This window comes from Gallinula chloropus (assembly GCF_964237585.1).
Source record: "Gallinula chloropus genome assembly, chromosome: 14".
In the NCBI taxonomy this organism is placed as follows: domain Eukaryota; kingdom Metazoa; phylum Chordata; class Aves; order Gruiformes; family Rallidae; genus Gallinula; species Gallinula chloropus.
In genome coordinates, this window is record NC_140099.1 from 4600970 (window position 1) to 4661917 (window position 60948).

The window sequence follows — 60948 nt, forward strand, 5'->3', positions numbered from 1 at the left end:
CATGTTAAAATCCTGAGAAAATACACTGCCTTGTGCCAACACTCATTCGTACATTGAAGCATGTAAGGGGTTGTGTACGGCTTGGGTGAGACACCCTTACTTCAGCAAGAGCCCTCTCCACCACTTGTACATGTTTGTGAGCAGACTAAAGGGCTGGAGCAGCTGGGAGAAGTTTGAAAAGCTCTGTTAAATGCAGATGATTCCTACAGTGGAGACAGCAGAAGGTGACAGAGCATCCATATTCCAGGGGCAAAGTCTGGTGCTGAGGATGTGTAAAATAGAGACCTTAATGAGGCAAGCCACTGACTAGATCTGCGTGATAAGTAGGATGACTTAGAGACCTTGTTCAGACATGAGTGAAAGTGGGGCTTTCCTCTCTGTGCTGCTGGTCCAGTGTTGAGAACAGTCAGAAAGTCTTCAAAATCAGTGTTGCTATGATCGCACTGTGAGCTTTGGCAAGGTCCAGCTATGAGTCCTCAAAAGAGTACCATGGACATGTTTCATGTGGCTTCAAATTAAGAATTAATACTTCATTCTATTAGGTATTATTAGCCTCATGATTATTACTAGCCTTATTACTCACATCCAACCTGATCATACTCTCCTGGTCTGTACATGAGATGCTGCATGGTTTCATTCCAGCTGGCTACAGCTTTCAGCCCAATCAAACCTGTTGCTGAAACCTGCCAGCTGCAGAGAAGAGCTACCCCCGACTCCCCCCATCCCTCCTGAGAGCAACAAGTGCCTATCTGGCATGCAGTGCTTCCACCGGATGCCTCTTGCACTAGACACACTAGAAACTAATCACAAGGGAAATAATTATTGGTAGCAATCAAAGCAGTTCAAAGGCTTTTGAGCACAGAAAAGCAGTGACAGGCTCTCAACGTCTTCCCCAAGAAGCAGATATGCCTTGTGACGACTTTGGAATAAAATTTTCCAAGCGTAAATGAGAGATGAGCTGCAGAAATGATTGAAATCTGTTTCCTTTCTTCTGTTGTGGGCTATTTTCAGAGATGACTGACAATGTCTTTCCTACTTCCTTCCTCTGAAGTCCACTCATTTTCTAGCAGATATGCAGTTCCTTCCTCTTTATCACTATTAGCAAGTGGCCAGACCCCAGAGAGTAGCTGCTTTTTGTGTAGATGAAGATGGCAGTGTGTTTGCCCAACTATTTTTCACTGGAGCAGCCTTCCCAAAGCAGGCTGAGGAAAAGAACATAGCCCCAGAAAGTCTGCTGGGGCAGAGCATGGTCAGCTCTTCCCAGAAGACGCTCCAGCAGTGATTTCTGCATCGGGTCCAACTCCTGGAAGAAGAACTAGGGAAGCTGGCAAAGCTACTTTTATACTGGTTGATATTAGGAAGTCGAATCTATGTCATAACAACCTTGATGTTCACACTTAGGATGCCTCTGATTTAAGCCCTTGTTTGACACGTCTTCTCTTTCACCTTGCAAAGCCCAGCCTGTGAAGGCAGGGCTTGTGAAATGCTGGAGGCCATGGGGCTGCAGGGCTGCTTCAGGAACACACGACTTGTTGAGACAACCTCCCCTTGGGATGAAATGGGAAGCTGCGTCTTCCCAAGCGGGGAGCCTGGTGCCAGGGAGCCCCAGAGCCACCTGCTCTCCTGCTCACGGAGCAGGGCTAATGGCAGGGCAGGCTGTTGGCCCCCCCCGTCCTGAGCTAGTGTATGAGAAGGGGATGAAGGCTGAGTCTGGCTGCATGTTGCAAGAACTGGAGCAGCCAGGGTGAACCTCTCTTGACCATGCCGTGATCTGTCAAAGCACAAAACCTTAGGCTTTCACACACCACAGGTTTTCATTCATTTTTACAGCTACATTCCCACAGTGATTATTCCAGGCTCTTCAGTTTCTATCCCCGGGGGGAACAGCGAGCTAGGTACAGACAAGATACCTTCTGCCAGCAGTTCCGTGCTGCTCTTTGTCACCAAGCTCCAACACTATGCCATGAGGGAGCTGCTCCTCTCAGCCTTGCTGTGCTCTTTTCATCAGCTGTGATTTTTTTCTTCCCTGACAAAAGGAACTGGAGCCCTCTTGTGTTGAGTTTTAAAGCTTGCAACAATCCCTTTAGAAATCCCTTTAGATTAAACCACCTCGGCTTCACCGGGATGCTGTGGCTGAGCTGCTATTAATAGGAATCCGTCTGCTTCTCTTTGCTTTAGTAGCAACAATACATGCAATGATACTCCAAACCAGGTTTCAGCCTCAAAGGTCACAGACTTAGTTATAAAAAGAGAAATAAAAACATCTGATGGTATAAAACTGGCTGGCTCTAATCTCAGCTACTGAAAAGGTGTTTTTTTATGCGCTGGAGTTTAATTAATAGAGTATGATGTATGGCAGCTAAGTGGGAGGTATATGCTAGAAAGGGCAGGGATGACTATAGGGTGTGCAATTTCACTTGAACTGCAAAGCCATCTGCTCACACTTGCTACACAGAGCTGTGCAAAAGGATGGATTTCCACCAAGGGGAAACAGGATGAATTTCCCTAAACCTGAGATCATAGAAGATCTTGAATTGGGAGGGACCTGTAAGCATCACCAAGTCCAGCTCCCTGCTCCTCGCAGGACTGCACAGCACTAAACCAAACATCAGCACACCCAGCTGCCCTCAGGCTCAGGTCCTTTGGGGTACAGAGGCCAGTTTGTACTGGTAGGGGATCAGAGGATCTAGGTTGGATTGGGACTGGTCCCAGTCTGTATACGGAGGGAGCCAGGGGATCCAGTTTATACTGGTGTGGGTCCCAGTCTATACTGGGAAGGGCCAGGATCTTTCAGTATGTGGCTATGGTAGAACAGCACACACACTTTGGAAGAGGTCACGTGCCAGTTGCCAAGAATTCCCAGGGTTATTTCAAACCAGTGTAAATTGGGTTTTATTTTAAATTAATTTTATTTATAATTTATGCCTTTTTTGCCTCTTTCAGTGCTAGCAGCTTGACAGTGAAAGCTGAGGTTGAAACCCCTTTAAATACCAGTGGTTTATTTTAAGTAACTAAAATATTTATTATGCAAACACAATCATTTCACTTTTTCAAAGTTGGGGAAAACCTCGGATTATATTTGCCTGAGGTTTGTATGAGGGGAGAGATTTTTATTTGTTGTAATCTAGTTTTGATAAAAGTTGTTCTAAATGAACCTGTTTAATTTTTTCTATTGCAGAGTCGGTTAAGATACCCTAAAAAAATTTGTTACTTGTGCTCTCAAGTCCTAGACACAGGTTTCCAACTGTCTCTACCCCTGGGTCCCCAATCCTGCATTGTGCCTTTTAAGGCCGTTTTATTAGGGATGGTTATTATTTGTTGCAAATTGCAAATTGGTATTTTACAGTGAGCTGGCAAGGTCTTTGCCCTGTGACATGCTGTAGCTGAGACATGTGATCTATGGAATAACAATCACACGGTACGTGGCCTTGTTAGAGACACCCTCCCTGCAGAAGTCAGCCTTAAAAGGTCCCATGAAGGTGGAAGTTACTTTGAAAGTGGGGAAAAGAGAGGTTGTGTTACCAGCATGGGTTGAGCCCTTTCTGCCACCGGAGCAGAGCTTGGAAAACTGAGACCCAAGACTTGCCTAGACAACGTACCCAGTAGTAGAGACGTTGATGCAAATGTCATGCCATTCGCTGCTTTCACTGCACGTTGCCATCTCCCCGGGCTCTTAAGTCCCATCCAAGATGATGTGTTTCCTGTGTGAAAGTGAGAACCGAGGCTGTGGTCCAAGATGGTCTGCAGTGACTGGAGCTTTCCAGGCTCCCAGCTTGTAAGGCTGTGGACCAAGATGGTCTGCAGTGACTGGAGCTTTCCAGGCTCCCAGCTTGTAAGGCTGTGGACCAAGATGGTCTGCAGTGACTGGAGCTTTCCAGGCTCCCAGCTTGTAAGACAATACAGGGACGTGGCTTTTAATGAACTGCTGAGACACCTTCTTAAAATTCAGGCTTTTACAGTGAGCATAGAGATGCCATCCTGTTCTCTTGAAAAAAGAAAACAGAAAGAAAAAAAAAAGCATTAATATAAATGCCCCAAAGCCTGAATCTCTTTAAAAAAATCTGTCTACATTTGGTGGACAATGTAGATGATACATTCAGGAGAGGTGAAGGTCGTGCTTGATCTTTCTCCATTTTGCTTTCTGGTTCTCAGCAGATGTCAAAGATCACGATAATAATCTGACAGAACCGCGTCTTCGGCAGGTGATGCATTTCCTCTGCCTGTGGTTAAACACAACAGCTACAGGCACAATGATAGTTCATGTCTCAAGCCCGCAGGAAAAACAACTGGAAGAGATAACCTATAGGTATTTCTGCTCTCCCTGGCTGGATTGCAGGGCACGTGGGAGAGCTAACAACAGAGTGCAGTTGCTGACTTCCACCCCAGCACAGCTGAAATGGAAATAATTGATGCCGATAGTACCTTTCACTGAGAGAGCTCCTAATACCTCATGCAAACAGCAGCTGTGTGTCTGAGAGACACGGCGCTCTAACGAAGCACAGGAGGAAGACTCTGACAGAAGACATTACGTTAATGTACTATAATGGGGCTTGCTGATCTGAATAAAGTAGCATGTTAAACACTCCACAGTCTCTTTACTGTGTGCTGTGGCCCTATTTACAACTCTATATTTAAGGTATTTGCACTCAATACAGTTTGAGATGTGCCAACACGCCCAGATTACAGTATTTTTCCATTTATTTTATTTTTAAAAATTTAACAAGGATACATAGAAACTTCGTCCCTGGTGGGAAGCTGACAGCTATGAACAAGCTTTGTGGCAGCATTCCCATCATTTACCTCTTGGATGCATCTTTGGAAATGAAATGTTTGTCCCAAACCCAAGGTCAGCCCAAAGTCACCTGTCACTTGTAGAAACACTACTGGTTTCAAAAAATAGCTAACACTTGTCTTTGTAGTCCTAAGAGCAATAACCATGCTTTATGACCCATTCATAATGAAAAAAAATGCAAACATTAATAAACTTACCTATTAAAAGCTGTAGATCACCACCACCCATGTTGTACACATGGTATTGTGCCTCAGCCCAGGCCCTGGTTGAGCACATGTGTTCCTCCCTACTGAGTCAAGCATACGCCATAATAAAAGCAGATGATGGATGAGGTGATAATATACACTACTAAATGATTACAGTCTTCTATTCCCTTGACCCCTACAGCATTTTGTCCTTCAGCCATCATTTAAATCCAGCTTCTCCCCCTACATCTGAATTAGAGCATCTGTTCTTCCTTCTGCTGCTGCATACCCATCCCCAGAATGTCTCACTCACCACCTTTCCCTTCTAGAAGATGGTTGGCTTCATCATCCATAAGCAGTTGTTCATGGGCCAGGTGCTGCCTGGATGGGGTGGATGCTATAGATGTCTACCCTGAAGAAGCTGATAGGGCTACTCCTGCTCAGCCCCCTGAGACTGCTCTGGGCCAAGGGAAGAATTAGACCATATGGGCCCAATCCTCTTCCCATATGCCCTGTCTATTGAGATCACAGCTTGTGTTTACAAAAGGACTCCCAGATTCTTTAAATTACAAATTCAATTTGTAGTTTTAATTAAATCTTATAACTTGAAATGGAAACCTTTGTTTTCTTCAAAGTTCCTTGACATAATTTTCCCTAAAGTCGAGGAAACTTAAAATGAAAAATTCTGACAGAAATTGGAATGTTTAATTTTGTTAATGACTTTTTATGAACAACTTAATTAAATCTATGCAATCCACAACTTCATGAAAAAGCTGAACCATCATTTATTTATTTGTTTGTCTCATATTTGTCTTGGCTGGGAGGTTTTGCAGCTACATCTTGCTCCCTGTTTTACCTAGGGTCCCTGCTGAGCTCTGGGGTTCACAGCTAAGCCCTCTCTGTTGTTCTTAAAGCATGTCATGTATTGCCTCCCTGCCCCTCAGACACTGGCTTGCCTATGAAGGTGGTATCTATTCCTTAATTATTTGTCTTCTTTTTTGCTTGGTACTCTCTGTTTAACACATCAGGCTCTTGAGTCCTGCTACTGGTGGAGTGTTTCTGCATACATATTTAACATTTTCCCTACAGGTCCAGAGATTTTCTAAATCCTCCAGTGGAGGTGTGGGTTTGGTTGGTCCAAAAGAACTCTTTTGGAATTGGATGAGGATTGTCTCTGGTGCCTGCAAATTGGGAACTCTTGTCTTAAGAATCATAGAATGTGTAAGGTTGGAAGCGGCTTTTAAAGGCCACCTAGTCCAACCCCCCTGCAGTAAGCAGGGACATCTTCACTAGATCAGATCAGAGCCCCATCAAGCCTGACCTTGAATATCTCCAGGGATGGGGCCTGGGCAACCGGTTCCAGTGATCCACCACCCTTATATTGAAAAAGTTTCTCCTAACATCCAACCTAAATCTCCCCTTTTCTAGTTTAAATCCATTACTCCTTGTCCTATTGCTCCATGCCCTCATGAACAGTTCTTCTCCAGCTTTCCTATAGGTACCTTTCAGGTATTGGAAGTCCCTCCTGCAGCCAAGAAGATGGTGTCTGAAGAACATGGTGCTGAAACCAAGGCAAACAGAGGAGCTTTGTGTTCCATTTTGCTGCCCACGTTGAGCATTGAAGATGATCACAAGCTGATGCCATCTATCACACCATGGCATGTGATGCGAAGCTGAAGAGGAGGGCTAACAGCCTGGCATGCCCCATCAGCCAAGGGTTGAGCAGGACCACTCAGGAACCTGCAGAGTGGCAGTTCCCAGCTGCTCAAAGCTTTTCTGCTGTGCAAGAAGCCCTCTGCAACGTGCTTCATGAAATAGGATGGCCAGCAGCATCTGGCATGGGGGCGGGGGGGCAGCCTTGAAGCTGGAACGAGCTGTGACACGGCGCTGCAATGTCATGAGCTGCTACTGCTCGTAGGGCCAGGGAGAATACATGAGAATTGACAGTGAGGTCAGGGAGATAATATGAAGGAGCTAAAGCGGCTGGAAACCTGGAGAGAAAATGACAAGTTCTTTTGCACTTTTTGAAGTTGAACCTTATTTACTTCTGGGGACAGATGATCTGAAGAACATATAGAAACTAGAGGGTAAGTTAGAAATTCCAGGAAGTGAAGAGAAATGTGGGTAATGAGTAGTAGAGGAAAATGAGGCAAGGATAATTTTGGGTCTTAAATTACTCCTACTAGAATTTTTCATTTTATTTAAGGAAATATGCAGAAGATAGCTCATCAGTAAACCCCCCAACAACAATGCAACCAAACGTACTCATGCGTGACTGGATCTGAAGTGTAATTCTCTCAATGACACAATGGTCACCCTGGATTTTTTTTTTAGCTTGAATGGGGGAGGAGGGAGACAGAAGTCAGCCAGTAGCTCCACTGACAAGGCACATCTTTCATCTCACATAAACCTTCTTGCCACGGGAACCGCACGCAGCTTACACTGAATTTCTGGTTCGTAGTACTCCGTGAGCGGGTGTTGTAGGGTGGGAAGTGCTTGGCTCAGGTTAGGTTCAATGAAGAGACAATTTGCTGAGTGTCCCAAGTTTAAGTGCATCGTGTTTTAAGCTCTGCAATCGCAGGAATGCAAACTGGCCGACAAACTTTTGTGAATTGGACCACGAGTCATGATTAATTTATCAAGCTGTTCTAAATACATCAACTAAAATAATGGAAATATAAACAAAAGTTATGTAATTCTTCCTTGCCTGTGCTTGGGCCCTGCCTGTGATGGCAGAAATATAAACTGAACTAGAGCGTATAAAAAGATTTCCAAGAAAAAGCCTTTGTTTAATGTTTCCTGTGCATCAGAGATTCCACTTGCCTCCCAGACGCATATATTCCAAATCATGCTTTTGCTGTCCACAGAAAATTCCTCCATCTATTTATACTTTCAAATCTGTGATCTTATACAATAATACATAGTAATGAAGTCCTGAAGTAAATACCAACGTTAGGGTTTCAGTGGAAATCTCGCTGACATTTATAAATATCCACAGCTTTCATGGTTCAGGACACTGGCAGAGCTCACAGATTCTGTTAAACTTTATCATGTAATTGTACATATGGTCTCTCTTTTGAAAGTATAATGCAGGGGGGTTATGGAATATTCCTGTTAGGCAGCGCTGCACGCGTTTGCTTGCTTTATCAAAGCCATGTTTCTGCAGGGGGGTATCTTAGCTGACCTACTAAACCCACCATTTTTCATCTCAGCTGACACCAAACAGCACACAGAGACTGGACTTTCCCAAGCTATGGAAATATTGCTATCTTGTGATTACTCACTATTCGGAGTGAGTCATCCATTTATATGTCTGTCCATTTACATGCTAGGAGATAATCCAACAAGACTAATAGCCATTTCACTTCTTGTGTATGCCTTTGTCTATCAACAGGATTACAGGACTTGGTTCCCCGTGGTGGAAAGTTTAGCTCAGTGACCCAAGAAATACTTTCCAACTGAACGCTGTCATTGCCCTGCTGCAAAAGGTAAGAGAGAGGAATTTCACAATCCAGCCTGGAACTGAACCTGGCATGGGACAAAGCTGGGACAGGGATTTTGCTGCAGGAAAAGGGCCAAGTTGAAGCGCTGAAGAGCATCAGTAGCAGTAAGTTTGAGTCTGGCTTCTCCCAGGGGTATTTAAATGATGAAGAGCAAAGGACTTGGGATGAAAATTCATCTCAGATATTATTTTCAACCTGAAATTAGGGGTGGTACAGTGATCTATGAGCCAGTTTCTTGCTGAAAGTCCCTGATCATGCAACACTGCCTACCTGTGCAAAAATCAAATGCCATATCACACATTCCTTCAATGGAGTCCTAAGTATCCAGTATCTCACATTTATATGAAAAGATGGGGAAGTCAGAGGAGATTCTCCACTCCAGAGAACTCTGTCAAAGTACATCTTTGCTCCTTGCCCAACAGGGAAAATCCCCACTGCCTTTGGTCTCCCAAATGTCCTCCCATCCCAGCAGGAATCATATAGCTGCAGTTTCTGATCTCTGCTATGACTGGTAAGAAACCTGTAACTTCCAAGTAAAACAATGGTTAAAACTTTCTTTTCAGATGGTTAAAACTTCCCCACTCCAAGGGAGTCCCGTGCTCAGGCATCCCACATCTAACATGAGATTTGATGGAGGCCTCAGGACAGTCAGAATGAGAGGGACTGTTCAGACAAAGCTTCTGTGGCTCGTGTGTAGAAGATGTCATGAAGATACAGATGCTCCCAGTAGCTCTGCACTGCCTACCTTGGAGTATGAGAGGAACTTGCTAAATGGATTCTGCCAGCACTTCTGAAGCCCTCATGCTACTGGCATTTAAAGGTTATGAGTTACCTCTTTGGGATACTTTTTGTGGATGAACCTATGGGAACAGCCAATGTTAATCCTCTGTTCAGGCACTAGAGACAAGAAGAACTGTGATTGCCACTGCTACTGCTGAGGATAAGACCTTGAAGAGAGTGGCCAAGGCAAGTGGGGTGCACTACAATTGAGGTAGACACTAGATCTCAGAAACAAGTGGGATTTTGCTGCCAGGCTACGGGATGGCATCTCCGCGGTCACCGTAAAACCATTTTTTTAAGAGAATGCATGAAGGACCTTTAAACTCTCTCCAGATTCCCAGAGATGTATTTATACTGGCCTAAAATAAATGTAGCACAGAGGAAGGGAGAAAGGCTTGCTGCATATGCCACAATACAGATCAAGTCAAGCGAAAAAGCCAGTGTTGGTGGCACATGAAAAATTAGCTCCCTGAAGCAAAGTAGGCAACGACTTATTTATGCTGGCTGGAAAATCTGCCTGCTCTATACACTTGTTCTTCTCCTACCTCTGTTCCCAAGTAAGGCTAACTAGCCTGGTGATTTTGTGTATCAGATCTTCTTACTGGACACAATACTGTCTGTGGATAGTGGCTAATGTCATGTGTGAGTTACAGCACTTGGCAGTGAATCGCTGGTTAAGACATGTAGCTCCATCCCCAATTATCTTCATTGTGTTAGAGGGAAGAAAAGCAGTGATGAAATAATTGTGTACCTAAAGAAAGGTTGGGAGGTCACGTTCTTATCCACATCTAGCAGCGTTAAGTTGCAAAATAGCACAATGAAGTCTGCTTACATTCAACAGAGAACTGGAGAAAAGTGTTTGCCCTGAAGTCCAACCTCAGGGACTTGAGGAAGGATTGTATAAAAGGTAAAGAACTCAGTCCTTGTATCTATGCCAACACCAGGAGCTGACCCAGCAGTGAGTTGAGACTGAGATTAAACTATCTGAACTGCTTCCAGCAAACACGTTGAGTCAGGTAGGACCCTTGCCACTGCCTCTGCTTTGCCTTTTCCTTAGCTGAGGACTTTGTCCAACGTGCAGGCACGTTGTGTATGATGCTACTGAATGCTTCATGGCACTGTGGTGCACAAAGATCCCATCTGAGACCCAAGAGCTGTGCACAGACAGATGCAGTCCTTGCTGCAAAGACCAACGGGTTGGTTTGGAACCAGCAGAAAAGGAGGGTAGGGTGACAGGAGTGGGAGGGCGAGTGTGGCTGGATGTGTGATCTCTGCACCCCATTAAGGGAAAGATAGTTAAATGTTGCTAAAATCACAGCTGGAAAAATGAATTTTAAACCTCTTTACATGAACTCACCAAATTAGTGCACTCTTGGCTTTTTTTTTTGGTTGGATCATCTTGCTCCCAACCCAAGAATTTCTTGAGCTATTTCACTGCTAACGAGTATAATTACTGCCAGCTCAGATAAGCCCAAAGGTAACAACATAACATCCTTTCCACATTCTAATGTTTTGATTCTCCAAAGACGAGGTCTTTTAAAGGTCATATCTTGACAGAATTCCTTTTTTTACCCCCCTGTTGTGCTAAAACAGATCAGTATTATTGACCTTGACAACAACGCCCGAGATGTTTTCTGACAATCTATTCTGTACCAATGAGCACATGAAACTGCTGCTGTGGGCTGGGGCACTCTCCGTGCATTTGGTAGCAGGCAGATCGGCTTTTCTTTGACAAGGCATCCAGGAAAAAGATTTAATGTCTCCATCTCGATGTGAATTGGATCGTACCCCCCCCTGACATGAGATCCCCCAGCCCCAGGGAGAGCCGCGCTCAGCGCTGTGGTGCTGCATTAGTCACTCGTAATGGCTACACGAAGAAACAGAGCATGACAAGAGCTAAATAATATTGTGAGTGGGGAAGTAGCCAGGTTTGCCCAGTCTCTCTGCTTTCCCAGACTTTTTTTTATTAAGTGTGAAAAGCAATAAAATGCTCTTAAAAGGGGCTTTTTTAAAAAAAAGAAATTATTTTTTTAAGCGTGCTTTTGAAGGTAGAACTTGCACGATGAATAAGACAGCCATGGATGCTGTTAAGGACCAGGCAAGAACTCTACATTTGGCTCTTCCAAGTGGCTTCAGTTTTGGGGTGGTAAAGCAGGTGATTCACTAACCTTTAACTGCTGCTTTTCAGGTTTCAAAGGGGCCAGTCCCCAGCCTGCATATGCTTTTACTCTTGCTCTGGGGCAACAGGTCCCCACTTCATTGAATTTTTTTTTTCTCCAAAATCTCTTCTTCACTGATGCCTATTCCAAAATAACCAACAAAACCAGAGTTTAAACTCTGTATTTGGTGAAACTCTGGCCTAAATGAAGGCAATGCAAACGTGCCCGTGGTGTCAGTGGGGGCAGGATTTCACTTGTTGAGGTAGAAACAGGTTCTGCCAGAATCCTGACTCTTTCCCCTTGACTTGCAGTGATTACTGGGGGAGAGGGGAAGGGGGGAAGGAGAGGGAAGCACTATAATAGATAAACAGATGAATAAAAGACCTCACATAGTAGTAAAATGTACAATAATTCTGGTGGTTTGTATTAAAATTTGAAAAATGAGGCACATGAAGATGAGATGGAAATAAAGAGCTTCGTTTCAGAATTTACATTTCTCTGGTTTAAGGAGTTACAAATGATCCTTGCTAATGGGTTGAGTTACCTCCCATCATTACTCTTATCTCCACAATGCCTGTTCTATCATGCTGTTCACTTCAGAATGAAAAAGCTCATCTGGAAAAGTAGCAGCACACAGTGGATTTCCCTGAACCCAAGCAGAGAGACGTTCGCCAGCCCCTTCATGACTCCACCACTGGGAAGCTTTGTGTCCAGAGAAGGGCTACAAGGCTGGTGAAGGGTTTGGAGGACAAATCATATGAGGAGCAGCTGAGGGAGCTGGGATTGTTTAGTCTGGAGAAAAGGAGACTGAGGGGAGACCTCATCACTCTCTTCAACTACCTAAAAGGTGGTTGTACTGAGGTGGGGTTGGTCTCTTCTCCCTGGTAGCTAGTGACAGGAGAATGGGAAACAGCCTGAACTTGCATCAGGGGAAGTTTAGGTTGGATATTTGGAAAAATTTCTTTACCAAAAGGGTGGTCAGAGATTGGAACAGGCTGCCCAGGGAGGAGGTTGAGTCACCATCCCTGGATGTGTTTAAAAGAGGAGTAGATGTTGTACTTGGTGACATGGTCTAGAGTTGGACCTCGTAGGGCTGGATAGATGGTTGGACTTGGTGATTTAGATGGTCTTTTCCAACCATAACCACTCTGATTCTATGATTCTATTTGGCCTCAGGATATCCTCCCCTGTACTACCTGTGTTTAGAAAGGGCATGGAAGCATCCTGGCAACTCCTCATGTTCTCTTCTGGAGGCACAGGATTGTTGTCCAACAATTTGCAGCTTCTGTATCAGTCCAAAATCAACTGGTATAACTAAAAACAATATTTGGAAAGGTGTAGCTCACTATGGCACAACCCACAGGATGGGAGAAACACTGAGTACAGGTATACCATTCTTCCCACCAGCAGGGGGAAAAGGGATAGAACTGGGATGAAAGTTTTGGATTGATTACACATGTAATCAAAATGTAAGTATCAATTAGTACACAATAATACAGTACACAAATACAAATTATGTAATGTAGACACAGAAGCAAGTGTAGCCCAACCATTTTCTCTGAAGTACTGTATGGGCATTGATACAAATAAGGCTTAAATATAAATTAGAATTCAAATTCTTTGAAAATACCATTGAAACATCCTGGATATGTCTAAACAGGATTGCTCTCACGTCAAGTTCTTTCTTATATCAGTGATAATTGTTTAGCAGGTAAGACATATTGAAATACAGTTCAAGGCATGCTAAACAGGGAAATGTTTTATTTACCAAATTACCCAAAATAAGCAATACAAGCCCATGAAATCCCTTATGTGGGTGAATGCAAATTAAACACACATTTTGGAAAGGTTAACTACCCACTCAGGGCTCTGATGAACAAAACCTACTTTTTTAATGATAATTTTTGTCCCAACAAACATTACTGAGCACCAGGGTGCACACAGAGACCCCTAACAATCCCATTCCTCTCTCCTTCCCCAAAAGAAAGAGCACTACTCTCCCAAGAATGAATGGTTCTGTATTTCTTATTTCACCTGTATGAGCTTGTTTGATTCCTGTAGTGGGAGAAGGCACAAAAACTTCCCAAGAGTTTTGGTCACACTACTCTCGGCTGCATTGCACATCTCAATGCAAGTCGAGGACCACCAGCACCGCTCACCTCAGTCGAGCACAGCATCGCTGCTGCAGGTCTAAGAAGAAATCCAACTCGGATGGCTGGTAAAGCAAATTCCCTGCCAAGTCAGATTCCTGATTCAAACATTTAGAGGGGGGTTTGCAGATCAAAGGAGTCCTGGAAAAAGCGAAGACCCAGGTTATTTGTAATACAATCTTGGTTGGAATAAGCCACCGTGGGGTTCCTTTCCTAAGGCAGCTCCTACCTCCAGGTGTTGCTCTGGGAAATGAGAACAAAAAGGTGAGGGAGTGGAGGATGAACAAAACCCTCCAAAAGTCAAGGGAAGAATGAGGAGGAAAAGAGAAAAGATTAATCATTCCATCACCAGCAGACTCCTGAGCTGGGCATTTGTTCTTCCTGCATGAAAAGTCCTTCCTTTGCCCTCCAAAACAATCACCTGGCATTTAGCTTGCCTGCAGCCCTCTCCCCCACCTCAAGCATGTAATTATTTACACCAGGTGCATTGCTTCAACCCTTCTCTGGTGACGTCCCCTTTCACAAGTCAAGGATTGTAATTTGCCAGCCTTCACTGAAGTTCCTTTGTGCAGGTCTCCTACCCTGGGTGTAACGTTGCATTGACAAGTGGCAACGGCACAATGGAGAGGGAAATAGAATTTACCCAGTGAACAAAGGGTATTAGTGCTCCCTGCCTCTAACCCCAGGTGACTGTACAGAGTTGACTGCGGGGTCCCTGGTGACAGAAGGCTTGGGTCATATAAAAACCCTGAGCGTGGCAGCGGGGCTGGCAGGACAGCTACACCTGCAGCAGCCCAACCAGGCTGTTTCGTGCCGTCCCTTCGGGTAAATGCTGCTGGTGCTATTTAAAGTTTAAATTAATGGAAGATTTGAGCTGGCAGGGTCCTCAGTATTCAATTCTAGCAGCCTTCACCCTGCTGCCTTCCCAGCTGCTAACAGAGATCCCCCCACCGCTGCTTGACTCAGCCTGCGTGGTCTGGCCTTTCGTGCACAGAGTTGCCCTGAACTTTGCTGACGGCTGCACGCAGGATCAGGTGGGGTAATGGACATGCTGTGAGAACTCTGGTCTCGTGGCACCCATGATGCTGCCTTTTTGATTCACTGAAACTCCTGGAATTTGCCTGTTGTACCCAGCCAGGCAGGGCTGTCCCTTTGTGTGTGGCCAGGGTTGATCCATGACACATGCCCCTGAGCTCTGCTGTAAAACAAACAGTGACAACAGTAATGAGGGGAAAGTGAGGAGTGGCATTATTTTGGGTTTCAGCTCTTGTCCTTTGATCTGGTTTGATGTAGCAAGTCCAGGCATGGATGAACTGGAGGATGAAGGGAGTCCGAGAGCTCTCTGCTAGCCCTGGCTATGTACAACACATGCCACTGCATGAGAGGCTACTTGCAAACACAATCCCTTTTCACCCATCTAAATCAAAGGTGTCTCCTGTCTGTCCTGCCCAGAAAAACCCCAAAGTCAGGGATCGCACACAGATGCAAATAACACCACTGAGACAGCGATGCCAGGCAAACACTGCCTCTCCCATGGTTTCTCATTGCTTCTTGGCATGTGCAATAGGCTGAATGAGTCCTGGATGCAAGAGGGGAGAAACTCCTCCTTGGTCAACTCCAATCTACCTCCCCCAGCCTCTCTTGTCTCATCTGGACTGAGAGGTGAGGCAGTGGGAGCCCCAGTCACTTCTTCTCAGAAGCAATCCTGGTTCCCAATGAGTAAATGGTATATTCTGGCCGTGCCTTGTTATGATCCTGCCTCAAAGTTGGTGCTTCTAGTCTAACCTCCAACCAGGAGACCAGAGAAAGGTGCACCAGGGAAGGGTCACAACACCATGACTCACACATCACATGTGCAACAGTGATGTACTCCAGGGCTTGATTTAGGGGTGTCGTGGTTTAACCCCAGCCAGTAACTAAGCACCACACTGCTGCTCACCCACTCCTCCCTGAGAATGGAGAGAAAAATCATGGGTTGAGATAAAGACTAATAAAGGAAATAATAGTAATAGCAATAATAATAATGATTATTATTATTTATAATGTTTCTATTTCTTTCAGTTTCCAATCTGCTGCCATATGTACAGAGAAAATTCAGGGGAGGGCAGCAGCACATCAGTCATTTCCTTTGCACATCCCTAACGCTGCAGCTTGCAGCAGCCTTGGGGAGCTGCTGGGCTGCACCAGCGGGCAGCTTTGCTGGACTCAGCACAAGCTGCTGCTAAAGCCCCTTCTGCAACGTGACCTCCCCCCCTCTCCCAGAGCACTGCTCCTCCTCACACAACTGTGCCCCACTCCTTGCTGTGAAATACACTACGGAGGCACCTTTCTGCTCTTCCTGCAGATGTTTCTGACTCATGCTGATCTACCAAAGATTAGGGAACCCAGCTTTTGAAGTGCTCTGAAACATGTGCTTGGAAAGAAAATAAATTAATTGAAGCAACATTGGTCTGAGCCCTATCAAGGCAGAAATCAGACAGAGGCAGGAGGAATGTCCTTGAGCCTTTTCTTCAGGGCTTCCTCTGACCCGCAGGCTGGAGGAGGAAGTGGGCAGATGTTTCAAATGAAGACATTACATCACTAGGGTTTTATATCCTCCATCTGTACAAACTGCAAGATCTAAGTGGGGCCAAACACAATTATTCCTAAAGAAATCAAGGCATCAGCAACATATGTTTACAGCCCCAAGATGTAGCTTGCAATGCAGGGAAGTTGGGCTTCACTCTGGGGCAAATGAAGACCTGTCCCTCCTTCCTAGCACCTCCACCTTCTCTCTATAAACCTCTGGAGCTCCCAGGACACCTGGCCATGCCCAGGACCATTAGTTCCTTCACTGATACTGGTGTTAGCCAGTTAAAACCAGGAGCACAGGAAAATATTTGCCTCAAGGGACACTTCTCTTCTAGGGCATGTGAAATAACTGTGTTGGCCTTCCTATGTAATGCAGTAGGTATTTCCCTCATGGACAAGGAATAGTAATAAAAGGAACTAAACCTGCCCATCTCCAGATCAGATTTGATGCCAAGCAGCCTAGGACCCAGGCCCACCAGCGGGACGAGGACTCTGTACAATATATAAGCCATCACCAGGTACTGTTTGCCTGTTTCTCTGCATTTTCCCCAGGCCACCCCACCACTACCTTTAGAGGTTTTCCTCAGCGGCTGAAAGGGAGAGCACAGAAACAGGCAAGAAGCTGCACTGCAGCAATCTCAGAGTCTTCAGAGTCTGCATCCCTCCCAGGCACGATGCCAGCACTTCTCTTTGTCCCACCTCACCACCTCTCACCGCCTGACCCTCCCAGAAGCAGCAGCTCTGCTTCACAGCTGAAGAGCAGAACTAGAGACAGCCCTACCCTTGGAAAGGCTCCTGGCAGCCCTAAGGTGAAGGCTCTTGCTTAGTAGGAAGTGTTGCAGACTGGGGGTGTAGGTTTACCTTACTGCCAACATCCTGATTTTTGGAGCACACTGCAAATGCAAATTTCTTATCAGAGAATACACATTTAGCCTGGAGATAAATAGGAGACCACCAGCTTGTGATTTTCTATCCATCCTATTTGATTTTCTAGAAACTTTCTATTAATTTTTATGGTTTGATTCTCTATTCTGTTCCCTCTACTATTTTTTCATCATTCCACATTACCATCCGTGGGGATGAACAGATAGTTCACTCCCCAGTCTCTTCCCATTCGTTACATGGGACTGCTTTGTTTTTCAGAGAATCATAGGGGTTGGAAGGGACCTCCAGAGATCATCAGGTCCAACCCTCTGCCAAAGCAGCTCCCTAGGACAGGTTGCACAGGTTGATGTTCAGATGGGTCTTGAATATCTCCAGAGAAGGAGACTCCACACCCCCTGGGCAGCCTGTCCCAGGGCTCCCTCACCCTCACCAGAAAGAAGTTCTTCCCCATGTTGGTGTGGAACTCCCTGTGCTCCAACTTGAGGCCATTGCCCCTTGTCCTGTCCCCACAGAGCACTAAGAAGAGGCTGCCCATGTCCCTTTGTGTCCCACACTTCAGGTATTTATAAACATTGATCAGATCCCCTCTCAGTTGTCTTCTCTAAAGGCTGAACTTTCCCAGCTCACTCAGCCTTTCCTCACAGAGGAGATGCTCCAGTCCTTTAATTGTCTCCTCTGGACTCTCTCCAGGAGATCCCTGTCTTTTTTGTATCTGGACCCCATCTTTGTACTGGCTGCATTTTCTACCTCTCAGTTCTGCAGCAGCCAGACTTGGTGGCAACAGCCCAGACCCAGCATTCACCACTAACCAGGAGAAAGAGGCTGTCCCATTCTAGGACATCTCCCTGAGAACAGGCAGACAATTATTTGAAGAACAGGAGGAAAGAGGGTGAGAAAACTCGGTGGTGACAGCCTATTTTACAGGCATTTACAAACCTCATGTATAAAAAAGGAGATTACTGCAGGGAAACTCAGCGTTCACAACAGGGTGGAAAAACCCCTCAAATATAGATTCCTTTGACTCTCCCTTCTGCAACAGTTGGGACTCAGTCTGAAATTCAAATTAACTTTCATACCCAGCCTACAATTCCATCCTGTGCCCCAAAGCAAAATTTCCTGCATAATTGTGTGTATTTAGGTCAGTTCTCCATTGTTTGCTTCTGCAAAGAAAATAGCTGATTTGCTGGCGGAGAAAAATTCCTAATACAGTTTTCAAAAGCACTTTTGCAATTAGAGACCGTGCTCCTAAACGAGATGGGAACCCAGGCATGCTTGGGTAAGGTCTTGAGACTCCTGATGTCTCTTCTTGACAGGGGGGTGACTCCACTTAAACACAGACCACACTTGACATTTCTACAGGGAAGAAGTTGGTTTGCTAAGTGGTGTATTTTAAAAGCAGTTATCCTGTTTTCAGGCTGCTACAGAATACTAACCATAAGCATGAAATGTGTGCAAATATTAATCGGATTAACATTTAATCTAGATTAACAAACTCGTACCTTTTCTTGTTCAAAAGGTGCTTTTTTTGGCTACAAATTTTCCCTACCCTTAATCTGTTGGAATGTCTTTTATTGCTAAACTTCTGCTGTAAGAAGTATCTTCTGTCTATGTTTGACTGTAAAGCATCAGCCACGTGTGTGGATGGGTCTGTAGAAACATCTTAACTCCTGCAGGTATCAAATTAAACCAAATATTCTGAGCTGAGCCTAACAAAGAAGAAATGCTCAGTTAATCACCTTAAACCAGGGATCTACACAAAGTGATGCCTTTATGGCTGCATCCTCTATCAAAGAAGCAAGGAGCATGACTTAAAATGTGTATTTTCTCTATGTCTCAGAGACCTGTGGCCTGGGTCTTGTGCCTTCACAAATGTTTTACATGAACGTGTTGCCAGAACAAGCCCAAACAGTTCGAACACATCATGCAAAGACCCCATCAGGGCTGTAAGTTGGGGCAATGACACCAAAGGTTGGGCAGTGGGAAGCTAAAAGCTGAAGATACATGTAGATTTCCAGGCACTAATTAAAAAATGAATCAAATCTCTACCACTTCATCCTCCCTCCCCCCCAGACACTTGCAAGGGACAACAAAGCACATGGCAGATCTATCTCAGGATGCTGGGAGAGGAGGGGGGGGAAAGAATCAGGTCAAAGCACACAATATACAAATCCTTGGGATGCCGTAGGGCACAGTATGCAACGACCTCAGCCTGTTTTGAAAATCGATTACAGAAGGCCTTCAGCTGAATGGAGTCAATGACCCTGTCTATGCATGGCAAAAGGAAAACAGCTACATCTTCTCTGAGCCCTACACAGGAGGGTTCCTGGCCCAGGAGCCTCACGGTGGCTAGCAAGAGAGACCTATGGAAATCGCCCTTCTCAGGGTTCTTCCTCAGACCAGAGGAGGAAAACGTTGACTTTCTTTTTGTAAAGAATTGGTATCCATGAGATCAAAATAGACAAACCCCAGTTTTCCTCCTCCCCTTCGAAAAAAAACCATCACCAGCTGTGCTAGGGGTCACGATGTAATAGACAAAGAACGTGTGTAATTCAGGAACTACAACTGCCTAATGAAATATATGTCAAAAGAGACAGCTGGCCCCAAGGCTTGGGCTGCCCTGTGTCTTTGTCTTAAGGTTTTCTCCAGTGAGGAGTACAGGAAAATTAGGACTGGTGAAAAGGGGTGAGTTTTATCTGGCATATCCAGTTGCCAAGGTCTCCTGTTTTGCACTTAGGCTTGCACCCCTCAGGATTTGTTAAAGCTGCTCTGCTTCCAGAGAATGAAGAGCTTTGCTCTTGGAGAGCAGAGCACTTGAATGCAGGAGAGAATCAGTGAGTGGGAGTTGGGTGGCAAAGAAGTTGGAATATTAAGACTTATGATGCTCCAGCAGACATTGAAAAATGAATCTGATTGTGTTACTACGTGGGAGAGACTCTGCTTGCAATAGCTGTTCCCATCATCCTCATTAGAGCAGAACTAGTAAAGTTCTTGGCTCACTGACGTGCATCGAGTCTGCTCTCTCCATCCCTGCCTGAAGCACAAAAGATACTTATGCTAACCATATAAAAACATTTTTAAAGAGATAAAAATGAAAGAATTGAGAATCAGGTTGGTGACCACTACTTCTAAGAAACCTGGACGTTGGAGCACAGGGATTACATTGAAGCACACACTCTCCAAACATGGAGAACAGGATACACCACCACCAATTTGCCAGACTAAAGATGCTTTCCAAGCAATGGTGCAAAAGCCTTTCGAAGTCAAGCAACACTGAAGTCAAAAACATAAAAAAGGCTTGAAAGTAGCTCCATTAATTGTCTCTGCCTTTGCTAATGTAGACTGTGCAGTTGTGTCTCCATTTCTCTTTCCTCTTTCAGGAAAACCCATAGCAACGGCAGAGGAAATGAGCTGTGGGTTCGGTGCCACAGGAACATATGAATGGGCTTACTTTTACGCACGCAAGGAGCTCGCTGCCTTCAGCTGGGACTCAATGTTCAGCACATGCTGCAGGGCTCTGCCAACGTTGGGCCTACTGAGTGGAAAGGGATAGAATGTCTACACGCAGCCAGGCAAGCTGGGACGAGGTGTTCCCACTGCAGCACAAGGCGCCTGCCTGCAGAGATGAGAGGAATTTAACTTTCCAGCATTATTTTTAAGCCCTATTTTAAGCCCTGGCAGCGTAGAAAGAAATGGTGCCCCCCCTTCCTAACATGAGACAACGTGGACAATGCACGGAGAAGATGCAAGAGGGAATCAAACAACACTTGGAGGATCTGCAGACTTTAGTCTGGCAGCTTCAGGCCACAAAGAGAGGGTTAAGGAAGAAAAAACAAAGGGCCCACGAGCCTGTGCGAGAGGCGGCAAGAGGAACGTTCCTCCCGGCCTGCAGAGCAAGGCCCAACCACCCAACGGGGCTCAACTGATCTGTGTACACAGGGAATATAAAAATTAGGCTAAAGGTTAGAGTCTACCTAGAAACAAGGTGATAAGGCGAGTACAGCCCCTTATCAAATTTTAATATGAAAGCTTTGTATTAGCTGTTGGATAATAAAAGCTGGGCTGTGGCTGGGAGCAGCTTTCTTCTCGCACTGAACTCTGGCCCGTGCTGAGGTTTTCAGGTGCGGGTAAAGCGAGACCCTCGCCCTCAGCTCAGCATCTGAAACTGGGGCAAGATGCAGCCTACTGAGCTGGCCACATAGCTGTGTTTCCTAATGGAAGAACAGAGGTTTTACACTGCAAATCCTGCAGGAGTGTAAAAGCATTAAGCTAATGTATTTCTGTAATTCTGTGAAAAATATTTACATTACATTACTTCAGTTCATGCTTTACATGTAATTGCTGATATTTTCAGTAAAAGCCTTCTAAAATCAGTCTTCTGTTTTGGTTTGGTTTTTTTTCCCCCTGAAACTGATTCCTGATATCTTGTCCATCTCCAGTTTATTACTGGGAGTCAACAAGAACCAACTGGAGGGTGACTTCACTTTCCTATTCCAGTTGTATATAGTCTTGTAGGATAGCTGAAGATGAGCATTAAACAGCCCCCCAAATAAACAAAACATTGTGACAGCAGCAAAAAATATCCAACACCACTCTGAAGTGCTCACATATGGATAATTATAACGTGAAGTAAAACATTAGAATTAAGACTAAGTTGATAGTGTCACTTCATACTCTTCAGGAAACAGACTCCATGACAGAGGTAAGCACTACAAAACCAGTCACTCACTCCTCTAAAGGAATGCTTTGAAAGGCTTCTGGCCTTTTGGAAAAAATTATTTGGATCAGTTGGAAATGCAGGGAAAAACAGCACAGCTACAAAAGCCCTGGAAGACATCCACATCCAAATATCCTCCTATTCCTACTGTCTAGATCTTCATCTATGATTTATTGTAAACTAGAACAGAGATGTTTTAGTTTCCTGAAATGCCTTCCTTTTTTTGCATGCTTCTAACATACCTTGAATTATTTTGTTGATGTAAGTTATAGACAGTTTGTTTTGTCCTGTACCTTCTTACAGTTTATGGGATAGGATTCCAGTTCCAGAGGAAGGGGACTGTTCTCACCGGGTTCTATTTCGGATTTGCAAAACACCAGCGAACTCTGAACTATTTCAGAGCAAAGGGGATGAGTCACAGTACAGCTTCAGCAAGATGATACCTCCTAAAGAGACCTGGCAGGACACTGGACAGTGTCACATACACTTCTAAGGAGTAAAGGTAAGAAAACACATACAGGTAATTGTATTTACTTCACATCCAATCTACTGAACAAATAAACTCACTGGTTTAAATGTCTATTTGACAAACTTTTAACCCAAAGCAACCCTAGGTGGTATGTCACTGCAAAGCTTTCAGTCCTGATTAATAGGATCAGAAACCTGGCTAACAAATATTTTCTTAGAGGATGAAGACCAGAAGTTGTTGCTAATTGGGAAAAGAAACCTCTCTCACAGCTGTGGCTCATAAGCAGGATCTTTGAAAGGTTGCAGATAATTTTAAGCTCTCCCACTTCCAGTAAAAAGATTGGAAAATCTGTGCTAAAACTGGTAAATACAAGTTAACTTAATCAACATATGAATTCTTGCTATGTTGATGAACTTCCAGTCTGGCAAGCTCACAACTCAGAGCCGTACCCCATGCCACTCAGCTCCCAAAGCCCCTCTTGTGTACGTGTGTTTGCAGGGATAATTGTCTTAGTTATTTCTATCAGTAACTGGAAACAATTCTTCTTGCTGCTCTTCACCAAATTCACCTTCATTCCTTCAGAACATCACATTAGAATAAACTCCTATTGCTGAAATCTAAACCTGAATCAATTAAATGATTTACCTGGGCTTCGGGGTTCTACCTCTTTCAAGTCAGCCCATGCAAATGCTGTCTGACTAAGTTTGGCTACAGAGAACAGCTAACATTTCCAGCTAAACAGCTCCACTGACATTAAACTTTATTATTATAAATCAAGATTAAAAAAACTCTGCCATTTAAATCCATTTAAATTAACCAGTGATGCTATTCAGACGTATGTTATTCTTAGGCTTTGAGAAAATATATACTAAAATGTAAATTTCCAATTAGATGGGATAATACTAATATCTTTTTATAACTCTGAGCTATCAAACAAAGGAATACTCTGTCTCCCCTGTTTGCTCTATTAGTGTGAACCAAAGCTAACAGTCATATCATCACAATTTCATTATTTTGAATCCACAGCAAATATTCCCTCGTTTTGCCAGACAAATCAGCAGTTCCAATTTTTAATCCTTATATGGGATGGGGGTTAAAACTTTAAAATTGCCACTCCAGATCGCAGGTGACAGCAGAGGACCGTCCTGCCCCTCCCCTGGTTTGATTTGTAGTGTCCATGTCTGAATCCCACCAGCTCTCCATCTACAAAGGTTTCCAGGGAAGATAAACGTGAACCGACAACATATATTAGGCTCATTTTCCCTCCAAATCATCCAGGCTAAAACCAACATAAAGATTTGATAGAATCATTAACATGGGAAAAGACCTCCAAGATCATCTAATCCAACCATCCCCCTACCACTTATATTACCCTACAGCATCCTTAAATTCTAGAGATATTACAAAATCTATCCTGTATTTTACAGTACTTAATCAGGGCAGAACTTGCAAATATATTTTGCTCCCATGTGACTTGATTTTCTAAAAGTTGGGCATCCTAATTAATCCCAGGGTCTCCTGAAAAACCCAGACCATGTGGCCTCTGGGGGACACCAAGTGCATGCACGGTGTTTTATCTCCAAATTTCAAGGTGTAAAGGGAAAAAAAGAGTGAAAAGGGGGATTTTTATTACTGTAACTGAAAAATGATCCAACTAAGCACTCAATATTCCATTGTAATATAACTAGCCTGAATCAGAACACTGGAGGAGGCCTGAGAAGTTCATATATTAAGTGACAGTAAAACAGATGTGAAAACTGTTGACAGCATACCACTCAAATACACACACACGATGTAATTGCCTGTTTTATTTAGTGGAATCATTTTTGTAGATTAGAAATATTTCCAACTCCCATTTCCTCCAACGCAAGCCTCCACCATCAACAGGCATAATGCAGTTTGTTCAACTGGTTCCAAACCAAAAGGAAAAAGAAGAAAAGGAATGGGAGGGTAAAAAAAAAAAAAAAAAAAGGGAAAAAGAAAAGTACAATCTCAAAAGTTAAGTTAGAAACTAAGTTCACACATTTCTTTGGGACCAGGAATCTGTACATAGTACAAAATATACATTTATTGAACTTTCTGTAAACACACAGTTTGAATTGTGTAAAACGGTAAATAGTGGGTGAACTACGTGGAGAATAATTTATTATATATTGTTATACATTCTACTTACGGAAAATAGTTATGCTCTTGTATATTACTCTGTTAAATTTATAAATTCCATAATGAAGCTGTGTAATCTGCAAACATGCTTTTCAAGCTTAAACCTCTCCATTCGTAACACACATTTATACAGGTCATCAATGAAAAAAAGTTACACTTTCCACAAAATAGATATAAAGAGGTCATGAGTTTTCTAAAAAGACAGGCACAGCATGTCACTACAAACGAGACTCGTTTATGAGAACATGTGGAGTCAAATCTGTGAGAAGACGGGTGAAAAACTCTCTAATTCAGCATGTTTTTATGTGGTCTTAGTAGCAAGACAGATGCTCGAACCCAAAATCTCTGCTTTGAAACGTTTATAAAGTGGCCAAGTTCTGGAAATCCAAGCTCATGCTTTTCAAATATCCAGTATTTCCTGGCTAGGAGAATCTAGGCCTTTGTCTGGTATTAACCCTTTGTCACTGGTAATTTAGCTTCCCCAGTAGCGAACCACCCGGCGAGGATTTGCCAAGAGCATTTGCATAATTCAGCACTTCCTCCAAAAACTAGATTCCTGGCACCAAAGAGTTAGCTCCAGTTAATAAATACAACTTAACTCTTGGTACTCAAGGTCGTTGGGAAATCACACCATCAGCAATAAACCTCCTGCTAGGAAATCCCAACGTGCAGCATCAGAGGGTTGCATGGCATTAACCCACAGAACGCGGGGGAACAGGTACCACAGCATCTCTGGTACTGGGGACTGGTGTATAACGCCCAGTTTCCAGTTTAAGAGTCTGAAAATGTCAAACTGCAGCAGCAGACTTGTCAGTCCAGCATCAAACACTCTCAGCTAGAATAAAAAGTTGCTCAAAAAACACCCACAAAGATCCTTTCAGTAGGTCTGTCGCTGGACATAGAAATGTAAATTCAGTATTTTAATCCTGGATTTTTAGGGTCTCATTGCTTTTCCATGCCAGGTAACTAGTTTTGGGTTTCATCCATTTATTTATTCTTCTTACTAAAGGCACCACATCAAAGACCGAACCTCAACTATGTCCTTCTCATGTTTTAAAAGAAAAAAATAAAAAGCTGACTTACATATTTAAAGAATTATGAAATTATTATCTCCAGTTAATCTAACATTTGGCTTTAGCATTACCACCTTCTTCCCTTTGGCTTTGAAAAGCGTTTTCAAGCCCCAGACTGAATAAGGATTACCTTTCTTTTTCATTCTAGGACAAGTGGGACCATAAAGGCTTCAACATGTGTGAACTTTATATATTGTGAGCGAAGCTGCAGGATGTAAAGCAAAATCATAAGATCACAGAATGGTCTGGGTTGGAAAGGATCCCAAGGATCATAGAGTTCCAGCCCCCTGCCACAGACAATGCCACCAACCCCCAGACCTGAATCTACACAAGGTTGCTCAAAATGCATGCCTGATTTTCTAACGACTATCTTAAGTTCATTTTCCCCTGTATTTCAAACACAAATACCATGCTTCAGCCTGAAATCCCACCAGTGAAAATGAAAAGGGCTGGTCAGGACTTCCGTTGCTGGGTTGAATTCAGTCGCATAAGTGAAATTAAACTCTGGACCTTAGTCTATAGGCACTGACAGAGGTAAAGGTAATGTTTTATGACCCACCAGTTTCAGTTTTCTTTTTCCTTCTCAAAGATATTTCTCCAAAGAAACAAGGACAGCACCTCCTTCCAGTCTGGAGGTTCCTCACAACACATATGGAGCATCCCATCTACTTTTGCTGTAACCACCCCCCCACCCCAGCTCTTCAGGGCCACACAGTTAACAGAGCAAAAGTGAGTTTCAGTTTTAGCTCAGTGTTCTCCAGCGAGCGGAGCAGAGCGGCTGTAGGGCTCTTACAGGAAAACACTCCTCCCTGATGCAGCACTGACCCTTGCAAACAAGTGGCTGGTGACATTAGTAAGGACCATTGGGTTTATTTTTTCTTTTTTCAGAGGAAAAAAAATAAATAGATGTCTAGGGGTATTTAAAAAAGCTTTTGGGTAGGAATCAGGACAAGTTAAGTGTAAAATCCTGGCGAGGCATAAATCAGTATATATACTCTAGACATGTGACCTGCCATCCCAGCTCCACTGAAGCTCTGACACTTAGAGAATGGAACCGTTTCCTTAATTCTATAAAAGGCATGTTTAAAGTCAAGCCCACTTCCCCAAACTTTGTGGTTGCAAGGCTTAGGGGCTTTGGTGTGGCATTTAAAGCAAGCCTCCCCCAAACCCCCTTTCCTCTGATTGTTACCACTTCTGGTCTCTTAGCTGGGGAGCAAAGACTTTAAGAGAGTCTAGATGGGGCAGAGGGGATATGGACAGGGGACACCCAAGATCTGGTTTATTGCTACTCAAAAGGAACATCAAATAAACCCATGGATAAAGCAAGGAATATGCACAGAGCCCAGGACACTATAGGTCAACTTTTTTTTTTATCTATTAAGTAAAAATACTTGTAGATTTTTCTGGAAACAAGTTCTCAGCAGGAGACAATATAAACTCAGCTTTTAGCTTGTTGGGTTTCCTTTACTTGAAATCATTTCATGAGAATAAAGAAAACTAAGCTTTCCAACAGCTGCTTGAACTTGCATGAAGAAATGCCTTGGCACAGGTGACTGCAGGCTCAAAGCAATCCCATAAAGCAAGATAAGGCCACGAGGAGGTTCAGAGAAGATGCAGGCCTGGGTCTGCAGAGACCTGCTGACCACTCCAGAGGCAGCTCAGGAAGAGCTCCACAAAAGATCAGGTTCTCCAATCAACTATTTCATAGACTGATCCGTCAGAAGTACTTAGCCCCAGATTATTACTTCTATTTTGCTCCATTTTCACAGCTTAGAGAGGGAATCACATCCATTTTACGTGCTACAGTGCCCTAGAAATTCACTTGTGGAGCCTCTTTTTACCACATAAAGAGTCAAAAGACCCTGGTTCAGCCAAGCAGAGACTTTACAGCCTGTTTTGGTACAGAAAGGCTTGGGTTAGCATCATCTACAACACACGTAGCTGTAGGAACGAGGTGCTATACCAGTTATCTAGAAGACTATTTCACACCTTTTGGCACAGAGTAAATAATTCAACTTCCTACAGAACTCTCTCAGGTGCAGCCCTAGAGCTCGACAGAGTGTTGCTGTTTCTCAGCCCCCACGGAAGGCACATCGGGGTTGTGCCAAAGGATGAGGAAAAGGGTAACATGCTCCAAAAGGTCACCCCTGCACAGCCACAGCCAAGTATCAAGAGGTTTAAATAGACCAAGTCATCTGTGAATAAAAACAATTCAAGAGGGTGCAGGCAGAGATGAAGATGAACATCTCAGCGTGATGACATCCCGATGTACGCGGAAAGGCAACCACCACCTCATTGACCTAGTCGTGGCAGCCAAGCTGTCCACCCCCCATCTAGAGGAAGCAAATGGGATGTCAGTTTGCCAGCATGGAACTCACACACACTTCAGCCCAGGGTCTCACAATTCATGTTTTAGAATGTTTTACCAAAGCAAACTTGTCTGAAGAAGGTGGAGAAAAGGCTGCAAAGGCTTTGATACTCCCTATGCAGGCCAGCCATGTATCTGTGCTTCAGGTGTGGTTTCCCACCCTGGGGCAGGAGGGGTGGTACCACCAGTCCTTTGCTCTCAGGCCTGTCTCCCCACACTGCCTCTTTCCCTAAATCCAGCTACAGGATGCTGGTACATCAACTTACCCACTGGCAGAGTACAGATCTCTTTTTCTTCTCCTAACTGCATGGCCACAAGTGCTGGCACAAAAAGGGCAGTAGGGGCAAACTTGGAGCAATAGTTTAGTCTTGATGTAAGTTGATCATGACACCATATCCTTAGTTCATCAATTATTGAAGAATGAAACGCAGGAGGAAGCCTACCCTACCCCAGTGCAACAAATTAAAGATGAGATTCTTATCAGGGCATCAACTGAAAACTGTTCCCTATTCTTGTTAAATCACCTTTCCAAGTTTCCAGTTCTGGAACTGAGCACAACAGCTCAGATTTTAACCTACGTACTTGGAACATTATTGGCTTGGCAATGAACAATTTAGTAGCAGCTGAAGTCAGTTGATCATTCATACATGTTAAAATGCTCTGGCACCTGCACCAACGATCAAGTGTTACTATTGCTCATCTGCTGCTTAATACTCATCAGGCATCTTGGTAGTATGACACAGCACAGGGCTAGCACAATGCAGCAGAGTTTAATGACAAGGGGGTGAGACTTCTCTCTGCAGCTCTGACTTCTGCTGGAACATTGACATGACTGACAGCCACACATCCATGTCTTTGTGGTGCCACTTCCTGGCAAGAGCAAACCAGCTAAAAGGCCCTGCAGATTTCTCCCCTGCCACAGGTACCTGGGACTCTGGATTACAATGGGTTTACAAAGCCTTGCAAAACTAGGACCTTCATGTAATCACATCAAGTTAACCCAACACTGGTTTTTCAAACACACTTTAGAAGCCTCTGTCTTGAACATATTTCAATGCTGAATTAGTGAGAATTATTGGTAACAGTTGTCTATAAAGCAGTACAGGTATTGTCCCAGAACGATCAGTGAAACATTTAATCTGACTATAACAAAACTCATAGAAACCGAAGCCAGTGAAGCTGTCAAATGTAGAAGGAAAACAAAGTTGCATGGCACACGAAGCAAAGTAGCTTTACAAATGTAATTTCCTTTTAAAGACAAGCAAATTGGGACCATCCTATTTGAACATGTATTTAAAAATACATCTTTTAACATCACACAATTTTCATTTTTGTCACACAGGAATCTTTTTCCAAGAGGGAAATAAATAGCACACAATACTTAAAAAAAAAAGAAAATAAATTGCTGCCTTGCCCCTGAGGTGCTAATGTTTTTAGCATTTAAAAAAAAGTTTCTGGTGCAAGAAGGAGATGCACAAAGGTGCAAAAGTGCCTTTTTCTTTTCAGAGCAGTGAAAAGTACAGCTTGCCTCTTTCTTAGGATGCTTTATATACTTAATCCCTATATTTCGTAATCAAAACCTGTATCTAAAATGGCAGTGTTTATGCATACATAGAGTAGATTCAGTGCTCTGACATCATCAAAACGCTGAACGTAGGTGGGAGAGAGAAAGGCCTGAAACGGGCTTTCTTCCACTACCCTCAAACCTAGTTACATCGCCTGCAGCAATGGCAGAGTTCTTGTCTTCCTAGCCTTTAGCAGACCTCGTACGAGGAGGCTCCAGGTCTCTCCTGTGTCGCTGAGATTAAGCGATTGCAGGTTGAAGTATGGCTTTTCACACCACAGTTTTGCTTCCGATTTTTTAAAGTTTAAGAGTCAAAAGGTTCCACAGTCCAGTTCAAGGTTTTGCAGTTTCCAAAACTAAACTTTAGTCTCTACGAAAAAGGACAGAACTTTTATCTGCCTCGTCCTAAATTAAGTTTAGCTTTTGCACTAATACACCACGTATTATTAAATATGCTCGTTAATTAGGTGCCTGTGAAGCTATAACTTAACATTATTATAGTTTTGCACTCTACAACAAAATTAGACATTTTAAGCATTTATTCATAGGTAGGTAAGGAACTGGTTCTTTAAGCAAAAATTGCTATAAATTTATAAATACAAATAGTGCTTATGTTTTCTTCATTCATGCTTGAACAGATTACAAACTGAATACAATGAAGTTACGTTTAAGCACCCCACATAGACAAGAGGGATAAAAGAAAAAGTTTGCTGGTATATACTATACTTAGTTCCAAGACACTATAAGTTACTTTTTCACTGTTCAGTGTTCCCTAACTCTGCATTAGTTTTAAGGCTATATATACAAATATGTATATTTCAAAGTTAGGGAAAGACAAATATAGCAAAATGCATTGTACTACATTTTCCTATCAAAAAAGTAATTATACACCAAGTTTTGATTCTGTTTAACTGCAGTAAATGTTACAATCTACTTGTTTTACTGATTTTCCGTTTGGGGAATCTGCCTACTAAATGAGTAAACTACATATTAAATACAATATTCTCAACCAAAAAGACAATACAAGGTGCACAAAACAGCAGTTTTGCAAACACGACTGACTTGAAAACTTAATTTTTGTATGCTCAATGGGAGAAAGCTAAGCTTAAATCAAATTAGTTTATTACCTTATAAAATTTTAAATTAGAATTTTAAACAACGAACAGTTAAATATTGTCAACATGCTGTATCTCAAATCACAAGTACTGTTTAACCACTAGTCTCTCATTCTAAGTAAGTGGGTCAATTAAAAACACACACCATAAAATGTTAAAGATTGTCAGGCTTTGACAAATGTATTTTTATCAAACAGTAGGCAAATTCAAACCAATGCACATCTTCAGTGGGGAGGAAAAAAAACCCAAAACACAACACCAAAAAGCCTGAAAAAAACCCACACTTGTAAAAAACAGGGTAACAGATTTATCCCACATCATCCTCTAGCATATGGCTATGTCTTGGGCAATAATCAAAATCCTTCCCCCATTTTAAAAATGGGCTACCAATTAATAAAAATATTCTTCCACAAGTAAAATATCATTTACAATGGCACTGACATTTTAAAAAGGCAGGAAAAAAAGGAATTACACATTTATGGATAAATTTCTTGGTTGTTAAATCAAGCTTTATTGATAAAATGGAATTCAAAGTATTTTACTTGGAACAGCAGCAGACCCAGCCAATCAGGATTGTAAAAATGCTGCAGACTCCTACTGTATGTAGAAAGCTGCCTGTTCGTGCTCAGTGATTAGTAGTTTTGGGTAAGGGTTAATAAAATAATAAAAAAAGAGAGGTGCAGAAAATCAAGGCATTCTAACCCCAAGGTTCGTACGCGTATGAACACGATGCTATTAATAGGGCATGATTGAACTCCCACTGAAGTCAGAACCAGAACTCCCTTTAACTCAATGTGAGAGCAGGAGTATGTCTGAGAACACCATCTATGTTTGCTGAAGAACGTTCACTACTCTCAGTTATTTTTTCCTTGCCAAGCAAACCCTCACACGGTCATTTCTGGTAAGTTGCCCACAAGTTCAGCTTTCACATGAAACAAAAAGTTATCTTTACAGTTTTGTGCACCTCTTGAGCACCTAGCTGGCTAGGCTGCTGCTCCTTGCAATCCAAGACCACAACATGAATTTAAAGGGATATATATTGTTGCATCACACAAGCCAAACATTTCTTCTAACCTTTATAGTGATTTAAAGCAGTTCATAATTAAATATGAGCATTTTGTACAAAGACAATTGCACTTTACAAAAACAAAATCATACAACAAATTGCTGGAGTCTGATTTACAACATGAATTATGGTTTGAAATCACGTTTACAGAAGTCTGTTTTACAAAAAAGATCAGTTCCTGGGCTAGATGTCGTACTGCTGTAGTCACTCTCACCAACACATCGTATTCCCTTCTTTAATTAAGGTTGAGGATGGATGTTAAGAAGGGTCACTGAGGTTGGGCTGCATTTTCATTTGAAGGATGAAACGTGAACTCCACAGCTAGATGAGCAGTTTTACCACATATCATCAGTTGATGCTGAATCCTTAAAGAAAAAAAGAGGGAACCCTTTAAAGTCTGGAGTGCCCACAGTTGTACCGGTTGCTGGATAATCCAGACTGAAAAGGGTAAAGACTTAAGATGATTTAGGAGCTTGTTTTCTCTCCCCTTTCAGAAATAACATTTAAAAGTAACTAAAATCCACATACACTTAATTAATGAAGCATTAAGTACCAAGACATTTCAACATCTGACCAAATGTTTGATAATATCAATCATCAAAAGAATACCCTAGGAACATTATTCAAAAGCATTCCCAGAGCAGCTAGAAGCGATACAAGGAGGATACACTTTCTACACAGGTGTGTTGAGAGCTGTTTTCAGCCCTCCCTCACTGCACAGGAAGATACACTCATCAACTGACACCTTGCTATAATCCAGATCAATTTCAACACTTATAATTTAGGTTAGAGAAGTGTAGTTTGGGTAACTGCAGGAAACCCTAATTCAGGATGGTAATAAAACCACAAGGAAAAAGAAACCAACCCTGCATATAAGGAAAAAATTAGAAGCAGAGACATGGTGCACTCTACATCATAACTGTATAAAAAAAAGAGAGGTGCAGAAAGAGAGGTGTCATGCCAGATGACATGGCACTACAACCAGACAGCCAACACCTGAGCATCACTGCAATTTGGTCCATTTAGCCCCACAGGCAACAGTGGATTTTGTGTTAGCTACTACCCCCCTGAAAAACATTTAACCAATTCCTGCTATTGGTTACAAAAAATCCTAGTACAAAGCAAATATGTCACTCTAGTACGTGTTTTTAAATCCTTTGGCATTTGTGTCATGTCTCTTTTCCCTTGCTTAGATTGCTCTATATTCAGCTTTTCCTAACTGCCTCACACGTTGGGTACACAGGTTAACGCTGCCACCAAGAAGTGGGACCACAGCTCGGAGGCTGAAGCAACAGTTAAGTCACTAGCACTGGCATCAGAGCAAACTGCTTCTGTGCAGCAATCTTTGGTTGTTTCAGCATTACCTGCTACCTTCCCTGAAGTAATTAAGGCCATGATGGGCTTTAACAACAGTGTTTGCTCGCGCTTCCACAGCTACACTTCCCTGTCATTACTGAGACTGCAGGAGGCAGAAATATTACTCCTCTTTAAAAGCACTGCCTTGCTGATTCCTTTGAGAGAAAAGAGGCTAATTAAGTCTCTAGCAATGCCACATATGACAATTTCTTAGCGCTGAAGTTCTGCACCCTTCATTCAAACTTGCACACAGAATTCATCACAGACCATAAAGAAGAACAGTTGGCACGGAGGTGTAGTAAAAAACCCCAGCAAAATCACTAAAATTACCCTTTGCTAAAGTACCACCTCCGTTTTTTTTTTTAATTCGAGACCAGAAGTAGCAAAGAAGAGCAATTATATGAAAGACCAAAATGGTTGTGTGTGTTTCAAGTGTGAGGATGCATAATAAAAGCAGCAGTGAGTAAAAATGCAGGAGCCGCACGCCAATTATTCAGCACGCAGAATCTCTGTATCCAGGCTGCCAACATCAGAAGTTTGTGTACCATACATTTGTAGAACTGTAACATACTAGAGAGTGTATGTTGAAGGTAAAGCATCCTCTCAGCCAGCATTTAGGCATTTTTATGCTAAGGAACTGACAAATAACCTGTAGCAACCCAATTGTAAAGCTAACACACAGCTCTATATGTCTGGATGCGTTTCATTTCTGTGTCACATCAAAGTTGATAGGCAAAGGATCATCTTAATTACTTGATGAGGCACAGCACTTTCAGTGATCTAACTGCAATTGAGATCACTGTTATTATTTTAAGAGCTCTGGGGATTTATCCCCACTGACTCTGGATACACATTACACATCACTGACATAACCTGAACAGTATGCTTGCTGTTTCTCTACGCTTAAGACTAGAAGTGCTCACATGGTCATTAAGAAAACTAATATATCCTTAAAGCTGGTATGGTCATTAAGAAAACTAATATATCCTTAAAGCTGGTATGTATCTATCTGTTTAAGCTCCTTTCTGGGGAAAAAAGATATACACCACACACTGCACTGTTTGGCAGGAAAGCATTTAGAAACCCAGGCAGGATTCAAATAATGAAATTCCAGAGGACAAACAAATCAACCAGTTTTGAGACCACAATCAGCAGAAGGCAGAAGAAAAGAATTATAAAACATAGTTCCAAAAAGCACAACACTGTTATTCATTTTTTTTTGGGGGAAGGGATCTTTTAACAAGAACTAGCATTATGTTTCTTTACAAAATGGCTAAAATAATTGGGGTGGGGGTAAAGAACACATAAGAGAAGGATACTTACAGTATCATCATTCCTGTAGGGATTCAGTCTGTTATAAACGGCTTCAATCACACTCCGTCTAGAGAAGAAAAACACAAAACAAACAGAAAACCCACAAGATTTTAAGGTTGCGTCTTTTTATTTAATTTTAAAAATTCAAATTCCTAAAGTACAATTTAATTTAAAAGGCAAACTTGTGAAAGGTTTTATATTCACAGAACCAAGTTTACTGCAAGTTAGCACGAGGTGTTATTAAACATGGAACACAACTATCGCAGCCTTTAAAACCTTTGGGTTCAAAAAGCCCCAAGGCTGAGCACCCTCAGAGGTGGGCAGAGGAGCACAATCTCATGCTCAGGTGAGGCTGCACAGCTCTCTGGTGCTTTGCCCCTTGGCTTTGAAAAAAAAAAAAGGTGCCAGAAAACACGACAGACATTGAAAGATTTGGTCATTTGTGCGTTTGATGAACACTGCAGCAACGCTTCATGTATTATAGCAATTCCATAGGGGAATATTGTCTTTATTTATTTTCTAGATGCACAAAAATTGCATTCTGAAGTACATTTTTGCTCATGTTACATTCTGAAATGCACTTTCCATGTAGAAACCTGGAAAAAAATATTTTTGCAGCAATACCCTCTTACAGTAATACCCCCAATACTCTCCTGCAAGCTTTCTTAAGAAAAGGTTAACTGCTGGCAGCAGTTCCACATATAGTATCTTCAGACTGGGAAGAATTTGGTCTAATAAAAAGTTAAAAAATTAATTCAAGCATCTTGACAGCTTCCTCCTTTTAAAAATATAAGTTGCACAATATATTTGAGACAGCTTGCAATTTCACTTTTGCCTCTGGATTATTGGGTTTTCTAATATTAACAGGAAATATTGACAAAATTTTAATAGAAAAATTGCAAGCAACAGGTAAATGAGTAATATGGTGGGGTTTATTATTGTTATTTTTTATACAGGGTGAAAAGGTTTTCTTGATACTGAAAAAAAAAAACCTGATACTGAAAAAAAAAAGTAAGGCTGAAGGAAGATGAAGCCTTTGCCTTACCCAGCATGTAAGGAAACAACTTTGGAGGGGGAACAAGAAGGGAAGAGATGAGTAAAAGACAAGAATTATAGACTGGACTTTAAAAAGCAACTTTCTTCCAGATCCCCCTTGTGCAGAACAGAGTATGAGTGAAGTAACAGACTGCAACCGCAATACAAAACAAACTTCAAAGAACAACCTTTCAAGTGCTCACGAATGCATGCAGAGCAATCACAAAGGAGTGCATTAGGAGGGGAAAAAAAGCAGATGATAGGCTTTATAATCATCCCGTAACACTGAAAAGTCACCATGCAGCAGTATGAACACCGGAGTGAGTCTAGCGAATGATTACAGGGCATGGAAGAAGAGGCTGAATTTAAAGCAATAAAAACAAGCAATTACACACAAAGTACATTGCACATATGAACTGCAAAGTTACCCTTATCTTTCAAGAAATAAGTATCTTTGATTCTAAATAAAGGCAGGTATCTGGATAAGCACAATTTTCCTTCCAATATGACAGCAGTGTTTTGAGTCACACTAAGATCCAATTACTTCCAAACTTCCATCAACCCCTATTCAAACTAGCATGACTAAGACACAAAACCTCATGGAAGTCAGTCACTTCAGTGACTTCTCAGCACTTCCTCACAACCATAATGCTACTGCTAGCCAAAGGAAACTGAGGGAAATGAAAATCAATTTGTATGGTATATTTCACGAGTAACTGACTCATCAATACTTCAAAACTACTGTGACACCCCCTAAATAGATGCTGGTATTATGTATCTAACTGCTATCTCTTCTTTTCCTAGTCAAACAGTTCATAAAAGAAACAAATTTGTTTTGTAGAAGTCGTCAGTTATTTATTCAATCACATACCTAGAGTGGTCATGTTTTAACAATACAAAAATCATACTCTGAAGGGTTAAAAATGTAGTCTGTACCATAAGTGTCCAATCCATTTCAACATAGTACAGGTTCTCGAACAGTCTTTGGAATCAAAAAGCACTTTGTTTGGTGTGTGAAAGAGATAAGCCCATTGCTTCCTTAAAGACTGAACATCAATTTGAGAAGCCACAGAGGATCAACATTGAACTCCCCAAGGCAAAGCCAGACTATATAAAGCTGTAAATTAAACTTCCCGCTTTTCTTTTTTTGATAAGACTTCTACCCAGTTTTCAGATTTGTCACAAGCAGAGAGATAACAAAAGCAAACTTAGAAGCAATTACAACATTGCTTTAGCTACAGACAAGAAAAGAAAGCTGCCAAGCAAAACACCATATGCATATCACTCCTTGTCAAAGGACAGAACTGCATATCCAAGTAACTACTAAAGTCAGCACAACATTTTTACATCTTCAAATATAACTTCCCACCCAAAAAACCCAGTTAATTACAAAAAACATACACACTCAGGCCACCCTTAAAAAACCCTGAAGTCCTTCCCAGAGCTAGTTTGACATTTAATTTTAGCTGCGATTCATTGTTATCTCCGCTCCTACCCTCATCCTGTTCATTCCGAACAACCAGGTAATCAAAGACCGGAGCACAGATCATCGCCTCTTCTCTGGGACCCTTCTTCCCTTCCCACCACCCCTGCTTTTAAGAGTGGCCTTACACAGTTAAATTTTGATTTAAACCAAAAACCACATTGACACCGATGTGAACTCACTTGCTCGCCAATTCACCCCCTGGCGGGAGGTTTGGGATGCTCTCAGTTGCTAACGTACGCATCACGTGGACTAAGTCTGGGACTCCTTCACCCTGCTTCTTTATGATCTCTGGGAATCAGAAGTACTTTTTTTGTAAGTGCAGTCCAAATTTAACTTTAAAAGATTGAAACACTCAGTTTTATAAAAAGGCAGCTTAACTTGTGTTAAAATATATACATATATATATAAAAGACAGACCACTTTCAACATGGCAATTGTTAAACTTTGGTTCTGTAAGAAAATGATTTGACAAATATATGTTGCTAAACTGTTAACATGCACACTGGTTTTAGAAACACACAGCTACCATTCTTTTAACAGCTTTTCTGCTAGACATGAGGTATAACAGAAGATGTAACATCTTCCCAACAAAATGCCCTGGGCATGAGGCAGGTTATTAACATCAGCTCTACCGCTGCAACAGAAAATAAATGATTATCACCATCACAGCATAGTATTTTCAAGAAACAAAAGGTTAGACACATTAAAAATAGCTCCCAAGACTCTGTGTGTATTAGCCAATACTTGTTCCTCACTGCATTACAGCAACGTGCAAATTTTAAGAACATACAAATGAAAAGCCAGGGACATCACATCTAAGAGTTCCATCCTCAACTCACTTTGGGGATAAGTGGGCAGTTATTTAAAAGTTGATCCACTCGAAATTCTGAGTGAAGAGAATCTGTACTGTAGCCACAGTCATGCTTGCCAAGAAAGTCACTAACTTTATTCTTTTTTTCTTCCCCCTCCCCCAAGTCACAAGCAGACAAGTTTATTTGAACTCAAAAGATTTCAGACCATACCACCCTGAAGAGTTGCTCTTTAAATAAGGGTTTTAGAAAATTTAAAGAACAAGCACATCTTTTAGAATGCATCTCACTGGTTTCTCCGTAAATACAAGCTCTTAGAAATTCCAAGAGGCCTGAATTATTAAGATTTGGTACTGTTGATCTTCAAGTGAAGATTGTATATGTAGCACATTTACAAAAATGTGTACACATGTGCATATATATATACACACATGAATGTATGTACACACACACTATCTTCATGTAATAAAGCATTTACACAGCTTGAAGAGTAGTTGGAATTTACCAGTATCACTTTTGAATAATACTCTAGCACTCCATTTTTGCCCTAGATGATGATTGCAGAAGACCATACCACATTTTCATTGTATAATTTCACCAGTAAAATAAGGGACATTAAAAGCTTTTAACACCCACATGAATCCCATCCTTTTTAGTTAAAAAATTACAGACAACAATTGTGAATTACTTCTTGTGCATGCAAGAGTTTTTCAGGGCTGTGTGTGTTTACAAAAAGAATCAGCTCTCTTTTGCAGTCAGGCTGTGTAAATTATTTGTAAGGTACAGTGGAAACACTGTCTAAGCCCTCAACCAGCATCAAACTCTGCAACACAAAGCTTTAAGCCGTTTACTTCAAAACCTACATTTTAAATGCATGACACCACATACCACAGACACCTCAAAAACCTTGCCATTTCCTCAAAATCTATAGCCAAAAGTCATTTTTCCCATCTAGTAGTTAGTAAGTGAATAGTCTAACGCTCTTAAATCTGAATAAGAAGCAAAGATCTCGGATTTGGTTTGCCAAGTTCCTTTATTGTGCAGTTTTGAACATCTAGTATATTCTACATTGTGCTAGTGCTAAAGTTCTGCCATACAAAAATAAGGAATTTATAGTTTACCTATACTACACAGTTTCACAACCTGTAACTGCAGTACATTTAACATACAGTCTCCACTAAATGAATACATTTATATTTTGATAAAACTATAGATACAGACTGAATGAACACTGAAGACACAACAAATGGAGTCGGTCTGCTAGCTGTGTTTAATTTATTGGAATTATCTTCTTTCAATACATCTTACAACCCTCCCCCCAACCTTTAATTGACTTTTAAATCTTCTATACATTTTCATGTCATCAAGTACTGGAAAAATGTACTTACAACCCTAAATAAAGGATTCAAAACATATCTGCTTATTTTGTACTCTGAATGGGAATTCCACACAAGGTTTAAGAAAAAGCCAGAATTTTGCTTTTGTGAAAAATGTGGGAAGAGAACATATAACAGCTAACTTTAAATTATTTATCTCTAGGTATAAATATTGCAAGGATAATCTGTTACGGAATGTTTTTACTTAAAAAAAACTGAGAACAGAAAAAAGCTTAAGACAAGTTTCTCTTTAGAGTTAACACATCAATAACACATTAGTGCAAATAATAGCAACACATTTTGGAATGACTGATTCCTTCTACCATTAAGTTTACATGATCTTTTAGGACTAATGCTGATTTATTGCAAGTAATGGCACAAAGGTCCTTCTCCACACTTGCTTCTTTTTCCACTGCCATTTATTGTAACTACTAATCTGGACCACAAGCACATTGAAATCAGTAAAAGGAGAGTAGGTGACATGGTAAATGGAAAAATTCCTACATTTAAAAGCTCTGAATCACCTCTCCTTACTCAAAATGAACATCAGTATGAAGTCCTATTCAGTCTTAAAATTTGCACTACTTCTTAACAGTATAAAGATATATTCTGGGCTGAGGGAATTAAAGTACAACCAGAAAAAGTGTACATTAGTAACCATCAAATCTGTTTATTTGGACTACACTGAGTACTGAAGTGCATAAAAATACATAATATGCATTTTCATCAAGTCTCCATTTTAATGAATTTTAACTTTATATGTTGATGTTATAGATTAAGATCATTCTAAAAGTACTCTTCACATTTTCTAGTTCCTTCAGCTGAAGATTAGGCTTTTAAAGTTTAGCACTGCCATTATTAAAGTATCCTAGGATAACAGCAAGGTTATTTACTGTAGTGTCAAAAGCTTCACATGCTGTAGCTGTCCTATCTTCCTAGCCAGTATTGCATTATCCATTTACACCAGCAATCACTTTAATTGCACAAGAATTAAGTTAAATGTAACGAAGTCAAACAACTCCTGCTCTTGCAGTTCTGCTTTAGTTCAGTCTCTCATCCTCCCTCACAAGTAAGAGCTGAAAGGCCAAGTTCTGAATACAGCTGATACAAATCACTGCTGGGTTGAATAGTGTTTACTACATAGTCATTAATTTAAATAGTATCTTTGTGCAACAATAGACAAAAAATTGAGGACAACTCTAAAAAAAGAAACAAAGACCTTGAGGGAAAGTACAGTGTATTTCCTCAAGTCGTTCAGACACCATTACATTAAATTAGTATTAAAGTGCTTTATTACTACACACAGCATCCTTCTGCCTCTATGCAAGTATCACACTCCCCTCATTCCTGAAATTTTGTATTTGTTTAAATGCAAAGTCCTGGCAGCCTAATTCATTGTGTGTACCATCATCACATGCAGTACCAGTGTTTAGCTTCTTCATTTACTGCATTGACTGTATAAAAACGGCAGCTTTCCTCATTGTAATATCCCCAGGGGTACAATGGGGACAGCTGAATAAGCAGCCTTAACTAGAACATATTTTCATATTCTGGGTCATGGGTTTGTCCGAGCACAGACACAAGAACAAAGATCCAAAGGTAACATTTGCCCAAATTAGGAGAGTTAGCATGCTGTAAAATAACGTGTGAATTTACAGCATGCTGGTTCCTCACCAATTCTGTGAGTGGGCACACATAGTAAGCTCTTCCAATGCCTGGTGCAAAACTGCTCACTGCTTTGAAATGGAGAAAGCCATCTGACAACTCCTGCAGTGTTACCATGCACGTGGATATTCCTGCTACACTGTCAACAGGATTCACACTATTGCCTACTGTGCACCAACTTCTCTTAGAACACAGAAATGTCTGTCTGGACATTTGTTCAAGGGCAGAACAGATGCAGTTTGGCAAGACCTAGGGAACGAGGCCTTTGGAAAACGTGATACTTTCTGAAGGAGCACCTACGCTTTGAAACTGCACATTAATCTGTCTGAACCCAGAATTTCCATGTAGGCAAGTTCTCTGTGAAATTTCTAAAGCTGCACTGTGTTATCATCATGCAAGTTAAGAAGGAAAAAAGTGCACAATCTATTCCTCTAACTTACTAATCACCGATACCATAGTTGTGAAGAACTCTGTTATCGTGCTTTGGATGGTATTAAGGACTCTTGGAGCATATACACATAACTAGACTTGTAACATATAGATCTAGAGGAGTCCACTTCAAAAATAGACTTAACCTATGCAAATAATGCATACAGTGTGTCTTATATTTCAGAAACAAAAATCCGACCTGTGTTTGTTTTTAATTATTAAAAGGCACTATAAATCCAGTTTAAATGAGAAATCTTTTAAATAAAATTGATTTAAAATACTGTTTTTAGTTAGATTACCAAAACCATCTAAGACTTACAGTTTCAGTTTAAAGTTTAAAAAGTCCTGAAATACAAATTTAAAGAAAAAATCTGAATCTATTATCAGAGTAATATAAGCTCCGAGCTTTTGTTCATTATGAATACTTAAAGACTAGCTTCGACAAATTTCTGATGTTCTTCCAAATAAGTAAATATGTTAGCAGGTGCCTTAAGGATGGCAGTAATCAAGCTATAACTAATTGGATAATAAATTATTATGGCTGATTTGTACATATCTATACAGAAAAACGGCACTCAAATTACCATCTTCACAGATGCTTTGCAAGATATTCTGATTATTTAACTCCATATAACAGGAACCAGAATTTACCGGTCAAAAAATAGTGCTGTTAACAGGCTCATGAAGAACACTGAGCATAAATGAATTATCTCTCTGCCATCCTGAATAATTTTCAGGGCTACAGGCTGCTTCACTTTCCGAACAGCAGGACTGCCTGAGTGCCTTTTTCAGAGATGTACACTAGATGGCCAATGGCACCTGGAGGTCTATAAAAAGCCTGTATGTGTTAAAGAGTTTAGCTGTTGGAAGGGGAAGGGGGCCAAGGGGTCTGTTTAGAAACAAAGTTACTTATTTTTTTTTAAATGATCCACCTTCTACTCTGCTTTCCAGGTACTTGTCCAACTCTGCCTCTCTTTTCACCGCCTCTGGCGATACCTTTGGTGCATTCGGAAAACAGATCAATATCACACTCATGTTGTCTCGACTTCCCTGGTGGAAAAGAAAAAAATATTTGAGAATGTATAAACACACCAGGCTAAAGGCACATCAAAGCATTTTGCACACAAAAATTCACATATCATACAGTATGAGAATATAAATGATGTTACTATGGATTAATATTATCACTACCCTTCATTTCCCCTCTCCCCCTTACAGAATTCACAAAGTCTGCCAATTCATTCAGTACAACTTTTAAGTTACTTTGTTCTTTCCTCTTTTATGGTCTGAAGACTAGACAGAGCCAACTATAGACAGCTCATTGTCTTTTAAAGACTGACATTATTAATAAAGAGATGTGTAATTACAAAGTTATGTTCCATCTTGTTTTAAGCACTACCTAATCATTTTGGGAAAAGAGCTGAATATCAGATGGGTAAACAAAACCATTACTGCTTAAAAGTACTATGTAGGGAAGTGTTGAATTGACAGTGCTTCCACCTAAAAATCACAGCTATTAGAGATTCCCCCCTTTTCTTTGAAAACAAGAGGAGTTACAAGTGAGACAGTCAGTTAAAAGACCAGCTAAAAGGGGCCCAGACATTTACAAAAGCCTTCTTTGAAATGGAAACATTTAAAACTCCAACTAAACAGAACCCTAATACTTGAATATGTTGAAATACAAACACATCCTGCTTATGAAAAATAACTGTTTACTTTCAATAATCCTGTGCTCTGGTCTACAAACAGGCATCCATACGATTAACTTTTAACACCAATTAAATCCACTGAAGTCAGCAACGTCAGGACCAAGCAGTGTTTAAACCAGGAGTATATGGGTGTATGGGGAGGTACTGACAGTTGGCTGCTGCAAAGCTTACAGCACCCACAAGCCACTGTTCCTTCCCCAGTGTTTGTTTCCAGGATTACCAGACAAAAATTGTAAAACCAAAAATATACACTGCATCAATCTGCCAAAGCATTGGAAGGCAGTTACATTCTTCCAAAAGGGAAACAATGACCCTATTAGCCACGTGGCAAGAGCAGAGATGTTGTCTTGTTGGGTTTTTTTACATTATGACATAGCTTGCTTTTGGAAAATTAAGCATCAACCTATGATACTCAATACTTCAAATCTCTTCTGTAACTGTACCATCTTGCAATCTATTAATACAAATTAGAAGTTACTGTAGATAAAATTACAGATATTTGGTTAAATAAAACAGTCCCATCTTCTACATGAATTAGTTTCAGAACTGTATCACACAACACTGAGTTAAATACAGCAATTAAACCAGAATTAAAACTAATTTTCTAAGTCAGATCTTCATATAGTCAAGGAGAAATTTTAAACTGCAAAACGTGAAGTCAAGGTTCATTCATTCTGCATTTATCTTGGTGTAACTATGACAGCAATGTTACTACTGCATGCCCAAGAAAGGAGAGGAAGATTAGGAAGGGAAAGAATATTCTCCAGCCTGATTAAGTCTTAAGATTTAAGGTTTTGGTAAGTATGCTGTAAACCAGAAAAGGGCAGTTATTTTCCTTGGCTTGACCATAAGTTTTCATCAGTACCTGTACATGATTTTAAACTCTTAGCCAAAACCACCCAGAAAGCCATACTGTCATTCCCCCTCTACTACCATTTTTGTGGGAACCAGCAATTACTGTCAGTCATGTTAACAAAACCATTGTATAGTTATAGACTGGAAGCAAAACTTATTCTGAACTTGTTCATAAAATTCTAACAGTGAAAAGACAGTAAACTTCTTCACTCGAGTCTGGCTACCTTGTACAAGCAGGTGTCAACTATCTCATTGCAAACTTTCTCAAGGTCATCAGTGACTTCAAGTCTGGATCTTACAAAGTCACACAGCTCTTCGTTTCCCATAACATCCCAGATACCATCGCAAGCCAGTATGATGAATTGATCATCATCTTCTGATCTCTCAATTTCATAAACTTCAGGTTCAGGTGAGACTAGCTGTTCTGTAGGACCTTTCCCATGGACACATTTGTAATCAAAGTCCCCAAGTGCCCTTGAAACAGCAAGAGAGCCATTCACACGCTGAATCATTACAGAGCCACCTGCATTCTGTATACGCTCTTTCTCCAGTGGATTACTTGGTTTGTGATCCTGTGTGAAGAAGTGAACCTTCCTGTTCCTACAGAGTAAACCTCTCGAGTCTCCACAGTTGATGAAGTATGTATGTTGGGGAGAAATCATGACACCCACAGCTGTTGACCCACTTCTGTCTGCACCATGTTTCTTCTCAGAGATGACTCTCATGTGTTCATCAATTTGCAGAAAACCTGTTCTGATCCCGTTCTTTACACTTTCCACAGATGGTGGCCCATCTGGCCCTTTAAAATCCTGGTTGCTCGTGATGTGATCTAATAAATGCTCACAGCAGTACTTGGCAACCTGTGATCCAGCGTGCCCATCATATACAGCAAAAAATGACCATCCATCAAGTCCATTTGGCAAACCAATCACAGCTGTATGTGCATCCTCCATTTCAACTCGCCAGCCTTGCATACTACTCAGACCATAGCGAAGCCCATTCCCTTGCCCCTGGGCATTATGCTTCTCCATCTTTGGCTTGTCTAAAAATGCTCCCATGATGGCTTTCCTTCAGTTCTAAAAAGAAAAAAAGGATTATTAAGATACTTCTTAAACATCTCTTGTTTAAATATCATATTGGAAACTATTAAGTAACAGCATAAAATGTTAAGATGACAAAAATACAGAGGTATAAAGCTGACTTTTCTGCGTCTCAAGTCAAATTTGCATTGCTTTCATCTAATTTAAGCAAGGCCACTGCTACTAGCTGAACTGCACTTTTCATATTTTTATAAGTGTTTTCAGCTGTTTTACTCGAAAAACTTTTATTCCACTACCATTCATGGTTCTGACAAAAGCCCCTAGTGTAAGTATGTATGGAGTTACTTTGAAAGAGGACTTGTTAACTGGCACACATCTGAATAACTCTGTTCCCTGTGACTACTGAGCCAATGAAAGAGTTCAATGTTTCCAGGACAGTGGCATTCCCTACACCCCTACCTGCAGGCCACAGGTCCTGCTCATATTGTTTTTCTGATGGTGGTAGAGAAGCGAAAGCAAACTCATTAGGCTTTCTTTTGGGGGGGGGGAAGGAGGTTCAGGGGGTGGTGTGGTGTGTGTGTGTGTTTATTGGGGGCCCATTTATTTTTTTAAACAGAGAAAGTGATCTGAATGATCAAGATGATGCCAGAGTCTGCATAAAGGAAGAGGCAACACTGAGTAACTAGGAGCAGGACTCAGAAGGAACAGAGCAGCTGTCCCTTTAGGCAGCAGTGAGCCATTAGTTTGGCTCAGCCATTTGTGAAAGCTCATCCTTAGGTTTTCAGTTAAATTACGCAGCAAGCTTCTCAGATGTCTGTGCTGCAGCTTTAGTTAAAACCTTAATGTATTCATGCTTCACTGAAAGACAACTGTCCCTGACAAGTCTAAGGAAATCTGTTTGGATATAAAAGCACAAGTATTGTAAATTCATGCTTTCTTATTCAAGCCAGACCAATATAATGCACACCCTATCCTCCTCCACCTCCCATCAAGATGTGATGCAGCAAATATTCATGCTTAAGAAAATAAGAATTATATTTGCAGGCAGTGTAAACTGACTGGTTTATCTTCATGGCTTTCACACCCTAACCATCCAACCCACCCTTCTAATCCACATCAGTTTATTTGTGCATTCATTATTTAAAAAAAACCAAAACCATACAAAATAGGTCACACATTTTATGTACTTGCAAATTCTGCCCTGGGAAGCATCAAAGAGACTGCAAATCACTGTTATACAATACAAAGTAATGGAACAAGACTACAAGCTTTTCTATTTGAAGACAGTGGAGCAAAATTAACTGCAAGAAGAGTCTCTGAAACATATCTTACCTGAGGCCCCAACTACACAGCTGTGCTAGCAGAAATGTTAGTACTCTAGGGGTTTTAGAAGGTTTTAATTTTGAATACATTTGATCAGTTTTCTAGGTGATAACATCACTTTTTGATAAGATGCTTTTATTGCAATACAGCTCCAGCTGTGAGAGTATATATCCAAAGCTTTTCACACTGTCTCTTCCAGCCACTATCAACCTTTCTAAAACATCTGTATGTGTTAGAATAAACAGTCAAGAAATGTTTATATTTGATGTCACCACAACAGTGATTCAAATGTGAGGCACAGGGGCTGGATATACACTCTTTGGCTCACGTGCTTCGCTACAAAAACAAAAGCTGCACATACTTCAGCTGTATGGAAAGAGCCATCAGCAGCCACACACCCCTGCTTCCTCTCACCCCACGTTAAGTTGTGTGTTGGCTTGAGAAGAGACAGAACATCGATGCCCACGCAAACTGCAACCAGCCAACAAAATCTACCGCACACCGATCGTGTACGCTCAGCACAGGCCTGAGGTTCACATTGCTGCAGTTGCTAGGATTAAAGAAAGACTTCAAGACTTTTTCATCTTCACGTGCAACTCTAGGGGAGCCAGAGCAGTCAAAATAATTACAGAATGCTGCCACAAGTCAAACGGGGAATGACTTTGTAGAATACTACTTTTTAGTCACTTTGTGATAGCAGCAGAGTTCAAACAAACACCTAACAATTCCTTATTGTCAAAGAGATAAAATAGAATGCAGATATACAATTATTTCACCTTTATTTAAGAGCTGGAAAAGGAGAAACTGCCCTGGAAATTACCACATTTTGGTGAAGTATTTTATATTCATGTCTTTAAAACAAAACAGAAAAGCATTAAGAACAGGGTGCAGTTAGACTGACCACAAGCACTGTCAAATTTGGACAAAAAAGCACAGCTTTCCTACTGATCTCCCACATTACTGGTACACAGTATTCAGAGTTGTGCTTTGTAAGCTGTTCAGACCTTTCAGTAGCTTGGCATGTAAACCACAATTAAAAATACATACAGACAGGTCATATGCAGTTCTAGCAACTGATACAGAACTGCTAGCACACTTCAAAAATTAACAAACCCGCTCTCCATTTAAAATCTAGTTGCCTTATCCTTCCCCAGAAGGTAAACTGAAAGGTGTTGCTATTCTAAATTAAACCTTGTAGGTGAGATGTTGACACATGATTCTTCAAAGGTGCAAGCTACCCACCGTAGAGGCGAATACAACCAGACAGAAGAATAACCACAATGTGGTCACGTAACTTCTACTTAGGAAATCATTCACAGCCCGTAGCAAAAAGTAGTGACCCTCTGAAAACTGAAATAACAGACTGCAGCTGCCTTCCTTGCTACACTCTAGTTATAATCATACTTTCACCAGACAGCAGTATAAACCTGTAGGAGAGTAGGCCAGGTTTCCAAAATCCCCACTGCATCTTAAAGGAAAGCAGACTTTACTAGTGGCTAGGATGAATGTGCCAAACTTTCAGTCCTTCCAGAATTTCAATTCTTGTTCAGTAAAATTGCAGTGGAATATGACCCATCTGCAAATTCTTTATGAATGGGAGGCTACCCACTACTTCTCCCCCCACATCCTTATGTGTGGCTAAACCCTGAAGAATTTAAAGAGGCTTACTTATAAAAAAAAAAAATCTCAGTTTTATAGAAGGGACAGACAGACACACACACAAAGGCTGACATAAGAAAGTCATGTCTCCTTCCTACTCAAAATATCATTTAGGTCTGTTTTTGAGTCCCTATCTACGGAAAGATCTTTCATACATCACTGTCTACTTAAATCACTACCACATTCTTCACTCTGTTGTTAAGTGGCTTGTGCACTATACTGATTAAGTTGGAACGACACCTTTAGTTAATCATATAACTCTGTATGCAAATCAGATTAACCTATAGCAGTGCAAGCACCCAAGTTACAGCATGACTTCTTTATGTAATAATGCTGAAGAGCTAAGTCAGACCCAGAACATCATATGTGCACGATGTGCAATAAAGCAACAGATTCTGAACATGGTAACACAGCCCTCTTGTATTTCTTCAGTCATCTTCCTAAACAGGAATTCTCATCTTATGACCCTTATTCTCCAAATCATTTTACTGCCTTTCCCTCTTTGCCCTTCTTAACCCAGCCGTGCATTTCTGCAATCATGTTAGAAAACACCAGTGGAAGACAGAAGACCAGTCCTCTACTCTGGAAGCCTCAACTTTCAAGATCCTGGAACGATGCACATACATACTAAAGGAGACATTCTTCCTATCCGTATTAAGGCCAAATAAAGAGAAAATGCATGTTAATCAAAGTTCAGTGGCAAATGTACACTTGCACTGCTTCCCCCCCCCCCCTTAGATAAGGACAATTCTGAACAGTATTTAATATAATATTGCATATAATCTGTAAAAAGATTGGAGGCACAACCTTTTTCTCCAGAAATGGTACCCCTAAAACATCATCTGGCTCTGCAACTGCCACAATCATCAGTCAAGCAAACTTCAATTTTAACCTAAGAAAATTCTTGGTTCACCATCTCTGTATCAGTGATTTCTACTCTCTCTCCTAAAGAGAAGAGTTTTCTGCAAACTTCCTGGGTTTTGGCTCTGGAAAAATGGAGAGGGAGGCTTCTGAAAAAAACTAAAAGTGAAAATGGACCTCTATGTATAAAACTGAATACGCAGGGGAAGCATCTAAGAGTGCATCTAAACTATGCCTTCTAAAACACTGATTTTGTGGAGGTCAAACTGAAGGACAGCCTCTACAGTAAGTGCACGAAAAACTCAAGCTGCAGTTCGCAGACAGAGAAGGAAGAATACTGCACAGGGCTTAGGGAAAAAAAAAAATCAAGTAACAAGATCTTGGACAAAACACAAAGAGTGCCAAAATTCAAAGGACTGCGGCATTAGAAACAAAACTGAAATAATGAATGGAGCATGCCAAAGAGTCAGTAGCTAAACTCCTTGAAAATAGATGCAACCGGAGAACAGAGTGGCAAAGAAAAGGAGGGTAATTAGTATACTGGACCATGGACAGCCATGGACAACCACAGATACATCACTGGAATGCATGAAATCTCTTTGCCCCTTCATTTGTTCTTCAAATTGTGCTATCCAGACAGCACAACTGGAACGCTTTCTGATACACATGAAAATAATTCTTACTGCTTTGCTATTTGCTTATTCATTTGCTTGAAGGTTCAAATCAAGCAAAGTCTTAAATTCTTTACAAAAGACAGTTAATTTAACTCCATGCACCCTGTAAAAAGTCAATTCAAAGGAATTCAAACAAGGAGGATTTGAAGGTCTTGTCCAAGAGAACCAATCACCCTCATCTGAAACTTGTGCTTTAACAACATGTAATTTAATAATCCCTTTTAAACAGCGTTCGAGCCGTAGTCCTTCCAATAGGATAAGCTGCTTACATGAACCACCCTGAAATCATAGGCACTTGTTCAAACCAAGCCAAGAAACATCCCCATACTCCAATTTCCTGGAACAATTCTCCCAGTGACATTACGCCCTGTGTGTTGTAATGAGTACCATAAAGAAAGATTACAACCTTTACTTGAACCACAGGACACAGAGCAAGTCACCAAATTATCCTGACTGCTAATGAATAGAAAAAGGGCATTCGATCTCTTCAACCTGATCCCTGGTACTTCCCCCCCCTCGCCCTCCCTGCCTTAAGCAGGCTGGATGCAGCACGTAACTGCAGAACCATTTTCAGGAGTTAGAGCCTATTGAATGAAAAAATGACAGGACACACTGGATGCCCCAAATCAATTAATGTTAACAAACAACGTGTCAGAGATCATCCCAGGGATCGGAAGAATGACTAAAATAAAACAGAACAAGCAGATGAGGAGACATAATTACACCACAGTCATGGGCTGAATGAAGTCATGAAAAAGCTTCTTGCCAATGAAACTATTTAAAAGCTATTGGAGGCTATACGGTTTGAGCTCTGGCATTCACGGCTCAAGAACATCAATAAAGTACCAAAACCGACAGTTGATGTTTTTGAATGTGCACTTTCAGGCACAGGAATACATGACCAACTGTGAGATATGAATTTTCTATGAAAAAGAAAATGAAAATACAGAAACAGGGCTATTTTAATAAACGTGGACTAACACACACTAGCCCACCAGAAAACTTCCTTCTTGGACATGCAAGTCTAGCCTGTATTATATTGCTGTAAGACAACTGCAAATAGAAGAACATAAGAAAAAACAACCCATAGGGATAAGAAAGTTTGTAATAACGTTAATTTTTTGCTTGAGGACAAATGTATGAGCTATGGCATGTGGCAGACAAAGGGAACAGGAAAAGGTAGACAGCTGGAAACATTAAAGAAAACAACAAGAAGTATCAAAGCTCTCAGAAACAGGCCTTCAGACAAGCCAGAATGTCTATACGTGGACAAGAGGGTGAGATTAAAAAACCTCCAAGGTAAGCAAGTTAATGACACTGTGTACAAGGGAAAGTATGAATTGTTTCAACCTTTCCCCAGTTACCCTCCCTCTCCCCCTGTAATTAATATATAACAGTGATTACAATTACAACATCATACAACAGCAGAAAACACTGCATAGTTCACCTCTGATAGACACTCCTATGAGCTCTGACTTCTTGATAGCTGGTCCACAGGCACTGCCACGTCACTGAGCTAGCATGTTTTGTGAGACGTATGGTTTTGTTTTTAAGCATCTCTTCTGCTTCAAATCCTTTCTCCTTGCTAGGAGCTAACAGCAATTCTGAATGCCTCCCCACACCAGGCAGTGAAACATCTTATCCCACTTGTTCTCTTATGTCAATTTACTTTTCACATGTGTGTACAGCAGGGTAGGTTCGATTTAGAAGAGGATTGCTAAAGCCTCAAAAGTCTCCTGGAACACAGAAGGTAACTGTTTCTAAGTTAACACCCTCTCTCTGGCAACATGTTTAAGTTTTTTCTTAAAACATCTTTTTCTGCTTCCATCTACCTAACTTTCCTGCAGGCAGCTAAACCTGTTCCAAGGTTAAACTAGGAGCTGCTATTCTCACCATGAAAACACACTGGCTGAGGCTCAAACCCTCTCAAAAACACGTATGTAATCTGATTTTTTTTAAAAGCAGGCCCTGAACACTGAAAAAAACAACACCAAACATAATTAATCTCTAACAAATTGTTCCTGCAGAAATTTGAAATACAGTGATGTAGTTTCAAGATTTATGGAGTTGTTTTCATTTTGCTCTGTGGTCAGTTACTCGAGAAAATAACTTACTTCCAGAATCACCAGGACCACTGCTGGGAAAAGGAAAATCACTAAATTGACTCTGATAGAAGATACAACTTTCACCCACAAGGACCAGTCACTAATCAGGACTTAACATGACTAGTGCCCTCAGAACATAATTAATATTTCTCAGTCCAGACAGATTTCTTACTTCTTTCCAAATACTTGTACTGCAAATTAGAGGTGCAAAAGCATAAGAAAAAAACCTACTGGGCATCAATATCAAAGTACAAGCAACCCAATCACTACAAAAATACGTGTAGACAACCTAAATGGCATTAACAAGTGCTATGAAAATCAATGAGGTAGCTCTGCATAAATTCATATGCTGCTGTCTGAAGAGTATGAGAATGAAAAAGCTACGGTCCTTCTTTGAAAACATTAATAAGCAAAAAACATGCCCATGCTGGTGTTTAGTTCAGCACCTTTCTGGTTATACCTCATTTTTCCAAAGATTTCTTACTTAGAAGTGTTGGAATATAAACAAAGGACACCCATTTTAGACACAGAGATTAGACAACTGCTTTGTTAATAGCACACAAACTCCTGCAGACTCCAGCCAAAATTCAAAGCTCCACTGAAGCAAGCACTGTAAAAAAGAACTGGAAGATGTGAGGAAGCTGCAGTCTACTCACACCGAAGTCGGGAGGGAAAAAAAAAAAAGACTTCATTTTTCTGTATCAATGAGATGCAGTAAGACTGAAATTTTTTGAAAGAGCAAGGGAAGCAAATGAAAATAAGGATTCCAGCTGTACTGCTCCTGTCAGAAAGAATATACAGTGCTATGCAGCTATTCCAACAGAACCACGAACAGTGGCAGTTTCCCAGAATGAAAATATGGGAGGAAAGGAAACAGAAAAAGACAACACAGAAGAATAGAGTTACAGGTAAGTCATAAAAGTTGAATTACAATTTTTTTCCAGTGTTTGTAGTAACAGTGGCAAAGCACTCTTGGTATCTACCATCATACCAGAACACTACCCTGCTCCCAGACATCATGGGCCTAATCGACAATTCTTACTTGAGTACAACCCACTGAAAGTCCAAGAAGAGATCAGAACATACCAAATGCTTCAAGTAATAGCTAACTCCCTCCCTGACCATTCTTTAAACTTCATTTGTTTTATTCTTATTTACAGCTCCAAGCTCTAGCCTGTCCATTCACTGCCAGTATTATCAACTTGAAACTTCACAGACAATTTTTTCTTTAGTGGAAGAACCACACTGTTCCCCCAATGTTTCTGTGTAAGACCAAAAATACCTGAACAAAACCCAACCCAGGAAAAAAAAAAGCATTTGCTTTTTTATAAAGTTCAGCTAAACCTACTCAAAAAGTCAGTACTGTAGTCCTAGCCTGTACTGTCATTATCCAAGAGAGGAAAAGTGAAGTTCTCTACACCAGAATGACTTATTAGAATAACAAGGACTGTTCAGGTTGTTCAAAAGCCGCTGGAGTGAAGTCAAGCTACTGCCAATTTGGCTTTGTCAGTGTTTTAGCTGAAATGGGGAAACAATCTAGGAAAAAGATGCTACATGAAAAAAGGTCCTGATGGCATTATTCGGTAAGGCTCCAAAAACAATGGGAGGCTTCAGTAACAGTAATTTAAAAAACAAAGCAAAACAAAAACCCAACACAGAATATCAAGCACATCAATCGAACCACTCCTGAAGTAGACAAAAAAACCTCAAATCACTCACACACACTCTCATCCGTAGTGATGAACTTCAGGAAACGGCCACTGTTTACAGTTAATGTAAATTGGTATCATTGCCTGTGGCAATGCGTAGAGATTCTTATAGAATCCCACCATCCTTCTGTCATGCTGTTCAACTGGTAACCTTGCCACAAACACCTTAACTTCCCAAGTCAATACTGTCCTATTAATAAGCCAAAGAAAACCGAACACATGGAAGCATCACTCCATCTCTTCTTTAGTTTTTAGTCTGTCTCCAGTTGCTTTCAAAGGTCACTGTTTTCCAAAAATAATTTTAAGCTTTCAAACTTCATCTCTTCCTGACTTCCAACAGTAACCATCAGCCACCTTGCTCTGATATGACCTATGAGTAATTTATTTATCAATATAGAAGAATAAGATCTAAGTGAAAATAAAATTTATACAGATAGAGCTTGGGAGTAAAATAAACCCAAACTATTTAGAGAAAATGTAACCAGTATGCAGTGTCCAATGTTTGCAATGAAGGTCTCAAAATCTCCTGTTTGCCAAGTACTCAATACTATGAAATAATTCAAAGCAAGCTATGCAAGCAATTTCCCAGACCATTCTATGTTAAAATATTTGTGGGTTTCTACTCTCAGCAACATTAACACAGTACTCTGGTAAGGATATAGGAAAAGCAGCATACAGGAGACTTAAAACTTGATGACTACACATGGCAATAAAATGTAAATGAAATAGGAAATGTTCTGAAGTATACAGCTTGTAAGGAAATGACATCAAAACTATGCCAGAAGCACATTAAGACCTGGAAGTCAAAACCTCAAAGCTTAGGAAAAGCCAGAGTTTGTTCATTTGTACACACACAGAGCTTTTATTTACAAGCTATTTTGCCCTCACATCCCCAGCATTCCTATCTCATTAAAAGAACAAGGACAGAGAATGACTGCAGCAATAAAGCAGATTTTCTCCCAACACTACATAAAAAGAGAAAAAAAGAAACCAAGGGGGAAAATCCTATTGTTTTAGCCTTCTATGCTGACAATAACTTTCAGGACAGAAGGCTTTTTCCTCCAAGGATCACACTGACTACCAAGTTTCCTTCTATCCCTATCAGTACAGAGTGGACAGATTTGCCTACGATGAACAAACAAGGCAGTGAGGCACTCTCCTGCATCCAAACTTGACTTCATGGCAGCTCTAAATACTTTGGTCACCAAATGAGGCCATTTCAAATTCACCTGTTCTTCAAAATATAAACAGTGCTAATGCCAGCATGTCCTAAGCTTACAGGGCCTCACTCTGCAGCCTCTGAATGGTTCTTAAAAACTTAGAGAGGGGTCTGTCCAAATACTGACTGGAATTGACTGTGGGAATTATAAAATTCTTTATGGACAGAAATGGATTCTTTTCTCATGTACTGTCCCTACAACATAATATGATAATATGATTTACCTGCCCATATTTGTCCACATTTAGCACCCTTTTCCAAAGACTGGGTTTTACTTAACTTCATGGACAGCTGGAGAATTCCTTAAATTAATTTCCAAACACAAAGAGCCTAGGCACTGCTTACACAGTACTTGTGGCTACTGCATTTTAGGGTATTTCTTAAGGAAAAAAATACACAGAATTTTATGCACAAATAGCTATGATACATGGTCAAGAACAATACAGATGACAATTCAGGTTCCAGATCAGAAGTACAGTTGGCAGTTAAAATGAACTGTATGCAGAAAAGCCTTCAAGTTGCAGCCAAGCCCCAAACATGAAAGCACATTTCATCCTCTAGGTCACAATCCAGCAAGGTATTTAAGCATGAGAGCAACATTGTACATCTGAGTAGTCCCACATAATTCAGTTGCACGTGGCGTATCAGGGTAAGCACATTTAAGTGCTTTGCTTTATTTAAACTGCAGCTATCAGAATACAAGTCAGGTTACACTTGAGTTTCTTGGGTTTGTAAACTATTATCTTAGAAGACTTTAGAGGCCTTTTTAGCTATTAAAGTATTCTGACCTGAACTGAGAGCTAAGGTGTTAGCAATAAAGTGGCTGATGTACTTTCTCCTCCATGTGTAAACTGCTAGTATTTCTCTGCATTTCAATACTGAAACCTGATTAGCCAGTTTGGGTTTTCCCCTTGTATCACTCTTCGATGCTCTTTTGCTAGCATACTGCTCTGAAGTTAAACTCAATTTCATTAGAACTCTCTAAAGATGAAGTAAATTCATTCTGTTGTTTTGGTCATACAAACACCTTTTCAGAAGAGCTGTTTAAAAAAAATCTAAGCAGCTGTTTCAAGTATTTTTAGTCTATTTTGCAGGTTTCAGTAGCAAGCTGAAATACCTATTCCTTAATTTTTACCAACAAGTGAAAACAAAAAATTTAAATGAGCACCCAGTAAAACAAAAGCTTGTTCAGTTTAACCACAAACAGAAATAACAGTAATAATAATACAGAGGTTAGAGAGACATCTGTAACTTAGTACGTGGTTTAACACAGAACAGAGTTTAGCAGACAGAAATACGTTAAAGCAGATCTTACTTACAGCACTGGTTTAACACCAGTAACACTCAGCCGGATGCTACCTCTGTCCAGGAACAAAAGTCAGTCTACTCACTCCCACGGTATCACACTTGCTTTCGTCTCCTGCCCTGATTACAATTTCCTTGGTCTACACATTCTTCTGAGCCTTACGATTTAATTGTTTTACTCTAGCACTATTAAATCTTAATAAGGCCTAAATTATTTCTGTCTTATCCTAACATTTTTAACTGAAATTTGAATCATGTGACAAACTACAGAGATCAGTAAGAACTCAGCAACAAAAGCCATATCCAAAAAGAGCTTAATTCTCAAAAGCACAAGTGAGACTACAGATTGCATCATTTAAAAAAGTTACAGATGATACAACTAATACTTAAAAAAAAACATGTAAGACTGAGGCATAATTTATAGGGAAAAAGAAACAAAAATTACCAAGGGCCACACGAAATTGTAACAATAAATGTTGTGTGCTAAAGAGTAGCTATGCTAAACACTATTACTATGCAAGTCTTCAAAACAAGTAGCAGGTTTGCAGAGGCAAAATGAACACAATTACTTTACAGTACTTCCCATTCCAAAACTTGCTTATTCAATAGCAAAAGCTGCCTATTATTCCATCTCTTAATTCCAATGCAATCCTGCTTAGCCAATTATGTAAAAAAATACTTCTACATCAGAAGTGAACTCATAAAAACTGAGTCAATAGTAATGTCAGTATTTTAGCAAGAAATACATTATTGTTGAATGACTTATATTTAGGTCATCTTGAGAAAGCAGCTGCTTTGTATTCCCTAGTTCCACTAAAAAGGAAAAGTGCAATAAGATCCCTTATTGACAGCTGCATTCAAAAACATACCAGTTACATAAGTTTGCAAATTATACTGTGCCAGAGTTAAGTATCTAAGCATTTTAACGACAGTTCTTAAAATGCTATCTCAGCAAGAATGACTCAACTTTACTGCATAAGCTGCACTCCAGATAAGAAGCAACTAGCTTGATTTTATAGAAAAAACTTTTTTTGTATTCTGTTTTAATTCAAATTGCACTAAGTGAGCTCTGCTTGTTTAGACCTGCAAACTTCACCAGTCATTTGGCAATTCCATCTCTCCTCCTTGGTTTCAACAAGAGTATCTCAAGCTTACCTATAGACAGTTAATACTTGGAAATCACGTACAGTTTTCTACTGTACCTCAAGGGGAGAGGCTGACCAGACAACCCTCAACCAAAGGACTAAACCTAAAAACCAGAGCTAGGCCTTGTCTGTATGCTAGAAAAACATGGCTGTGCCACAAGAGCGTGAGAGTACAGACCAGTTCTCTCCAATACAAGCTGCCTTTACCAGAGGATTTTAGCAGATATGTACATCTGTGAAGAAAACATTAATAACTGTCACAAGGCATCAGCAAGTCTTTTACTCTTAGGCCAGTCTCATATACAATAGGTAGACCCAGAAAGGACTGGAAAGGAAAGGTTTAGGAGCAGTTGTCTCCCCCAGGGAGAAACGTTTGTACACATATAAAAACTGTTTTCCTTTAACACCTTTCATTGCTACATTGATTGGATATATAAAACGTGTAACTTCCCTGACCCACGTTTCTCCCCCCGCCCCCAATCGCGTCCCTTATGTTATTCATAGAAAACCTATGAATAGTAACAGAAGGGAAGCTATCAGAGAAGATATGTGGGTAGAACTTGCACAATTTCTGGTCATTTGGCAATTCACACAAGGTCCTGAGTAACAGCAGCTGTCTTGCTTCAATTTCACTAGTCCTTCACAAATCCTGCCTCAGTCACCTAGCCTCCAAAGAGGTACATGTACAGGCTCAGGAACGTGCTACACAGGTTCATATCTGGAAAGTAGTTTCCTAGAACCACAAAAGTCAGAACTTCTACTTTATAAAGTGATTCTACTTGCTCTGATGTTAAACATCACAGCCCAAAGAAATATTACCTACCTCAAAAGACCTACAGCTCTCAGGACCTAAACCTGCCTTCTGCTTAAAAAACACACCAAAAAAAATTCCTTTGTGTGACACACAGGACCTTAAACCTTAAGGTTCCCACAGAGGCCATCTGAATGATCAGCACTTTCTCATTTGACACGAGGTAGAGCATTCAGCTCAAAAAAAAAAACAAATTAGTTCCTCCCAAGTACTACTGTAAAGGTTAGTTTTGCAACAATGTTTTGCCATACACATGGCAACATGAAAATATTTTACTTGCACTAAATAAACACAAATACATCTCGAACAGATGTCTACAGAATCAATTCTCCTGAAACTGTTAACCTGCAGCCAGTCCTAAACCTGTATCATATCTGCTACAATGCAAACTAGCATAATAAAAAGGTTAGACGTAAGCTCAGAACCTCTGGCATTTAACATGCAAGCCCAATCATCCAGTATATTACTGGGCAACTTTTTAATCAAGGAGAGGGTTTTCTTCTATCTACTTTTAACATGCAAGCTATGACAGATCAGAGATCATCAGCGTAACCTTTGCTCACGACATTGTTTTCAAAGGCAGCGAGATCTCCCTCAAACTTTAAAACGTCTGAAAGGCGTTGGCAAGGGAAAGCCACCCGCTGCATAATAATGTCACTATCTGGGGAGTACTTGATGCTCCGACCCTCGCTAGGGTGGGGTGCTTTATAAATAGATGCGTTTTGGATTTTTTTTTTTTTCCTTCCAGTGCCGTGCCCCAAGCGTTTGGGTGGCGATGGGAGAGGAGGTTGTTTAGAGGAGGCTGTTTATAGCCATTATTAAATGAACTCTGAATCGACCGACGGGGGGGGGGAGGGGAGGGGAGGGGGAGGCAGGAGAAGGGGGAGAAGGAAAGCTACTGCTACCTGAGCCAGGCCTAAACCCCTCCGCTCAGCCTCCTCCCTTTCTTTGCCCATGCCCAGCCCCAGGGGGCTGCCGTGCCACCCCCCACCCTCTCGCAAAGGCGCCTGCAATGCAGGGGCTGCGCAGCGGAGCCCCGCGGGCAGGCTACCTTCAGCCCCGGGTTGGGGAAGGGGGGGGGGGGGGGCTCCTGGCAGCAGCATCCCAAGCTCGCTCGCACCCGCGCCGCCCCCCCCTCACCTTCCCATTCCCCCCCGCCTCCCCTCGCCGCCAAGCACTGGTACCAGCTGCTGCCGCCGAGGATGGCGCCTCGCTCCTCACCCAGGCTACAGGAGGGACTACCCCCCGCACCCCGCTCTCCCCTCTCCCGCGCAGCCGAGAGGGAGAGCAGCCCCCGCGCAGGCCACCCCCGCTTGTTTACAAGCCCCGGGGCCCAGGCGGCGGACGCGGCCCTCCAGCGCCCCAGCGTAGCTCGGCCCCGCCGCCACCCCCTCAGCCCGGCCCGCCGGAGGCCCCGCACTGCGCAGCGCCACTTACCCCCCCGGCCGCGGCGGACGGCGCCGGCTGTGGCGGACAGGGCCGCGCTCCGCGTTCCCGAAGGTGCGTGGGGGCAGGGAGGCCGGGGGCAGGCGGGGACGTCCGCGGTGGGGCCGGCGGCGGGCGGGCCGGCCAGGGGAGAAGGGGAAGGAGGGGAGAAGGAGGTGGAGGAGGAGGAGGAGGAGGAGGGCGACCGGCTGGCGGCCTCGCCTCAGTTCATTCACAGGCGGCGGCTGTCGAGGGCGGCTCTCTGCCCAGGGGGAGCCCAGCGCTCATCTCGGCTCCGCGCCTCTTCCCCCCCCCCCCTCCTCGCTCAGCCGCCGCCGCCGTCCCCCCCCTCCCCGGCCCCCTCCCGCCCGCCCGAGCTCCGCGCCTACTCGCGCAGCACCGCGGAGCGTCGTCCGCCTTCCCCCCCCCACCCCCCTGCCTCGCGCAGACACACACGCACGCACGCACTGCGCCGCCGCCGCCTCCTCCTCCTCAACCCCCCCCGCTCTGCGCAGGCGCGCCTGCCGCCCGCGGCCCCCGCCGTTGCTGCCGCCGTACGCCTGCGCACCCTCGCTCCCGCCTCACCTTCCCAGCGGCCGCCGGGGAGGAGAGGCGGGAGGGGAAGGTGCCGGCCGCCCCCCCGCACGCCCGTTAAAAAATACAAAACAACGGCAAAGCCAACAGAAAAACACCGAAACGCGGCAAACGCCGCGTCCCCGGGCAAAAACCCGCCTCTGGCGTAGCAGGAAGGGTACCCGGATGTTGGGACTGGGAGAGCTGCAAAGGGGGGGGGGGGGAAGGAACGCAGCGAGGCCGTTTTAGACGTATTACATCATTCCTCGTCCCGTCGTCATCCCCCAACCGCCCCGAGCTGGGCCGCGCTGAGCATGCGCGAAAGCGCGTGGGCGAGGCACGGGCCTCGGCGGGGTTTGAGGGAGGGGGGGACGCGCATGCGTCATTGGCACCGCCCCTTTCCCTGAGGGGAGAGGCGGGGGCAGCGGCGAGAGGCTCCTTTGGCTGCGGTGTCGGTAACTCACGTTGGTTTCCCGTCTTAAGAGGGAGCGGAGCCCTTGCGGGATCCGCCTTGAAGGGGCGGCGGGCGCGGAGAGCTGTGCCTCCCGTTCCGCGCTGAGGAAAAGCCGCTCTGGTGGCGTCCCGTCCCCAGAGCCGCGGGCGGGCGCAGGGCCGCGCTGGGGTATCCTTTTACCCGCCTAAACCTGAGGCCCCCCCCACCAAGGCCGTGCTGCTGGCAGCACAACCGCTGGCAAAATCGGGAGCGGATTGCCAGTAATGAACGCCTAATGGGTTTAATAATCCCGCGGTTTCCAGCTATCCTTGATGAAGGCTGGCCTGTTGACAAAAGGGACGGGAGTATGTTCGGGGAGCGGCGACTCCCCCCCCCCACCCCTGCCCCCCCCCTCTCCTCTCACCCTCCCCCCCCTTCTTCCGCGCCGATTTGCAGGGAACGGATTCAGCCAGCAAAGTTATTAAACAAACCTCTGTTCTGTCTGAGGTGAACGTGGGGGAGGATGCTCAAGGAGGCTGCAGTGGGAGCAGGGTCTGGTTGGGAGAGGGGTGACCGCAAAGTGGGGGGACACACACGCTAATTCCAACAAGCCAGGGTTAAAGCACAGGCCTGGGGATTTTTGAAGGTGGAGTGGATGCGAGGAGTGCTTTTAAAAGGGAGGATTAGGGATGCGTGGTAGTTTTGAGGCTGTGAAGAAAGGGGCTGACTACAGAGATACTGAAGAGGGCTAAGGGAAGGTGAAGTGGGTACTTAGCGAAAGAATCAGGAAGGTTGTCTGCTTTAGATAGTTTCCGTCTTTAACAGCAATGGGAGCAAACAGCCATACGTTAAGGTTTCCCTAAAATGAATGTTTGGAAAGCTCTCAGATTGCTGGTTCCATTCCCCCAGCCATTGTAGATAACAATCAGTGCAGCATCAATCCCTGTGTGCCAGCCACTGAAGACAGTTAATTGAGGGCTCTTGCGCAGATAAAACCCTCAAAACCAGCAAAGCCCTACCCAAAGATAGCTAAAAAAAGCTTGTAACAAATATAACAAAACCTCATCGCTGTAGG

General features: G+C 42.1%; 1 protein-coding gene across 1 annotated transcript; it reads right to left on the bottom strand.

Moving 5' to 3' along the window:
• Window positions 1–29039: 29039 nt before the first annotated feature.
• PPM1A (protein phosphatase, Mg2+/Mn2+ dependent 1A) lies at window positions 29040–59161 on the bottom strand. The gene is made up of 6 exons (XM_084270411.1): window positions 58880–59161; window positions 43816–44667; window positions 41960–42077; window positions 36928–37036; window positions 34237–34294; window positions 29040–31922 (listed from the first exon to the last, which is right to left on the bottom strand). The coding sequence occupies exons 2-6, from the start codon at window positions 44647–44649 to the stop codon at window positions 31893–31895; spliced, it is 1149 nt and encodes a 382-aa protein (XP_084126537.1). The 5' UTR covers window positions 44650–44667; window positions 58880–59161; the 3' UTR covers window positions 29040–31892.
• Window positions 59162–60948: the final 1787 nt, after the last annotated feature.

Bases quoted from the DNA above. Each gene is read 5' to 3' on its own strand.
- PPM1A (XM_084270411.1), bottom strand. From the start codon at position 44,649: ATGGGAGCATTTTTAGACAAGCCAAAGATGGAGAAGCATAATGCCCAG. The intron at 37,037-41,959 runs GTGGATCATTTA...TCTGATTCCCAG, and splicing joins CCTGGAAAGCAGAGTAGAAG to AGATCATAAAGAAGCAGGGT. The intron at 34,295-36,927 runs GTGAGTTCACAT...TTTCTTCTCTAG, and splicing joins GGGGGTGAATTGGCGAGCAA to ACGGAGTGTGATTGAAGCCG.